The sequence below is a fragment of the Neopelma chrysocephalum genome, unplaced genomic scaffold, assembly GCF_003984885.1.
Source record: "Neopelma chrysocephalum unplaced genomic scaffold, ASM398488v2 Primary Assembly neopelma1_43, whole genome shotgun sequence".
Lineage (NCBI taxonomy): Eukaryota > Metazoa > Chordata > Aves > Passeriformes > Pipridae > Neopelma > Neopelma chrysocephalum.
This window is the reverse complement of record NW_020897702.1, coordinates 9,416,868-9,488,956: the sequence shown is the minus strand read 5'-3', so window position 1 is coordinate 9,488,956 and position 72,089 is coordinate 9,416,868. Positions and strand designations below refer to the sequence as shown.

The 72,089-nt window shown below is 42.3% G+C and overlaps 1 protein-coding gene across 3 annotated transcripts; it reads right to left on the bottom strand.

Moving 5' to 3' along the window:
* Nucleotides 1–39,902: 39,902 nt before the first annotated feature.
* On the bottom strand, nucleotides 39,903–59,741 carry SLC35F2 (solute carrier family 35 member F2). 3 transcript variants are annotated; one of them, XM_027677288.1, is made up of 8 exons: nucleotides 59,290–59,741; nucleotides 55,577–55,752; nucleotides 54,901–55,028; nucleotides 48,473–48,632; nucleotides 46,674–46,830; nucleotides 45,843–45,895; nucleotides 45,027–45,181; nucleotides 39,903–41,247 (listed from the first exon to the last, which is right to left on the bottom strand). In XM_027677288.1, the coding sequence occupies exons 1-8, from the start codon at nucleotides 59,430–59,432 to the stop codon at nucleotides 41,029–41,031; spliced, it is 1,191 nt and encodes a 396-aa protein (XP_027533089.1). In that variant the 5' UTR covers nucleotides 59,433–59,741; the 3' UTR covers nucleotides 39,903–41,028. The 3 variants fall into 3 exon arrangements, with proteins under 3 accessions (XP_027533089.1, XP_027533087.1, XP_027533088.1); XM_027677286.1 differs by lacking the exon at nucleotides 59,290–59,741 and adding an exon at nucleotides 57,196–57,609; XM_027677287.1 differs by lacking the exons at nucleotides 45,843–45,895; nucleotides 46,674–46,830 and having other exon boundaries at nucleotides 59,290–59,581.
* Nucleotides 59,742–72,089: the final 12,348 nt, after the last annotated feature.

Sequence of the window (72,089 nt, the reverse complement as noted above, 5' to 3'; positions counted from 1 at the left end):
GTCGATACAGCTGAATCAGAGTCTCAGCAGAGCGAGCTGTACTGAAGTGGAAGCATGCTCTGCCAGCCCTGCACTGCCATGGGTTTCCTCCTACTTGGAAAATACAGGTATTTCCACTGAAGTCAGAGGGGTCACTTCTGCAACACAGTGCTGCCAGATAAGTGTGAAGATCCTGATCAGGTTCAAGTGTGTAAGACTATCCACAATGGTGGCCTTATTCTCACTGCCAAGCACCGTGTGATATATAGCATGCAGATTATTTATTGATTCTGATGCCTTTTGTATATTTATATTCAGGCATGCTGGGACATACTGTAGCTCGGAGTATCCAAGACTGTTTCACAGTCCCCCTCCATCAGCTCCCAGGTTTCTCCCTTTGCACTGCTGCTGGCACTCACATCACGGTGAGATGCCTCGGTGAGGGAGGCCAGCTGGTTGGAAACCTATCCAATGGAAAACACAACAAAACAAATAGCTGTGGGTAACCAGGGGGGTGGAGGGGAGTGTTGCTTGGGTTTTGCTGGATGATCTCCATAAATAGTCTTCCCACACAATCAGTGGAGGTAGGAAAGGGCCAGAACAGTAGAACCCTTCCCTTCCATTGGTTTGACTGCCTTGCCCCTGCCCTCCTGGTTGTGTACAACCAGGCAGCACGTTCAAAAAAGCCAGCGTGCTGCGTGGGAGTCCTGTGCTAAAATAAACAGCAAAGGCTTAACCCATGCCTCATTCAGGAGTTATACGCCTAAGTAGGTTTGCAGGGCCCTATCACAATGCGTGCTCTGCTGGGCCATCCCCTCAAGGAAAATTTGGGCAATTACCTCCCACACTTATAGGAGATTTGGGAAATCCAGATTCAAAATGCTCCCTGTCAGCCAGAGAGAAGCAAGATGTATGACTGCCATGAACCTGCCCTAGTCTATTTCCTCCCCTGACATGTTCTGAAGCAGAACTCTCTGGATTTCTGATGCAATGGCTAATCTACTTCACCTTAAATCACATAAATATCCACCAGGAAAAGGATAAAGCATTTGAATGCCATTGACCCTAATTATTAAATGTTGCACATCAGTGCCCAAATATTCCCCTTGGGCTATGGAAACCTTGGGGTTAGTTTTACTCTCTGGCAACAGAAAACTCAAAAAATTTATGTTCTTACCTAGAACCCCTCAGCTCTGGTCCCCATGCCTGTATTTGCATTACCATACTGACAGGGAGCCCTTTCCTGCTCCATCCTAGCTCATCTCCTTCTTTTTGAACATCCTTCATGACAGCTAGAAAACTTTCCTTTTCAAAGCAGGGAAACAGCGCTATGAATATCATTAATCAGCACACACAACAAATGCCCTAACTTGTCTCTATAGGCACAGATGTTTCTCTCAATTTTTGTGTTGTGGATCCTACAGGAGACCATGGATGAGCATACAGGATCGCAGGAATTCATTGGTGAACCAGAACAAAGGTTCATCTAACCCAACATGCAGACTGGTATATGGGGGGAAATTTGGGGAAAGCATATAGAAACACAGCAAATGTAACATAATCTTTGCATATATATCCCCAAATGTCTGGCATTCAGTCTATGGGAATGCTAGATTGGGACTACAAACTGGGTTGGGTTTATGGCTCCCTCTTGCTCATACTGTCAAGGTGCCCACTCAACATAAGGATCTGTTCCTGCAGCTGTGGTGGCTCATTCCATGAATAATACTAGATCAGGCAACTTGTTCATAGTTGAGTTCTCTGAACAACATCCTACATACTTTCAACACTACAAAAATGATATTGCAAATTAAAATATTCTGTAAAGCAGAGAAAGTAACTTTCCTCAACCAATCAGCAATTTGAAAGCAGCTCATTTGTTAGAACTGAAAGCATCTAGCTAAGAAACACTCTTTGATTGACAGAGCTAGCCCATAGTTTCTTTAGAAGAGCCAAATTATGTTACATTTACTTCTGATTTATCTGACAGAATGTTTCTATATATTACATATGTGTATACACACATACACAGAGACTTGTGAAAAAACAAAAGGGCTTAGCACTGAACAGGGGGTGCAATAAACACCCCTTAGCCGTGGAATGTGCCTGGATGTTAACTGCCAATCCAACCAGTGTCTGAACATCTGTCTTATACAAGACATAGATTAGAATTTCCTGCAGTTGAAACTTCTGCCCCCTCTCCTCACCCTCCAAAAAAACCCCGCATACTCCTGCTTTTATGAACAAAAAGCATAAAGACCTTAAAGGTTGTATCTTTAAAAGGATGGTTTATTTATCCAAGTGATTTAGTGCAGATTAGGAAAGCAGAAAGAAAAAAAAGAGAATTATAAAGTGGTTCTACTTTAAATGCTAATCCAGAGGTTTAGATACCATACTGAATATTTTTCTCTTTGGCAGTTTTTCTTCTTTTTCTGACAGATATGGATGTTCTCAGCTTTCATATGGCCCATGCCAAAGCTCCCTCTTCATGCCTCGCATACTCAAACTTAAGGCTCTAGTCTATATTTAAAGTTGCTGTAACTATCTCAGGTTCTTTCCAGCCTACTAAACAAGTATCACAGAATCTTTCAAAGCCATTCTTACACAGTTAGAGCAGATTGTATTCATTTTTGTTCTTAGCATTACCTTTCTCACCAAGTGCAGTATATTTATTTTTAAAATCTGCTATTAATTGGTTCATTTTTAAATTGGCACCTACTCTCTAGTGTAATCACAAGTATCTTCTTATTACCAACTTGAAACACTGATGTCCTATCTGTATGAAGCCAAATTTGCAGAAATGTGCAGTGCTTGTAATCACAGCATGTTATTTCACACACAACTATCACATCTGTCTATAGGAACTGAAGACTGATCAACAGATCTTAAATCTGATGATTTAAAGGACTTGTAAACAGACCCCATCACTCCACAAAAAGGAACCTGAATACTGCTGTGTCTTGGTTTTAGGCTCCTACATCAGGATCCTGCCTGCCAGGAAGGTGTGAGACCTGTGGCTCTCAGCACAATGGTTGCATAACTACAGCACAGAGCCTCACACAGAACCTGTCAGCATTGGCTGTCTTAAAAGACTTAGTGAAGGAAAACCAGGCTCTTAACACTCGCAAGTCATCTGCCTGTTATAGATGTCTGCTGTAGGGTCAGCCTCCCTAAACTCCATTGATTACCTTCAAAGGGAGTTTGGGGGGACTAAGAAGGCTGGACTTGGCCAGGTGGCAGAGGTCTATCTTTTTAGCAGATGAACCTACCTAATACCCCAAGAAAGGATTCACACCACTAACAGAGTGAGTAGGATACTATGGGTCAAAGCAAGTCTTAAGTGCTTTTATCATTTGAGAGCCAGGTACTTTTCCTGGGACTGCAGAGAGACGGCACAGTCTACTTAGAATAGATGGCATTAGCCCAGGTTTCAACCAAAATAGAGTTGATTTAGGTTAGATATAAGGAAGAAATTCTTCACTATGAGTGTAGTGAGGCACTGGAACAAGTTGCCCAGAGAAGCTGTGGATGTCCCATCCCTGGAAGCGTTCAAGGTCAGGTTGGATGGGGCCCTGAGCAACCTGGTCTTGTGGAAGATGTTCTTGCCTGTGGCAGGGAGCTACATGATCTTTGAGGTTCCTTCCAACTCAAACCATTCTATGATTCTATGAAATCACTGAAAATATTGATGAATAAGACTTCCAAATTTTAATTATCACAGAACCTTCTCTTACAATCTTTCATTCATGTTTAGCTTTGTTTCATGCTGACTTGTTAATGAAACTGATCCTCAAGAAGAACTCAATAGGGGATGAGTGGCAGGAAGGGAATAATCACTAGTTTTTGGTGTCTGACAGTAAGAATAATCTCTTCCAATACCAGTATTACATTGGAGTTGGTAGGGAGAAAGAGTTCTCCAACTGTTAATTTATTTGACATAAAATTGACATTTACAGTTCCTTGGAAGGTATTTAGCTTTTTTGCCTCCACAATTGTTCAAGATAAACATGAACAGAAAAGTCCAGCATAACAAGGAAAAGTTTTTCAGAGAAGATTGCAATAACCAAAGTATGGACCATGAGTCACACAGAGGTTTACAATACTCTCAGGCAAGTGGTGTGACTCTTGAGGATGGTCGTGTGCAGGGCTAAGAGTTGGACTCAATGATCTTTGTGGGTCCCTTCCAACTCAGCATATTCAGTGATTCTGTAATTGTTGCCAGGTCATAGTCCCTTGTTCTCTGCCAAAGTTCATTTGTTTTTATACTTGTTCTTATCATATTTTTATTAGGTGTTGCATTTAGTTTTATTAATTTTAGACTTCTTTTCACAATAAGCCTATAGTCAGAAGAAATGCCTTTTAATTCTCTACGACGTTTTCAGCTGGACAAAAGTTGCAGTACTGTGAGTCAAACTACAATTCCCCATGTCAATGCAGTCAGACCAATAAAAGATCACACGCAGCCCTGAACACAGAGGGGAAAGAAGAAAACTTGAAATTACCTCTAAAGCACCACAAATGAGAGGTAAGACAAGAAGGTAAAAGCAAAGGAGGCCTTAATTTTAATCTTTTATAGGTGTCTGTCTCCAAACAAATTTAAGGGTTAGGCCAAGAGTGAAGAAAACGTCAATTCATCTGCAACAGTAGTGACCCAGTCAGCCCAGGTACAATCAAGCAGTGAATAGCATTAGGAGATTAAATATCAGAGGTGGAATTATGCAAAAATGCTGCTGAAAGTTAGACAAAATGGATGTATTTTACATCTCAGTTCCTGTATTCTTACATCCCACTTGTTTTGAATGGAGCTGAATTCTGAGACACAGCCTTCATCTTTCACTGGACTTTAAGGAAAGTCATTAAAAGTCAACTTCTCCCAGTGATGCTAAATGTCAGACCTTGAAGTTAATGAGTTTCTCCAGGAAAATAACTAAAAGCTAGCAGGGAATTCATGTCTATGCACTGGGCTATGCTGTCGCTACACTTCCTTGTCCAGACAGTATTGGTGGAAGATATGGTGAGGGTTTTGAGCTTAAATGCCTGTAAAGCTAATTTCAGCAATCAGGATCAAGGTTACAGAGATGCAGGTTGCTGTGGCCACACTCTTCCACATCAGCTTGAAATGTGCTACCGGACAGAGCTGCAGTTTGGGCAGACAGAGTGGGCAGGTGCACCGTAAATCCCTGTGACTGTGTGCCTCTGCACCAGCAGCATCTTCAAAAGCTGAGCAGTTGTGACCTTTGCCACATCAGTAAAAGTTCCTTCTTGTGATGGGTGCCATTTCTGGGGTTTATGCTTGAACCAGTAGACTTCTGTCCATGGACACAAGGTGTTAATGGAACAGATAAATCTAGTCAGCACAGGCTCAAAAAAAAAACAATCTGCAAACTAGCAGAGAAATGCATGAGAGAGATTGATGGCAGAAACTACAGTGGAAGGACACATTCAAATCAGAAACAAAATTGATCTTTTTTTTAACTGTTTTCTGAGTGGAAGAGGAAATTTCTACCGGTAGTGGAGGGAAGACTTTGGCGCATCAGGATCAGAGGCACAGGAGGAGAAGTCCAGCTTTCTGTACTCAGGCCTTGATGTTCAGTGCTCTTTCATCAAGAATGACTGATGTCCTTGAAGCTGTCACCACATCAAAAGTCTCCTGGAACACAGAGCAACAAGGGTGGCTGTGAACCTACAACCTGTTGGTTGCATCCTGGTAACTGGCTGTATAAGAAAAGACAGGGTGCTTATCTCCAAAAAAAAAAAGCAGCAACTTACTTTAAAGTTGCTTCTGAGTGGGAGTTTGACCACGAGATTCCACTGATGTCGGGCAGGTTCTCTCCTTACTCTACCACAGAGTGAGGTATCTGTGCGTTCACAGCCTGGTTTGATCTTTTCCATGGAAAGAAGTGCGTCTTCAATAAACTGTGTCCTGGCACCATGTAGAAATACAATTTTTATCTCTGTGAACAACTATATCAGCACTATTGGTATGTGACAAGCTTTCAGCTTACCTCATACAGCTGTTGTGTGAGTTCTTGCATCTCTGAAGTAATTTGCAGGGGAGCCTGTAACCCCTCCTGTGAGGAAGGTTTGTCTTTAGTTACTAGATAGCCAACAGCAGTTGTGCCAACACACTCCGGTGTCTTCAGTCAGAAAAAAATACACAGTGTTTGTGTGGTTTTACAGGGCTATGGGCCAATGAACATCTCTCTGAAATTTCACAGCCCAACTCTGCTGCAACATGCAAACCACACAGCTGCCCTCACCCCTGGTGTGGTGTGTGGTCCCTCCTCCTCTGTGGGAGAGGATGCTTCATATTTACCACAGAACAACAAACACAAATGCCATGGAGCAGGTGCTGCATTTCAAGAAAGCAGATCTGATTCTCCTCAGACAGACAGTATCCTGCCCAATTACTCATGAAAAAGCAGTGGCAGCCACAGAGAAGTGTTAAACATCCCTGGTTGGCTATAAAAATACGGAGGGGTATGCTCCAGAAGGGTGATGGGGACTACTGAAAAGAGTGCTGCAGTGGAGCAGCCTGTGCATACACCATCTGAAAGGAGTGGAGAGGAGCCACCCTCTCTGTCTGCACCTGGGAAACCAATCCTTTGACAGCTCTACCTGAGTCTGACAGACCTACCTGATTCCAATAAAGCAGAAACTCTGAAATTCTGGCTAAACTGGGCCCTCAAGTACTTTGTGAAGCCAAATGAGCCAGAAATTCTGAGTGATGCTCTACCTATGAGTATAAGCATTCATTACCTCACATTCTCACTACTTTACAAATGGTAACAGCAAATTCTTTGACAAAACAGTGCCCCTTGGTTCAACAACAACAACAACAACACAAAACACAAACAAACAAAAACCCCAAAACAAAAACAAACAAACAAACAAAACATAGTGGGACGTCACCCTCTCATCCCAAAGATCATCAGGAAGTAACTACCAACAATGGAGAGTTTACATAGTCCAACATCCACAGTGAGAAGACAGAGAGCCCATTCCTGCAAACGTGGAAAAGAACAGGTCCTGTTCTTTTCTCCTGAGTGTCCTTTCCTGGGGACACTCACAGCAGCATGTGAACAGAACCAGTAAACTGAAATCATAGCCTGGAACCTGTCAGGAGAGGAGGGGAAGAGAAAAAACCAAACCCAACACATAGAAAACACCCACCCTGCTTCTGGAATTATGGAGCTCAGAGGTGGATAGGAAGCAACATACTTCCACCCAGGAAGCATGGGGGTCTGCAAATGGGATGTGCGGTTTGAGCTCTGAGTCCAGCTCTTGACAGTTAGAGAGAAAAGCACAGTAAGCTGGGTGTCTACATCGGAACCAGGATTATTGTTGAATTTAAACAGAACAAAACACTCAAACAAACAAAAAAAAGGGGTCTTATCTCTATAAATGCTTCATAACTCCTGATGAGAGCATTGCTTAGCAGTCATCATCAATTAGATACTGAGTTTTACAGTAGTCTGAGTTTCTGGATACTGTAGACAAGAACCGTCAGGCAATGCCTGGAACAGGGGTAAGACAACCAGCTTTTGCAAGATTTAGATGTGCTCTACAAATGTAAATGGGTGTAATGGGTGTAATGAACAGATAAACTGCCACTAAACAGTACCTAAAATATGTCTCTTCTGGCCAACCACTACCACAAAGACCCTCTGTGGAGAGATGTTGTCACTAACATTTCTGTGTCATTTATTGAGACAAATCCAAAACCAGTACTATTTTGCAAGACAAGCTCATTAAGGATCTCATCCTTCTCTCATTGAATTTCAGAGAAATCTTGCTATGGGTTTTATTGAGGACTGAGCTTAGCCCTAAGCATATAGTGGCATTGCTTAGTGTTTGTTAGGACAAAAAGAGCTAATAAGGACTGGAGTAACATGATGGGGAGGGAAGGCAGGAGCAGATCCTCACTCAGCACCGGTTCACCCTTCATTTTTGAGGTGCTTATACACAGCCAAAGAGAGTCAAGAGGTCTCTAATCACAGCAGTCATTGACCCTTTGTGACTGGAATGAAATCTGAAATTAATCTTGGCTCACTACAACGCAGATCAGAGTTTTGTATCCAACTAATGGAAAGAAATTGTTATTCTTTCTCAGAGCAATGCACTATTACGGAATAAATGAGAAGAAGTCAAACACAGATACTCTCAGCAATCCGGCAAACCCTTCTGTGGGGTGAAGTTGTAGCCCCACAATTAAAGTTTGAGGTAGTGCAAAAGTTAGGCCGTGTTCCATGGGAGCAGTGGAGCTGGTTAGATGGTTTCCATGGACACGGCCTTGGGTTGCAGGGAGTACAAGGTTAAGACGGTTTGATAATGTGCAGGTGCTTGGATTCCTGGATGTTGTTGTAGGAATATGTTTGTGTTGTGTGTGAAGTTGGCAAGCTCAATAAAGGCTGCCTGCTGCGCTGAGCAGGCAGACATCTCTTTGTCTCACCATCCTCGTGTGTCTTGTGTGTCCTTCTTTTCCCCTCGGACCAAGACCTCACAACAGGTACCCCACGACACCCTTCCCTCTCCAGGATCCAAATGTTTGCTCCAGGCTATGAAATGCAGCTGAAAAATCTTTTGAGACTGTCAGGATCTATCCCAGAAAAACAGTTTGAACAGCCAAATCAGTGTAACAGCCCAAACCAGCACTCTCAGTCTGGCTCCCCCCGTGCTTCTTCTTTCCTCTTACTTAGTCAAAATCCACATTCATTATAATTAGACATGTGGAGGTTGGTCTCCCAGTCTGTTTTCTAGACATATGTTTGGGGTCTTTGAAAGAGAAGCATTAAGAGTGAACAATAACTTATAACAGGGCAACTGGCCAGTAATGTATTGGGAGCAAAGTCTTTTAACACTAGGTAGCTGAAACACTAAGGTTAACCTTCTTCTTCCATTTGTGGTAAATATTCCTTTTCCTGTTCTTGTCTTAGTAATAACAGTTTGTGCATCACTGATGAAGAGTTAAATCCATTTTTTGCTTTCTACAAAATCAGTTAACACATCTCGGCATGAGCAGATGGAGGCTTCACTACCTGAGGGTATACAACTGCAGACAGACAGCAGCAAGTGAGCAGTACAGACACCCACGCTCATGCCTACAGACTCAAGTGTTATATGGCTAAGGGACAAAAAAAAGGAGATCCACTCCCTGTTGAGCTATCATACTTTTCTTTGGGAGGATCATACCCTCTACTAACACATTATCTTTTATTCCCTTCCCTGAAACAGAAAATTACCTGTTTTACCCTCCCAGGGTTTGGTTAGGCAACTTCTAATATCAAACTTGGGCACTAACAAACCAGCTGGCAGCATGACTCTCTCTGGATCAGGCCATGGACATAATCCTGCAGCAGTGAACAGCTGATCTGCCAGTGCACAGTCAGTGTTTATGGCAGCTGGAGCCAGGCACCTCACCTTCCCATCACCCTTGGGCGTGCTCCTAAGTGCTACTCATTTCACACAGTGCAAAGCTTGCACAGGTGGTTACAAGATGCTCTGCATGAAAGTGCTGTGTTGAAAGTATTGGCTTAATGCACTGCTGGCATTTGCCCCTCTGAAACACCTTCCAATTCTTCTTTATAGGAAAACATGTTATCTGTCATCTTCCAGACCTTTCTGCATCACAGGAAATGCTTTCCAGGTAGGTGGTCTGGCTAAACTAGCAGCAAGAATGAATTCCGACTCATTGCAGAACATGAGCTGACAGTGTACTTAAGGTGGCCAAGAAGGCCAATGGCATCCTGACCTGTATCAGCAATAGTGTGACCAGCAGGACCAGGCAATATTGTTCTGGGCCACTCAGTGCAAGAAAGACATTGAGGTGCTGGAATGTGCTCAGAGAAGGGCAATGGAGCTGGGGAAGGGAATATAGCACAATTCTTATGAGGAGTGGCTGAGGGAGTTGGGGGTGTTTAGCCTGCAGAAGAGGAGGCTCAGGGGGGACCTTATCACTCTGTGCAACTCCCTGAAAGAAGGTTGTATCAAGGAGGGGGTTGGCCTCTTCTCCCAGGTAATAAGTGACACAACAAGAGGAAATGGCCTCAAGTTGCACCAGGGGAGGTTTAGACTGGATATTAGGAAAAATTTCTTCATTGAAAGGGTTGTCAAGCACTGGAATGGGCTGCCCAGGGAAGTGGTGGAGTCACCATCCCTGGAGATGCTTAAAAGTGTGTAGATGTGTCACCAAGGGACGGTGTGACACGGTTTAGTGGTGAACACAGCAGTGCTGGATTAACAGTTGGACACAACGACCTTAGAGGTCTTTTCCAACCTAAATGATTCTGTGATTGTAACTCTTCCTTGCAAGGGAGGGTCAGGAATGCAGGTCAGTGCACTCTTTGGCTTGATTCAATAATATTAACAAAATCAGTACTTTGCCCATACCTAGCAAACACCTAGCAGACTGTCAGGCTGGATGACCCGTGTCAACCCTGGCTAGTAAAAAAATCTCTTAATCCGGCAGGAATAGCCAGGGAACCACACTCTGATCCTCTGCAGAGCTCCTGTGGGGTTCGTTATGCTCTTGAAGAGGCAATCTGTGCCAGGTCAGAGAAGAAACTCATTATCCCAGGATATATTAGAGGGATGTTGCTTCATTAGCTTGAGCTAAAGTACAATTTTTCCACCCTGACACACTGACAAGGGTTGAAGCTGTTGATGATTACCTGGGCAATAAGGACACGAGAACCTTGCTAGCTTCTGTGGTTTTCTATATGCAGTCCTCCTTGTAATAAGAAATTATTGGTTCTGTACCAACTATTTTCTGAGGTTTGCCAGCTCGTGCCTTGGGTATGACTGGTCTGAAAGAACGGAAGGTGCTGGGAAAATGTCAGCCAAGGAGCAATGGAGAAGTGTGTATGTGTATACACCCTGGGGGGACAGGATGCATGGGATACTCTGAGCCAAGGAGCCTGATTGCTCCCCACCTTCCCTGGAGGCATGACTGTGCATGCCTTTGCCTGCTTACTCTCTCCCAAGGCATTTGACTTGGAAGAAAAAGAAGGTCTTGCCCTGTGAGTGCCCTCAAGAAATACAGCCTATTAAACTTGGTTGTAAGGAAAAGTGGCCAGGCAGAGGCCTATTCAAATTCAGGGAAACTGGTGACAGACAAGTCACAGTGTCTTAGAAAATGCCGTCAGGCTCCAAGTGCTTACAATGAGGTTAATAGGACTCAGAGACCATGTCCAGTTAGAAGAGGGCTGAACATAGATGGAGACAGATGTAGGGCACAAAGCTTTCTGCATCCAGCCACAAATATTTTTGAACAGGGTTGACCCCACCACCAATTTTCACTTGGTCAGCAGTGGCACCTAAAATGGCATTCACTGTTATTACTGGCCAAGGCTGGTGCTTTTGGCTGTACTGGACTAGCCAGGCATAACAGAGCCAGTTTGGAAATGTCAGGGAAATGCATTATTTTGGGCAGAAAATTGCAAATCAAAACACGATTGTATAAATAACTGGTTTTTACCAACTAACCTCAAAATCCCTTCTTTAGCAGAAATTCAGACAATTACAGATTTAAAAATGCAGATGGTAAGAGCACAAAAAGCCCACCCCAGTTTCAGTATGCAGAGACTGTTTCTAATATCAGGTTATTTGGGCTGCTTCCCTACCCTCACAACAGTCCTCTGTTCTTCAGTTCATAAACACTAAGCCCAGATCCACGTTATCTTAATTGTTCAAGCTATGAATTTCATGAATACCTTTGGCACTTTAGCAGGCCCATCCCTGCAAAATAACTGCAATCCCAGTAAGCAGTATTGCTGATCCCACCTACAAATCTAACCTTGGATTTGGGTTGCAACCTTGTTAGTGCATGTCTTGTCCAAAACACATCACAGAAGACATGCAGGAGGTGATGAGTTTTCTGACTGACCTTCTGAGTGCACAACAGAGACAAAAATTGCAGCCATCTGTCTGCAGCATCCCCAATGCCCCCCTGAGTTTCTCAATGACGTACTCGGTACCCACCAAGTCCTGTCCTCATGGAGGAAGGAAATTTGTTCTTCTGAAATCAGACTCAGTACCCACCAGCTCTGCGATTCTGCCAGATTTACTGCTCTGTATTTGATATTCCCTTTCTGCAGTGTTTGATTCGGAAGTTTCAGATTCCTGTCACAGGTTACCAGGTTGCACATGACATAGTGAGTGAGGAAAAAGGCGTGTTGTATTATTTGATCTCTGTCCCACCAGGTTTACCATAAGCCCAAAAGTATCCTCTGTAGGAGGCAAGCTCTTGGACTGAACAGTGCACGGCTTGCCACACCTGACCTTCATCTTCTCACATGGCTAGGCAAATCCTCGTTTACTGGGTTGCTGAAAATTTAGCTAAGCTCCAGTTTGAAAAGAAAAAGAGGTGCAATAGGATTCACCCACCCATACATTTATCAGGACTGTGTCTCTGCTGCTCCTTCTATTTTCAATGAAGTGTCCAGGCACACAGGGAGGAGTGGAGGGCTTGCTCCCCTCTAAAACCCTAGAGATTCCCTCCCTGCCGTACAGATGGCCCCTGCCTCTGTGCTTCCCATTAGTCCCAAAGGTACTGTCCATACTAGTAACACTCAGGACACACATTTGGCTGAGCCCAAGCATGACTTCTGCAGTGTGACATTGGGACCCTTCACTGGAGGCAGTCTGTATATGATCATCACATTTGAAGAGGGAAGAGAGCTACAGGCATGGCTGCTGGGCCAAGCCTTCCCTCAGGGCAAATTATGGCCCTGGTTTGTTTTGTTTAGCAGCACAGGCATAGTTGTGCAGGACTAACACCAGCCAGGCTGGTCAGCCTCAGCACAACCTGAACTGCCCTCACTCCCATTCCTTGCCCAGCTCTCCAGGCCTCCTCCCCTGGTACACCTTGTTGGACATTTTTTTGGGTGCATTTGGGCTGAGATACAAAGGACAGTGTTAAACTGAGCCTTGGAGAAGAGCAGCAGCAGTAGCTCTTCCATTGGTGATACAGGAGAGGGGCAGAGTTGAGGCAGCCACGGCAGAGGATGGGACTTCCGACGAAGGAGATCCATGCTATTAACAGTGTCACAAGGGAACAGCTGTCCCACTTACAGTCCATGAAATATTTATTAAATAAACTTCTGGAATGTGATAAGAAGGTTTAATAGGATGTCACCTCCTGAAATTAATGAGGCATTAGAAGAACTGTAAGGTCACATCCTGCAGCAAAGAGCAGCTGTGAATGAAAACCACTGCTCCCCTGTGCTGCTTGGATTTGTAGTAGGCACGTAGTCAAAGAAGTCCCTCGTGCCAAGGGCCATTCAGGCACAGGATTAGCCATGACCACTTGTACAGTCCTGGGGAAAGAATTGCCAAACCCAAGCAGGTCTCACCACTCAGAAGGAAAGACAGAGGCTTGTCCTCTCTGGGGAATTCATTAGGGGCTTGAATGGCCTAGCTTCTGTACATACATGCAGGCTAGAAGAACATTTCCCTTCCTAAGCTGGACTGTGGATTTGTCCATCCTCCCATGTTGGTGTTTAATATCCACTTCCCAGAGCAGGAGGAGACAAGACTCACAGCTGGGGCAGCCAGAGCAGCACAAGACAGAGCATGACTCGGCTCCAGCACCCTCACAGCCAGTGCTGGTGCAATGCAGGTGGGCAGAGAGCACCCCTGGGCTGAGCATAGACAGGAAGGCACTGCACTGATGCAGTGCCCACATTGTGAACACACCATCCCAACAGAGGAAGGTGTTCAGTAACTCAAATGTCATTGCACTGCCCTTTGGAAGCAGCATTCAAACGGGACCCTAGGGAATTGCCCAGTACCCTCAGAGTCTATCCTATGATGTCATGGTGATGTAAAAGACACAACCTAGTTAGGCAAGTTCAGGAACCCAAACTATAGGAATCTTGTGGCATTTTACTGATTATAATGTAAATACACTAATCAATGCGTATCTGAGGAGGCAAATTATTAATAGCTACTCTCTTAATTTCAAGTGCTTCTAAGGGGTAGTGTGTTATACAGGTGGAAATTACTGATAGGAGGCACAGAGATACTGCACCACAGGAATATCCTGGTTTCTACTACAGAAAGCTAATGCAAGCAGAGTGGTAGTTTATTTCTCACTATCTTTCCTGAGATCTGTTCACTGAGGTGATGAATTTACATAAATTCATCTTGTCTGTAAATACTGTACTATTTCTTAGTATTCCTATAAAATGTTCCTGGGCTAATGGGAAAATTTCAGTAGAGAAGCAGTTAATGTTTACTGCTCAGGGAGAAATAGCCCAGTTGGCAAAATAACCTCCCTCTAGGGCCTAATTTAAACCCCAGGAAATCCAGAGACACTCATCCATGCTTTTTATTTCAAGCAATACTTACTCTGTCCATCTTTTAGACCTCTTACACTCTTGTAAAAATTGGTGGATCTTCAGGACAAGACATTGCAAAAAGATGGAAAACATTTTCAGGTCTGCTTATTTCATTTGGACAAAAAATTCTTTGAAATAGTGTTGGATGCTTTATTGAAAAGAGATAGAAAGAGGAAAGCCTGAAACTGTTACTTCCACGAAAAAAAAGTTGGGTTTTTTTTCCATTCAAAAGCCTGTTATTTGTTTACTTTATAGACAGCAAGTTCTTTTCTTTGAATTTCAAAGCTTCCGAGGATCACTAAAGACCAAGCTATATTCTTTCCGTTTGATGAAGACCATACTGGAAAGCTGTTTGCCATAAGTAGTTCATGGACAATGAAACAGTTGCATTGACTCTGTTTTATTCCTAGATAATTCCAGAGGAGAGGAACAAGAGGGGAAAAAAAAGGAAAAAAAAAATAACATGAGAAAGACATATACAGAAAACCAGCATGATTTTTTTTTTTGCCCTGTACAGTGAAGACTTAGGTGCATACAAACAAAGCACATCTTCAGCCTAACAAGGCCAATCTTTCTGAGTTGCCCCAGCAGTCAGTGGGGAGAAAGGCCTGACCCAGAGACTGTGGAGACCCTTCTGTAGGGTCTCAGCAGTCCAGGCTACCACAGACAGGGAGGTGTTGGGCAGAGGAGTAGTGCTAGGGCAGATGTGTGCCTTGGTCCCAGCCACCCCTTGTTGAGAGGGTCTAGTCCACAGCCCCTCAGGAATGGGGATGGGGCTTCTTGAGCCAACCTCATCATATCTGGTGCCTGCCCAAGCCTTTAGCAGGAGCACAAGGATCCCCACATGTCCAGCACTTAAGGATGAGTCTTGCTGCAGTTTGACTCTGCACAGGACTGGGACAGTTTTGGTGATATCTGCAGAGTCCAGAAAACCCAAGAAGAAATTCCTGAGAGTGCTGAAGGGCTGGGACAGCCTTTCCTTAATACAGTTTGAGTTCTCCAACTTTCACAGGCTATCTGCTTCAGTCTTAGGTAGAGATGAATAGTGAAAAGGCAGCTGTGTGGGTATGTATGAGCCCAAGACATTTACATTTCTTTCTATTGTAGTCCAAAGAAATAGACAAATAGCTTCTCTTGCTGTTCTTGGAGATGGAGAAGAACAAAAAGGAATATTTTCATAATTGGACACCATCAAGAATGCCAAAAGAGCCCTCAGCTGCCTGTTATAAGCATTTTATTCCAATAAAAACTTACCTCCTGAGCACAATGAGACCATGGCCATGGAGCAAGATGCTTTCAGCAAGGAAAGGGTGTCTAGATAAGAAGCCTGGAGTTCATGTAGGATTCACCACTAACCCCTTTATTGCAACTGAAATAAATTTTTTTAAAAATTGCAATCCAAACCCAGCAGGGATCAGTCTCACTTGTCAAAGTTATAAATTAGAAAATATTTATGTTGTGTATATACTTTATGTACTGTGAATTTCTTCTGTAACAATATACTAAAGTTGGGGTTTTTAAAGTCTATTTCAAAAATTATTTAAAAAAAACATACCCTGTCCTTGCTCTATGTACCAACTTTGATTTCCCTGTTGGTACTGTGGTTCTTTTATGATTGTGAATATGTGTCTTTTGTTGTCATTCCTATGGGTAGATAATCTGAAGCCCTTGGTGTTTATGGAGAGGCAAAGGACAGATTCTGATAATTTATAGAGGGTTGAAAGCTAATCTTCATCACTGCAGAATTCCAAGGAGAGTTTGCCTTTTCAATCATTAGCCTTTGCTACAGCAGCATCTGAAGTATTCTTTACAGCTTGCAGTTATATATATTCACACCAGCCCTGTTCCAATGTAGTCTCGGGGCCTGGCACGTTTCCCGGAACACGTTGTGTGGTCTCAAACAACCAAGGCACAATGTACAGCCAGAGCCTGCTGTTGACAACGTGGCCAGGGCAACGTCATGCCGCTGCCGCCGTGGGTCTGGGGCTTTGAAGTTCCCCCATAGCTATCCCTGGAATGTGCATCCATCCCTGTCACAGGACACCTGTCAGCTCTTGCTTCAGAATCTCATTAGGGACCAGGTTTGGCATTATCTAATCCCAGAAGGACTTGTTTGGATGAATTATTTCTACAGTGAGGATCCTGCAGGATAATGTTTCAGCTAAAGTTTGGTGCTCTTACTCTTCCAGGCATGGAAATCAAGAGAACACAGGGAGAAGGATTAGAAGGATTAGATAACTCTTCACCAAGTGCACTGGTTAAATAATCCACTGTTACATTCAGCCCTTGTCTGACTACCAAGGGGCAACCCCAAAATGGGCACAGCTGATGAAGTCAAAGTAAGCAAACAAAAAATAACCCTGTAAGAGGTCTAGACCTGTAAAAATATCTCTTCACATAAAAGCAAAGTGTTTAAAGACATTTAAATAAGAGCCTGAATTATAGAGTGGAAGGAGTATGGATGTGCAACTTGATGGGTGCTTGCAGTCCAGCAGACACTAGCAATTGCATTCAAGTGCTCCACGGGAGGAGACTTACATTTGAGTGTCTTCTGAGAGCTGCACACCCATTTGAAACTGGAAGAGCCACGATAGGGAAGGAAAAGCTCACCAGTGCCAGTGGCTCTTAGATCCCAACCTCTTTTCTGCCTAGTGGCAAAAAAAAGTAATAATAAATAAATGTACAACTCGGGGGGAGGGTTTGTGGCCCTTCCCTGCATCCACAGCCTGGCTGGGAGCCGAGCTACCGGGGGGCGAGGAGCCACTCTGCAGCATCCCAAGAAGGGTTTAAGTGCATGTTTATCTGTATGTGAGTCAGCTGCTGATTTCAGAATAGCTCTTCTCAATGAGAGTTGTGTGCACTTCAGGAGCTTTGCTGAATTAGGGCACAGGCAAATTGTCACATAGGCATGTTATATTCAAATAGTGATGTCCTAATGAAAAAATGGATCTATTCTTATTCTACCCACTTGAGATTTTGCCACTGACCAATAGAGGGGCTCTCTGTAGCCCAAGATATATCATGAAAATGCCAATACAGCTAAAGTGTAACCAGTTTCAACTTTGAATTTAGTGAGGACCCTGCTTCTGGAGGTGTGGGACACAGGTGCAGAGACCAATATATGGACCCCAAGACAACCAGGCAGGACCTCTGAAGACCTCCAAGTGAGATGCAGTGCTCCCTGTTCAGACTCTGCTCCCTGTTCAGACTCTAGAGCCAAACATGGTGGTGCGTGATGAGTGTGGGCAATGTATAGGAACACACTGTTGCTTGGCTTGGATCATTTGGAGGGATATCTTGGGTCTGGAGTAACTCAGTTCTGTCTCAGTCCCTCTTCAAATCCCAATGATCATTACCATAGTTAGCCTGCCAGGTTTAATTTTGGGATCACTGACCATTTTCCCACAGATCTTCAGTGTCATTCTTTGCTCAGAATCTCATTCTGGTGGCAGGTCAGTAAAGGAAGGTGTTGCCCTTTGGACCACTGCTTTGCCTGTTGTAGCATTCATACATGCTGGAAACCTCAGGGAGGATGTCAGAAGTCAATCAAAGTGCTCTCTCTGAGGGCTAAGTGCTCCAAAAAGACATACAGAGAAAAGGCTCCCAGGAATCCCCACTAAGACTCAAAAGTCCTGCACCCAGGCTGGCCTTGCCAGAATCGGGAGGTTAAACATGCTACCAAAAAATTATGATAATGGTTTCCAATTTATTTAGCCCCTGCCATTTTTTGTTAATCTGGTTCTTTTGATTCTACTATGGTTTTGATTTTTTGTTGGTTTTTTTTTTCAATCGCTGTGATATCTACTTCAGTATCATGTTCTTTAACACCTCAGTTATAGAATTGCATGTCCTTGCAGATGGAGTGTTGGCTGGGTCGCTCCATATCAGTAGAGTGTAGCCAAAACAGGCTTAACACCTATAGAGGAGATGTGTACTAATCGGGAAAACATCAATAATAACTTGCCTTCAACCTGGATGCTAAAATAGAATTAACAACTTCATGCAAGTATTTTGTAACATTGCAATGGCATAGGTAGGCACAATTTTTCAAAAGTATGCAAACAGAGTAATCATAAAAGGGGCAAAGACAGCTGTAGTTGCACATCAAAGGCATTCAAGTAACAAAAGTTGCCAGAGAGAGGTGAAAAGAATACGGAGGGTCATAAGAATAGATGGGACAAGAAGAACTGATCGTAAAACAGAAGAAAATATTTTAAGTGGCATCAGGAGCAGAGGACATCTTCTGCCCCTGTTTTGAGGGTGTCAGTTAGGCATAAACAAGGAAAATCAGAGAAGAAAGAGGCCACTTGGGCTCTGAGTTCTCTTACCAATGAGATCTCAGGACCTCAGTGATTATGAATGACCAAAACCATAGCCAGCAGTGCAAACTGTTATCTCCATGGTATTGTGTACTCACAGTTAATTTAGAGTACAACTGTTAGGCACTAAGACTTTTCTCTATGTAGTGACAGTGCTTAATATTGTGTAAGAAATACCCATTTGCAAGTATGTTGCTAATGAATAAATTCAGCAGACAATTTAGTTTTAGAGTTAAGTTGGTGTGATTTGCCAGCCTTTTGAACACTGTCATCAGTGGTCTCTAGTAACTTGGTTGATATAATGAAAAATATATTCAGTTACACAAGCCGCGCTTACCCAAGCTGTAGCTGTATCGTGTCAGCTATATGTAAGTACAATATAGCCAATGGCTACTTACGAACTTAACGGTGATATTGTGGCTGCCCTTTGAATTGGGACCTGGAAACCAGAACATTTGCTTGAAAGGTGAAACACAAATTGCTGGTGTAGGAGGTCATTTGCCTGATGGTTTTGCACCTCAGGACTCCTATTTTCAAGCACTTACAACTACAGTAGATGCATATTCACTTTTCAGTTAAAGTGGAGCATTCCTCTTTGCTAATATGCTTCCATGTGCTGGAGCTGCAAGGAGGACTTCAGAGATACTGTGAAAATCATTATAAATCACAAGACTTGGCACGTCTATTAAATGGAATCCCAAACATGTCAGAACTTTTAATCTGTTTTAACAAGGTCAAGGAATTAAATCAGTTCACTGACTTGGTTGCAGTTTTAGGGAAAGGGTTCAGACTCACAATTAAGAGACCCCTCTTTCATTCCAGGTTCAGCTAAGCCTCAGTCTTTTATGCTGGGACCTCACTGATCAGTCTCCTGATGTTGCCCTGATTATCAGGCTTATCTGAAAACCTCCTTTTGGTGTATTCTCATCCTCCGCAATCAAGCGCAGAAGCTTTTCTCATGATCAGAATGAGCTCAATGCTGCTAAAGATGTTCTGGTCTTGGTTCTTCCATCAGGATGGCTATAAAGAACTATAGCACATCTGCCTCTGTAATGAAAAAGAGAGGAAGGAACGTGATTTGGAAAAGATACTGTGTCTATTTACAAGGCCAGCACAAGCTATAATTAGGCAGTGTTCAACTGGATGTGAAGGAGGTCCCTGAGCTGTAATGTAATACTTGTGTGGAATAGAGTAGAAACAAATTGGTAATGCCAGACCAAAAGAACAGATAAAATATGGAATACAATCGAGCAGATAAAAAAAAAAAAGGCAGGATTAAAGTCTACACTGGATTTACTACCCACATTTTATGCCAAACCTTCTTGTTAGCCTACAAATTAACTCCCTCCATGTCTAAATGTTTCCATCCCAGAAAGGGAGAGAAGCAAGAGCACAGAGAAGAGACCAGTGGCTTTGGGGAAGCTGGGACCCTGATGAGGTGTCCTGCAGCACCGCAGACATTGGTGGAGGTACAGGCACCCTCGGGAGGAGGCAGGACACTGACACAGCCCTCTCAGAGAGGCAGTGCCCTGTGGGACACCACTTCAGCTGCCCAGTCCCACCCACCTCTGCTGGTCTTCATCCCTTCTTTCCAAACAGCAGTATAACGAAAGGAGCCCAGTGCTGCTCAGTGTCTTGTCAACCAGATGTGAGTGGCTCCAAAACTCACACAGCAGTTCAGAGGAGAGCAGCCATGGTAACTCCCCTAGGACACCTTGGGGAAGCCCTCCTACACAAAACTCTGCCTCCTGCTGCACCTCTGGTCACCACTGATGCCCCACTCCCTGAGAAGCCCTCAGTGCAGCCAGTGAAGAATGGGACCTGAAATGCATGTTCAGCCAATGTGACCTGGAGGTGATCACTCTGACCTGCGTCCAGGGCTCGTGGCTGGTTGGCACTGCCCAAGGACAGGCATGAGCTGAAGAACTACATTTTCAAGAGTCAGACACCTGGGTGGATTGGCACAACCTGTGAATCCCTCTCAGCTCTGGCAAACAAGAGAGTGGCACTGTCACTGGAGTTAGCAGTGACACACACCATGTGTTTATTAGCGATCACTAAGCACTTAACAAGTTGCAACTTCTTTTTTAATCTCATCAACTATTTAGCTTTACCTCTGGATGTGTAAATGAAAAGTATCCCTAAACTGAACTGCTGTCTGTATCTGCCAGACCTTCAGGAAGGCTCATGGTACCTACCTGACCAGGAAGAAGTCTCCAGCCACTGAAAGCATATGGAGCAAACTCACATTTGGTAAAATTGGGGATGAATGTAAAGAAAAGGTATTTGCAGGCTGAATCAACACCATCTGTTTTATCTTGCTGAATCAACATACTACAAATTTCTGAGCTCATATTGATTTCTGATTTTAGTGGGGATGGTGTTTATAAGAATGTGACCTACTTAAACTTTCTTGGTCTAAGAATAGCATGTTGCTGCTGCCTGCCAGGACTGGCAGTTGTGTCAGAGATCACTATCACACACACTTTAAAGGGTGTTTTCCACTTAAGGATATCTACAAGATGCCTTTTGTCTTTTTTAGGTTTCACTTATTGATGGGGAGGGGAAATACTAATTTCAAAGTAATTGTGACCCAAAAACAGTCTTGCAAGAAGCCATCCATCCTCTCCCTGCAGCAGCACTCGGCAGCAATCACCACATTTCTTCACAGTGCTCGGAACTGAGCTCTTGCTGGTTCATTGCAGGCTGTACCAGGCCCTAATTTTACACCTGTCTTTCCGTTATCCTTTTCTGGGTTTTTCTACTTCATTATAACATATTTTTTCCAGAGATCAAATACACTCAGGGATTTCTAGTGACAACTAGATATCTTTGATTTTTTTTCTCCTTTTATTTCTAACTTTAATTTTTTTCCTACTTTTAGGATTATACAGCACCTTCTAGGTAAGAGATGTCAGATTCTCTCCCTGAGAAACACTGAGTATTAGGAGTTGTGGGGGAGGCAGAGAGAGCATGGAATAAGGCTCGAATTTTTATTTTAAAGAAAGCGAAGGAGGAACTTCTGCTCCTTTTCTATTGAACAGTGGTGAAATCGATCCAAGTCCCTGGGTGCATTTCCCAGAGAGTGTGAGGGAGACAAAAAAGCAGCAGGCAGTATGCCCCTGGCTCTGTGCCCTACCATGCTGGGCGGGCTGCAGTGCTGCCCTGGCTTGTGCCAGGCTGTGTGGGCGGTTGGACTCTTGCCAAGTCACCCAGCCCTGGCATGCCCTCCTCAGGGCACCATGGACCCCACGGGCACCTCGACTCTCCCTGCACACCGTAGGGACAACTCTGCACAGGCAGCTGAGCAGGAATGGTAGCAGCCAAGGCTGTTGGAGACTAACCCCCGGGGAGGATTTATCACCAGGGCTTGCAAGGTGCAGACAGGCCCCTGCGGGAGTGCTAAGCTGTAGCCGTTTGCAGGTCCAGGGGCTACAAGCCCCAGCAAGGGCAAGGCCAGGCATGATGGCTGCACCGATAAGCGGGCAACAGCTCCCCCAGCGGGTCACAGCATCCTCCCTCAGCGCCAGAGCCACAGCCAAGGTTGCCCTTTGGTGCTTCTGGGATGCTGAGTGCTAATTACACTGCACATTCCTCCCCACTGAGAGCAGCTGACAAGTCTCAGGGAAAAAACACGTGCTTCGGTGTTGCTGTTGGAGACACAAATGGTTCTTTGCTCAGGGAGCACGGGGGAGTAGTGCAAGGGAAATCATAAAGGAGTCCCAATGGGGGTCTTCACTGCATTGACACCCATGCTCCCAGCCTGAGAAAGATGCCCTGTGGTGCATTAGACCAGAGCCCAGAGATCCCAGTGCCAGGCCAAGCTGAGTGAAGGGAAAGTGACTATCATGCTCTGGGAAGTCCTGTATGGGAGAGAAGAGCTATTCTTCTTGCCCAGCCTGGGCAGACCCTCTTCCCCAGCTGGTCCTGTGCCAGGGCTGTCTCCCTCCCAGCTCCAGTATCACTGCTTCCCACAGGTTTGCCTGTGAGATATTAGTTTTCCCTTTTTAAACAGAGGATCAAGCAGGACTTACTCTGGGGTGAGCCTTGGCCCCCAGCTAATCAAATCTTGTTTTGATGTTGGCCAGCTTTTCACCGTGGAGCATGGCTGTGAGGCATCTTCTCCCCTGCACACCAAGCCCTTTCCCTTTTGGCCACTCAAACTACTACCCCACCATGCAGTCATCTACACTAAGTGCTAAACAGAAATTTAGAGCTAACCTCTCCATTCCCCAAGACATCAGAGACCAAGGATAGGATTTATCCAACCCCATGCACAAAGCTCTCTTGCTTCTGTTGCTGTTCATGGAGTCTACGTGTGGCCAAGGACATGCCATGGAAGGGCATGGCTGAAAACTGATCCTAACTGAGAATCGAAACTTAGATGATTTAAGACCTATAGGCTTTCAGCCTTTGAGACAATGGCAAGAAAGACAGACTGTATGTAAAATATGAAGAGCTTCTCAGCAAAATATGATGTTCATTAATGTGATATTTATTTGCATTAAAATCAGTGTTATTTATTGACACTTGCCACTCATAATGGACATGTTTTTCAGAAACATGTTTTGATCCATCATTCTTTGTCACCTGATAGCTGTTACTAACTGCCACAGCTTCGTGATTTGCTGCTCTAGAATATCATAGATCACTGGAATCACACGATTGTTATCTTCCTGACTGAGCACTGTAGATTTGATGAACAGGAGTCCCCTTATCTCCTTGAAAAATACATGCAGATAAGTTCAAATTTTTAATGACTACCTCCAATTTATAGTCTATTAACCATTTGATAAATAAAAGTGCTTGATAATACCTAAAAAGTAATTTCAGCAAGTGCCTTCCCAAAGGCACTATTATCATCATATTTTATTATAATGGTAATGTTTAAAGATCAGACTTCCACCAGAATACACCTAGCAGTTAAATAACAGTAATATCCTTAAAGAACTTATGTCTATGCTCAACAGTATAAAGAGGTAGCTGAACATATGGGGTTTTTTTGCATTTTCTGTAAATAAATGCATGAGAAAGCACAAGAAATCTAGCAATGCTAATAGGGGAAAAATCTTTTCTACTGACATGAACAAATATAATGTGCTTCATTCAAATTATCCAGCAGAGAAAACTTCTGCATTCAAATACCTGGAGAATTGTGCGGCTCACTTGTTTGGTACTCATAATAATGTTCTCCATGTTGGTTTTGTTCTCCTCCATTGACTCAGTCCTTATCTTCAAGACAGCCTCCTTTGTCCCACCCCAGCACTGAAGCAATCACCACCCTGCTGCTGTGATGCACAAGGAAACCAGGGCTGTGGACTGTAGCTTGATCTGATGTGGCTAGGTAGTTGCTTCTTTTGATCCAAGGAATTGAACAAAATTGCAAACCGTTTCTACTAGGAAGACTGAGGAGTATATTATTTTTCAAGTATGTAAAGCATTTTTTTTCCCCCTGAGCATAGTAAGAGACCACCAGGAACGTACATTGTGTCTGACTTTGACTCCTTCCACCCAAAGTTTCATGTTTCATTTCTTTTTTTTCTTATAGTTTCACAGAACGCACCTCTCTGTCCATAGAGTTGAACCTTGGTGGCTTCCCTCTTTCAAATATGCAGCAACTACCACACCTTTCCTTCCTCCTGAGGTTTTTCCATCAGAGTTTTAGAAAGCATCCTGGACCCCAGGGCCCAAATTCATCACTTCATCACAGAATAATAGAATGGTTTGGGTTATAAGGGACCTTTAAAGGTCTAGTCCAAGCCCTGGCCACGAGCAAGGACATTTTTCACTAGATCAGGTTGCTCAAAACCTTGTCCAACATGACTTTGACCACTACCAAAGATGAAACATCCACAACTTCCCTCAGCAACCTGTTCCAGTGTCTCACCACCCTCATCACTTTGCCCACATGCAATAGTTTTCCCTATGTCTAACCAAGGGGGCATTCAGTTTTCCCTTGTCCCTGAAAAGTGAAGACAGATGCCATGGCCAAAAACTTCTGCATTTTGATATGGACACTCAACCCTCAGCACACTAAGGATTCCTTCATTCTTGTGTTTGATGGTGTTTGGAATACATGAAGTCAAAATGCACAGGACAGGCACACATGCCTTGGGTAAGGTGTTGGCCTTTCAGAGCAGAATGTGTGTGGGACCAAAAAAAAATTTAAGCATTAACTTTACTACTTCTGCCACATTGGTTTTGACCTGGCTTTTTGGTTCCAGAACAAAACAGAGCCAACTCAGGGAGAGGGTATGGATAACCAACCAGGGAACTATCTCACAGGCTGCATACCCCTGTGTCCCCTCTACAATGACAGTGTCCTCTGAGCTATCAAACATCTTTGATAGGAAGGAGGTCTGCACTGAGATATATTTAAACCTAAGCTACCACCTTGTGCTTCGCTTTGAGCTTCTTACTTTGCAAAGGCAGAGGAAGCTTTTAAAATTAAAGCTCTTGCTTTAGTTTTTTTTTTTAATTAGCAATTAATATGGAGCTCGGTGAATTAAGAAAATGCTTCATAGAACTACATTATGCTTATTGTTTTAATGGAAAGGTATGCTTGCTTTATTAGAGCCCATATTGCCTGTTCTAAAATCATATTCTTAACCAGACTAATTGCTCTTGCTTCTGCAGTTTAGAGGAAAGACATGGATGCATGCAATTGTCAATGTAGATTAGAACTCATTTACAGCCTCAATATCTGCACTGTGTTCTGAAGCAGCTCAGCTGAGCCACAGACCCACAACCCCTCCTCTGCCTGAGCTTGATGATATTGACAGAGGAAACAACCTCTTGCAGGAGTGCTGAAGTGCGGTTGTGCTAATGCCCTTGCTTCATTTTTAATTAAACCAGGCTATCTTTCTCAAAAAGATGACAAGTAAGCACCCCAGGAATTGAGGCAGATATGTGTGGACATCTACTGAGTTCACAATAGCTGCTACTGTGGTAGTCTGGTCTAAAAACTTGTCCCCTAGATGGTAAGGGCCTTTGGAGCAAATTCTCACATGCCGAAGAATTGCTTGGTATATGCAGAAGGTGCTGTGGTGGTTTGGAGCTGGCTCCCTGCCAAGTCCCCAAACCCCACTGCAAGAGCTCCCCCCCCCAGAACCAAGGAAAAAGAAGAAAAAATCAAGAGAACTGAAATAAGAGAGAGCTAAAGCAATATATAAATATATTTACACTCATATTACATTTATATACAATTACAACAACTATATGCACATAAGAAAGAAACTCCCAACACCCGAAAACAAAAAAGGGAAAAGGAAAAGGGACAAACAGAAAAAAAAAACAAAAACAAAAAAACCCCAGGTATACACATTCAATAAAGAACTAGCCAAAGAAAATCTAACACTTTCCTTGGGACAGCACAATTGCACTCAATGCTGCCGCCACGCTACCGGACCCCAGATCGGCAGAAACAACAGGCCCCGTAGGCCCGACCAGGCCTCAGCTCCCCCACAGGAGCGAGACCGGTTGCGGGAGTCTGCTGTCTCCAAACTTCACCAGAAGAGAAGAGAGGCTTCTCTCTCCGTCTATTTATATGTTTGATTACGTAAAGGAATAGGATGGAATACTTCCTTCCTTCCTTCCTTCCTGGTTGCCAGGAAGGAAGGCCTAGACTCAAAACCATTACAGATGCACAGTGAAGAGAAAGGCAGTTGACCTTCCCCGTACTTGTCCACATGGGAAAGGTGATTTTTATTTGGGAATAGAGCAATGACACAGAGTGCTGTTCTGGAACAGCTTATTTGCCTAGAACAATTTGCCATGTAAGATAAAAGTGTCCAGGAGCTCTCCTGTTCTACCTAAGGGAAAGACTTCCATAACATCCCCGTTCTCCGTATGGGCTTTTCATATCAGAAGTAAAATCCTGCTCAAGAAGTTTGGATCTTACCATGTCTCAATATGATACTTTAGTGACTTTTTATGCAGTAATAATTTCAACGGTACACATTTCTGGCAGAACAAAAATAAGATACCTGCAAAATGACAAATAATTGTCATTCCTTCTATTTTCTTGGGCTGAAAACATGTGAGAAACTTCTCATTTCCTACCTACACAATAAATACATTGTTAAAAGAGCTAGGTCTCAATTTGAAACATGAATATAACTCTCAGATCATCAAGTCCAGATCCTGCAGGATTTTCCTTGGAGAAGAGCTCCAAGCCAGTTAAATCAATGTACAATTGGATTTGGAGTTTGACTTTCTTTTCCCTCTTGTTCTGGTTTCAGAACACCAAAGGTCAAAGGTGTGCCATTACTGTGAGTTCTTGCACAAATAGGAAAGGCTCAGGTCCCTCAGTGTTGTCACCACCATGATTACTTTGTGAAGAGCCTGTGGAAGCTTTACATCAAGAAACAGAGAGTTGGGTTACTACTGCCAGGTTCAAATATTTAAATATCGTGAACCAGATTCCCCAAATCCAAAAAATTTTCTTTAAATGGCATCAACTAAGGTGCTCTCTTGACTTAAGATGGTATTATTCCTTTGGATTACATTTTCTCTGCAAGCACAAGGGCTAGAAACTTACTTTCTGTAAAAGGTAAGACCCAGAACTCTCAAGTCTAAAAGATCCCAAGATGACTAAAAACATCACAGGCATAAATAAATAAACCTGCCTTCAAATGCTTCTTTGGTTTCCATGTGCACTGGTACCTGGCCTTCTTTTCTTTCCTTTTCTTCAGTGCTTTTTTGTTTCAAATACAGAGGGGAAAACAGTGCTTTTATAGAGGATAGCATGATAACATCCTTGCAGTTAGATCCAGAATCTCTTTTTCCCCTTTGAAATGCCCTAGATTATGAGATATTTTCAAGTTTAAAAACTTCTAGGAGAGGAAATTTCTTCAGAAGTGTCCTTTGAGTCAGAGATAAAAGTGATGCCCAGCAGGTATAGGCTAGCAGTAGTCAAAGAAAAGATGAACTCCCAGCAGAAGCTGTGAAATTCACTCCCTCTAGTTCTGCTACTGTATAAAACTACAGCACTTTTTATTCCTAACTTTTTTTTTTCCTATCCACTGGCTGTACCAATAAATGTGCAAAAAATCTGCCTGTGAATCTGAGTTCTTAGCCTAATTATCCTGATGTTTATGATGTTTTCCCTGAGAACAGGACTTAGACCACCAACCATTTCATGCAGTGATCCAAGCTCCACCAAGAGATGACACATCTGGACACCTCTGCAGAAGGTGGAGCACATCCCAGGACTGTGGGAGCAGGCACCACCCTGCACCTCAGGAAGGCAGTCTTCAACTTCCAGGTTTAGCTTTGATCTTTTCATACATCAGTGAGCACTTAACATCTTCTGCCTTGGTAAATCTGAGATTTTGAGAAAGTTCATTGAGAGTCCCTGGAATTATACATTTGGATGCAATGCTGTGAAGAGGTACCAGAAGAGATGCTGCTAGTGAGAGGAGTGTTTCTGAGAAACCTGCTTTTATCTCCTGAAAATCTGTATTACCATTTCAGCCCATATTCCTCATTTGCCCTCAACTTATGCCATGCATGCTGGCTCTCACTCCAATTTAAACTTGAGACAAGCCAAGGAGAGAAGCACAAACTCAGGTCTGTGTCCATGATACTCTCATGCCACCTCCAGCTTCCTCAAGAAAGCCAAATATGGAGAGGAGAGTGACACAGATACCTGTTCTGGCGGGGCAAATTATAATGGTGTATTCATTGGTGCTACAACATAAAATCAATGTTGCACATCAAAGGGACCTTTAATGGACATCAGGGAGGAAATATCATTCTTGTCGGGCTAGATAAATTAACTTTTAGACATTAACTGCATTTCTAGCACATTTCTAACTCTCAGTCCTTTAAGATTGTTCAAGGAACAGACCACTCATAAACTGCTTCTATCTCTAACTTCAGAAGCTTTTGCAAAGGGTGCTGATGTCCTCATGTCTCACTCTAATAACTGGGGAACTTGAGTTGGGAAGATCAAATGACTTTGCCCAGCCGATTAACAGTCCTATGTTAGACTGAGTCTCCCTGGCTCATCTCCTGGGATCCTGGCTATCAGTACAGCTTCTCAGACCGTGGCAGTTTCATTGTGTTATTTGAGAAGCTGTAATAAAATAGCTTATTTCCACGCTTTCTAAGTAACCTGTGCTGCTGCACCCCTACTGTGCCAGTATTGCAGGCAGAAACCCGATAAGCCTGTGCTGACTCCTGCAAACCCAAACAACAACCATAACCCCTGTATGCAAAGTGCCTTTAATACGCTTCTTCCAAGTTAACTAAATTGCTGATGTTCTCTGGTAAATAAAAGCCCTATAACCTGTTCCCAGTGGTACAATAGTGAGGAAGGAGAAGTGTATCTAAAGGCTTTAGATACACTTTACACTTTACTTTAGAAAACTCCTTTACACTGAAGTTTTATATGAAGAATGTGCTGAAGCTTCATTATAAATAATTAAGTATCTTTCTAAACTATTAATGCAGCTTGTTGATGGCTTCTGTTTTGCTTATGGTGTTTCAAAGATGTTGACTGTAGGCAAGTATAGATCTTTATCACTGACGGAAAAAAGCCTTGAAAGTAGCAGTTGAAAATGTTTCTCCAGATGGGGACTTTAAACTGAAGTGTGCTGTCAGCAAGGCAGCACCCCTAAGGAATAAATTCTAATGATCAAAACAAAGCACAGTAAAGTCACTGCAAACAAATCTACTCAGTGTTTGACCAACTAATGTCAGCCACCTACAAAAACCAGAAGTTTGAATCCATAAGGCCACCACCAGAAATATGCTAGGCTAGATAGAGATGGTCTACAGCAATACTTGACATTATTTCCAAAATAACACCAAAAGTAGTTATTCAAGGCCCTTCAGTGATGAGAAATCAGGTACAAGACTGAAGTACCTCACTTTCCTTATTGTTCCTCTCCATTTAGGAAGAGCTTATGGGTATCAAGGCAGATGGTACCTAACTAATGAGTACTATCCCAGTTTTTGGAGTCTATCATGATGTTGCAAATAATCAGAACTGTATTTTTGAACTTGGAGAAATGCAACAAAGCTTTTCCAATTACTATTCTGTTCAGAAAGATTCAAGGTTTCAATTTAGCTGATGAGGAAGTGCACAGAGGAACCTGGAGCATTCCAGTCTCTGTGCTCCACCAAGCAGAGGGCACAAACGCCACAGCTCTGGTGACAGCTTTATGAGTAAAAGTCCTGTCTAAGCTCACTCTACTAAGAATAATCCCATTTGGCCAAGAGCAGTTTTTGTTGTGAGCCACATGCCCTCGGCACCAAACAACTCCAAGCTGATCCATAGCTAATATTTCCATGCACTCTGTTGATGACGACAGCCCATTAAGGGCAAGTGTTCCAGTGGCTTGCACTAGCTATTTTGTGTCAAAACAAAAGGGTTTTTAGTAAAGAAAACAGGGAAAATTAAGTACAGAATCAAAAAAATCTTCTGCTAGCTTGCAAGTAGAGTTCCAGATGTGGAAAAGCACCTCCCAAATCCTTGCCTTTGTGTTATCACAGTAAAATAACTGCTTTCAGAATGCCAACACTAGATTGTCTCCTGTTACTGCAGTAAACCTGCAGATGAGCACTGCTAACCTGTGATACTGAAGGCAGGGAGCTATTGTTTGTGTTAGTAGCTGGTGAGCCAGGATTCCACCACTGCATACAGCTGCAGGGCATTGGTTTTCTGGAGGTCACCTGCTCTGGTGTTTATGTTAAATGGGTTCACATAAATACCACTGTAAATGGTCAAACTCATTATTTGCTCCTAGGAACGTGCTATGTTTCAAAATAAGGAGTGATTCTGTTGACTCCTGTGGCCTCATCAGAAAGCCAGAGCAAGGTCTGCCTGCAGACATGTCATTGCAACTTGATCTCTAGTCAATTAGGCCATTTCAAAACAAAAAGAGAATATTGAATGTCAGTGGCAGATGGTAAAGATCTGTACAAAATAGATAGAGTCAACATACATTTTTGAGGCACATGAATGAAAAGTATAAGCAGATAAAAATGAAATTTTGCTTGACTTTGGAGCAAAAATGTGACTTTCTGGGTTATGTTCTACTTCAGCTGGGCAGGAATAGCAGAGCAAGGAGTGGTGGCATCAGAGGGGGTGTTCTGTTGCAGCTTGCCCTGAATCACATTCCTTCTTGCATCACTGATATTCCCAAAAGCCTCCACTCAAACAGAGCCTAAGCAGAATAATCAGTCTTTTACCTCTATAAACAAGGATGTGCACAGCTTCCTCCCCACCTCATATAGCACCAGCCTTTGGTGGCGGCATTTTGGGGCAGACACTTTTTTCTAGTGCCTGATCCATCTTCCAGAAAGCGCACTTTCAAATTCCTTTTGTATAACACTATTGGTCTAGATTCTTATCTTGGCAACTTAGCATCAAAACATCACTGACTGATCAAAGGGCTGGAATTCACACTAGTTTTCTTTGCTTGGAGAAGTGATATTATTAACTAGGTTATTAGAATAAAAACATAACACTGTATGTATTCACAACATTTTGCTCCTATTAATTAATTTCTGATCGAATACCCTGCCAGAGGATCAGCTTACTACTGAGATAGAGATCAAGGATACAGAAGCTTAATTGAATGGGAAGAAGTCCCAGAAGGACACAACTCTGCTGCCTCTTGATGCTGTGCTGGATCAAAGGCTGTCCTGGGCTGGGCAGAGCTGGAACTACATGAATGTGGCTGCAAACGCAGTTGCAAGGCTTTGCTGGCAGCAGGGCTCTCATTGCAAGCATCAGAGCATCAGAGCACAGGAATGTGTGCGTCTTTCATAATGAAGAGGGTTTTTAATCAGCTTTGCATCCACAAAGTAGGCAGGGTTACATCTTAGCAACAGGATGGTCAGGTGTTCAACAGCACTGTGTCCAGGCTGGTATGTCAGCATACCTGAGGTATGCCTCTGCAGGACACATCCCCAAGCCTGGCTGCCAGGGCTCTTGCTTGGGTGACTCAGAATTGCCTGATCACACCTCGGTGTCCTGGTAAACACTTGTCTGTGCAGTCTGCAGCAGCAGAAGGGGAAGGCAGTGAGACCTGGGGTGGGCACCATTCTCATGACGCTCCTTCCCAGAGCCCACAGGGCTGTTCAGGGCCTTATCCCACCTGCCAGTCCATGCTGCCAGCAGCCACTGATAGGGACGTGTCCACTGTGCAGCAAGACTAATCTTCCTATAGCTGATCACAGAAAGAAAAGACCAATGCATACAAGTCCATTTTAGCCATGTTTAGTCAATTAAACAAGGAATGTAACCAAAATTCATCCAACAGAAGCATCCATAGGACAATTCCTTACTGGGAAAAATTAGATTGGCAGCTGTCATCTGTTCTCTCTTCCCTGTTTTAAAGGAAGAGTGTGAAGGATTTGGCCACAGGTCAGCACCTGTCTTGTTTTTCATACATAGTCGGTATCTCATGGACACAAATCTATCAGCATTTTCTGGAGGATGTGGGGCACAATCCTCAGAACAGTCCTTCCATGAGGCTAAAGGCTGATTCAGCAATGAGTAACTCAACATGAAGCATCTCCAAATTATAACCAAAGTTGAATATTGGATCATTTTAATGAAATTTCTCTGATCCATTGCTTCTGCTAACTGAATGGTGATTAAATGATCTGGGGCAAATTGAGGTAGTCCCTGTGGAAAACTTCATAACACTACAAGCAAATTAAAAAACCAAATGCAGGTCTTCTTTAAAACAGTCTTAATTCAGTTTGTTATAAACTTGACTCAAAGTTCTGCCAGCAGCCCAATAATGCTTCTAAAAGACAGTTGTACTCTCTTGCAGAAAGAATGGTGAGCAGTTCTCCTCATTGAATAGTGAGATGAAAGGTTCTTTTTTTTACAAAAAAGTTGCTAGCTCTCTGTAGAGCATAATCTTCATGTTGGAGTCTTAAGGTTAACAGCCTGGGTTGGGACATTTGTCTTTTGAAATGTCTTTCATGCTTGGATAAATCATTCCCTTCCCTCTATGCAGTACTTTTTTTCCCCAGCAGCCATTCAAAAACGACTGTGGAGGAACTGCAGATGAAAGACAGCAGACACCTCAAAATTACAAGTTTTTAAAAGACCTACAGAAAACCAATATTTGTGTGTGATACGACATCTCATGTTTTATTAGCAACATTTTGTGTCATACTAGCTATTGGATCCTCTGAACCACCTCACTGACTCCTCTGGGTGACTCACGTCTCCCTCCTCCCAAACATTGCAGTCTGTCTCCGGGGAAAATACTGACTTTGCAGAGCAGCATTAAGGGATGAAGAGTGTGTGCTCTGCAAATTCATGTGCTGCCCGTTAACAAAAACAGACGTTGCTGAAAGAAAGCAGGGCCCAGGCACGTGCACAGGCTTGACATTTAAGAGATTGCCATCACACCAGCATCAATAAAGTCTGCACTAACCCTTGTAACTGGTTGTTCTTGCATGAAATATGTGCAGATTCCTGACACCTAAACAATTTGGTGCAGAAATCACAGAGCAGAGGGTAGCAAAGGACATTATAAAAGGAACCTGGAGGATGAGTGAGGTGGGCCTGGCACATTTAACCCTGCTCAGTCTCCTGAAACAGTGTCACAACAGGACCATGGTGTGCATGAAGACATGAGGACTTGGTCCTCCCCCACTAATTTCACCTGAGCTAGCCAATGGTGCCGCTAATTTCTACAGCCGTCACTGGGTGAAATAGAGAAAATAAAGGCTGGCAAAGTGTGGCCTGTGCTGGCTGGACTTCCCCAAACAAACTTGAGGAAGACAAGCACAGACCAGCACAAGACCAGTAGCTTATACTGGAAGGCAGATCCTTGAGGCCTTAGCCCTAAGGAAAGAAGTGCAGATGTAGGGACATGAGCTGTATCCCACCACCTGCATGCAAGGCCATCAATGGGTCTTGAATATTTTAGCTTCCTTGCTGACTCCTGGGTCTTTGCTGTCCTGATCATCCATGTTACTGAAAGGTCATTTCCCTCTCAGAGGGTCTCTTGGGAGTGAGAAAGTCAGCATCCTCTGAGACTAAACTGGCATATGGGTCCCACCAAGAGCTGCACCAGTCTGGGGTCCCACTGACCTCTGCAACCCCCCAGCACTCTCCTGAGGTATTCAGACAGAACTTCATGCTGCCTGCCAGGGCCCTGTGAGATGTATCCTCAGTTTAGTAAGATAAAACCATTCTGCTGGTTGACTATGACTCCCCCTTCATGCTTTTTCAGACTCTGCAACTAAAGAACCCCCAAAACAATAACCAACATCTCAGAGGTTTTCACCAAGCCTAAGGAGAATGGGAGCTGGAGTACCATGCAAGGGGAGGCAGCCACCAGTTGTAGGTGCAGCAGAATCGCCATGGGTGCCATGTGCTGTGCTGAAATGGCTGAAGGGGTCACATAGCACAGTGCCTCCTCCTAATGCTGCCATTCCTGCTCAGAGAGCTGCTTTTCTCAGGCTTTGGTGAACATCCAGGGACATACTGCCAGCCGCCCAGCGCCCTGCCTTGGCAGGCTCCCCTCCACGCAACTCCAGGAGACCAAAGTGTGAGCACCAGACAAGTTACATGACATTTCACAGTTCTGCAGAAAAACTTACTACAAGTCTGCCTGAGGCAGCATACCTTGAGTGAGGGTTTCTTTTTTTCCCACTACCTTCTCCTTTCTGCTAGACCAACCTGTCGAAGAAGCTAATGGTTGCATTATTTGAGTAGACAAAAGCAGAGAAATATTTTCATGGTAAAAAAAGCAAAGAAACATATTAACAGAAAGCAAAACCAAATATAAAGAGTAAGTTAAATTTGGTGTTTTTCTGAGGATTCACAGAGCCCTCTACATATTAGCTGCTGTGATGCTGGGAATGCTTTACTCTTTGCAGAAGCAAGACCTCAGCTGTGATTGAACCTGCAGTCTTGGCTAAGGGGCCAGAAAACAACTTCTTTTATTTACTGGTGTGAACATAGTGGCAGTTGCCTGGCTCTGCAGGAATGTGCCTCACACAGCGTTTTGCATCCAGAATCAATGCCTCACACATTTATGTAGCAACACTGAACTTCGCAATCCAGTTAAGGTCCTCACCAGGATGGAGGGCTGAGGTAAGTCCAAATCCTGCCACGTGTTCCTCACACTCTGTTGCAAATCTCTTCCAGGAAAACTCATCACCTGTGTTTCTCAAAGTGGATTCCAGAAAGTGAGACTGGACCTAGGATTCACTGCAGTTATGATGATTTGGGGCCCCATACCTTCACTCTGTCCTCGTGAGCACAGACTGATGCTGCTGGAGGGCCCGTGACAGCTCCGTTGCTGCAGTTGATGCTCTTTGCAGAGACCGAGGGACAACCCACCTTTGGCAAATGATGCCAAAGGAATCATTTCCCTACTGGAAACTGAGATCCTGAGAACATTACTGCAGCTGCAATGCATCCCACCCAAAGGCTGGGATGCAACTGGTCCTTTCCGCTGCCCCAAGGAAAGCCCCACAGCAGCTCCTGCAAGACTTAGAGGTGGGTGAGAGGGGCCTAGCACCCTGCCCTGCTTCCCTATGTTTCTGTGAAAACAGAGCAACTATGTGCTTCCTGCCTCCCTTAGACTAAGGAAAACAACCGGAGTAAGAGCAGAATCTCTCTGACAGAGCACAGTGTGTGTTGCTGTCCATGAGCTGGTGCAATGCAGAGCTAAGATGTCATCTCCTGTCTGCATGCATGAAACCCACAGGTAGTCCTCAGGTTGTTTAGCTAATGCAGACGTTTCTCCTGTTAGCATGGCCAGACAAACCCTGTAGGAAGAAAGGAAGCATATCTTTGTGCATGCTGATTCCTGTTTCAGTAAATTCATAACCTTAATATCACATTAACACAGCATGTGCATTTATGCTGTAATTGTGTAATTCCAGCTGCCTGAATGCTCTTCTTAATTTAGTCATGCTACTTTAGCTTTGTTGTGAGTTACAAATCATTCTTGCTCTCAAGAAACAAATTAATTTACAGATGTTACAAGAGATAGGATTACCCAGCAGGATTTCTTTTTTTTTAACACATGCAATGTAAAAATTTTATTAAATGAAAGCAATTTCTCAAGGGAAGTCCAACAGGCACTTACACTGATGGCAGAGGGAGACAAATTACAAAGATTTTTGAGCTTCAAGGAGCATCACAGCCTCCTTGAAACCAATTTGAAGGAACTCTGCTGCAAACAGTACAGCAAAGAAGAACGTGAGTTGTAACGTGTACCTGTACAGGTTTTTAAATACTCATGGATTTTTCAAGGGCACAGATATTATGCATACATATATATATTATCATCAGAACATGAAGTGTTGGCTTGTTTGAGATTGGTGGCATCTTTTTTACCCTGAAAAAAACTTTTTCAGTCAGTTTGAATTTTGTCATGGTTTTGGTCAAATTTTCAAGGAAAAGGTGTTCTATTGGCCCAATAGTTTAAGGCTAAAACCTAAAACATTCTTTACCTTGTTATAACGATCTACGTATGGATGAGTTATCTGGTTCATTAAATAATAATTATGGGTTAAAGCAAAACCAATCTTTTCTGGACTACTGGCAAGCAGCCGTAGTTTTGTGCAGCCTTTTTCTGCCACGTTTACTCCAATTCCAATCACCCCCTTGATCCTGCATTTACTGAGTTAAATGGTTGTGTTGGGGAAGGTGCACTTTTGCCTGTCAGAGTGCTCTTCCTAATTAAAATAATTAGATATGGTGTCAACAGATGGTGCTGAAGAGCAGCAACATTACCCTGGACTGTTGTAACATCAAGAATATTCCTAAGGAATTGCAACTGCTGTCACTAGCTGCTGTTTACATAAACTTCCAGTGACCTCTACTTCTGGAGATATTTCACTGTTTCCAGATATCAGTACATAATAAATGTTGGTATTTCGATAAAAACATCTTAACATTTCAAATAAACACGAAAATTTCATTTTGTACAATAATAATATGTCACTATAATTTTTTAAGCCATCTTCTTTAATGCCTTCTTTGGAAGTTGCAATGTACTTTCAGTATATGTTGTCCGCTCTTTCGGAGTATTCTGGAGACTGATACTATGAGGTATGAGGACAAAACACACCTTTCACCTGTAGTCTCAGTGATCTTTCTGCCTTGTTGCCCAAGCTCTGCTCATGGTATTGACAGCCAGGGAGACCGTCTGGAGAGGAGCTGGTGAAATAAAGTTTATTTTGAATAGTGTGATGTCATGGGTTCAGTGATACTGACTTCAGGTCATACATTTAAGACAAAAATATCACAACTGTTCCCAGCTGGTAGCGTAACAAAAACACATCAGTCTTGAAGGGCACGGAAACCTGCTTTTGGAGACTGCTTACTCTCAGAGAGATCTGAGAATTCTAACTTTCTCTCTTCATATTTTATATATCCAAGAGCGAGCCAGCTCATGAAAAAAAATCAATGCCCCTACTTGCAGAAGAGGCATTCTTCTGCTTTCAGCAATTCAACATTGCTTTGAGAATTTAATATCAAGATTTTAAGGAGATGGTGCAACTTAACTCAAACCTACGCCTTCTTCCTGGTTTTGGCTGGGATAGAGTTAATTTTTCCTAGTAGCTGACGCAGTGCTGTATTTTTTGCTTCTGAGCAATTGGATGCAATGTGCTGACTTGTGTTGTACAAGTAGTCAGATTTTTCCTTATGGCTCTTTTCTGTAAAATCTATAACTTCCAGTCTTGAATGCTCTTAAACAAGAGAAAAATTAAATTGTATCTGGAGAGGAGTGAAGGATGCACACTTTGGACACCATTGCACACCTGCTGAATCAGCCATGGGCTTCCCACAGCTGCTAAGGAAATCTCTCCGTGCCTCTTTCATCTCTCACATAAATTTTAAACATTTCAGCTTGTATAGCCCCTCACTACAGACACCAATGCCTGTAAGAATGGGACACTGCACTTGGTTGGGGTCTCTAGACTTGGCTTGCTTCCACCTAAACCTAGGCACCCAAAACAAGAAAACTCCAAAGGAGAGCCGAATTGCTCCCTTCAAGGACTGCAACAAGAGAGCTCAAGAGGGTAAGACTCCAATACCTTGGATGCTGTTTGTCTGATGTGTGTAGGTCTAGGTGTAGCCTCAAGTCAATCTTTAAATGATGTAACATCACAGCTCATCAGATTCTCATCAGGTGTAACACTAAAATTGCCAAGAGACTGCATTTTGCTGAAAGACCAAACCAGATCCTTCACTTTGCATTTTTAGGAATCTCTGTCTGCTTGCTCAAATCAAAATTGTTCATGATTGATCATGTAGCTTGTGCAGCTTCTCTCTGCCAAACTTCCTAAATTGATTGAAATACATAGTTTCAAGACAGACATGTATAACACAATGAAATATCCCACAATACATACTGTGAATGAATGGTGCTGACAAGAACTAATATGCTTGTCCCAGGTAACACATCATACAGAACTATGTGCAGCTTATGAAAGGTCAAAAATCTTAAAATAGCTGATGTCCACAAGCCCATCTTCTCCTTCAAACTAGCACAGATAATGTCACCGCTCAATTACTGCCACACTAATTTCTTTCTTTTTCCAACACACCATGACATTTTGATGCCAGATAATTTTTGATCTCTTGTAACCAAACCTTGGAGGGAGGCTGGATGTCACACATTTTTATTTGGATTCTTGGGTTTAATGCAAGTGACAGCTGGATTTTTTTTTCTCCAGCTTATTCCAATATTCCATAAAGATTTGTGTTAAAGACTCATCCATGCACCTTGTCTCTGAGGTACCAGAGGATCTGGTATATGTGATTCATTAACTGAACATTTGTTTCCCCAAGAGCAACACATGCGTCACTTTTGCTATAAAGCAATACATCTTTCTTTAACAGTCTGCACCTACTTCCTTCTGATTCATGGGACAGACAGCACGTAGGAGTGATGTATCTGACCCCATTCCTTGCAGAGCTGGTTCAGGGGGTCAGCACCCCATGCTGAGGACTTTGCAAGGTCAGGCTTCGAGTACTTCTTGTGCCCAGAGCTTGGACTGCACCACAGTGCCAGTTTGTGATGCAGAGCTCTTCTGCAAGTCAACTTTGCCTCCTCTTCACCCAGGTAGGTTGGGAGTAGGAAATTTAAGGCAAGGAAGGGTAGGACACTAGGTGTGCATGACCATCAGCAGGTAGCTGGCCACCATCCCAGGCTGCCAGAGGAGCTCCCTGCATACAGCAGGGTCACAAAGAGAGAAATGGAAGACACCATGGGGTCGGCAAGGGCATAGAGTTGTTGACAGAAGGACTGAGAAAAAATATCCACCTTGTCCTCGCTGAAAGCTTCAAAGATCTTCTAGCCCTTCTTAGTGACATTAGCACCCATCTTAACCTTAGCTACCTACAATGTGCCATGAAAATATTTTGTATGGGGTTAAATCACACCATATAAAGTTAAATCACAGTGATTTCGCTCTGTGAAACAGAGTTAAAGTTTTCAGTTCAGACTGTAACTGTCAAATCACTAAGCTGTCCCAGTATACATCCTGAGGAATCTGAGCTGGGATGCTGCCCCACACTGCTCCTCTCTTCTTGTGGTTCAGTGTAAGTCCTGTCTGTCCCAATTTGCTTGAATCAGATTTCAATCTCTTATTATAGTCAGATTTTAAAAGCCTTGGAAGAACAAATCCATAGTTAATAGGCTGTGCCTGGAACCTCATGCATGTTTTACAAAATTTTGATTTCAGTGGTCTATATACTGAGAAGATGAGCTACTTCCTGAGCACTCACACTGTGCCACAAGATGATCCTGGGGGGTTTTTGTGGGTTTTTGAAGACTGGCCAAAGTCTGAGTCAATACAAACTTCTTTGTATTTTCAGATAAAACCTACATCAGGTTACACTGATTGTACCACATAGAGTATAAAATAAATACCATCCCCCCTCAAAAGGAGCATTTTACATGGCAGGGGACCCAAATGCTCTTCATAAAACATCAGCACCTCTGCACCCTTCCATGCATGAACTACTAAGTGAAAAAGCAATGCTTGTTCCTACAGTATCTACAGAACCTTTGTTTTGCTATTTCTGACTAAAATCAGGTTAACATTTTTCCTGAATTATTTTGCTTGAATAAACTACACTAGAAACTAAACAAACCTAGTCTGTTGTTTGATCACCAATATCTTTAGAAAATGTCGTATTTCCTTCTAGAGCAAAGCCCAGCCATTAGTAGAATTATTTGGTTGGTAAAATTAACTTTGAGCAATAAGGAAATTCTAGCATAAAAAAATAAGCAAACCAAGACCAACTCTTCAGCTGCTAAATACTTTATTCTTTTTTTACTTCATACACCAGAACTCCAAATGCTTATACAAAATATAAAGTAAAATAAAACCCCAGTATGGTTTTACTGATGTTAAAACTGCAGTCTTGTATTTTTTAATCATTTATTGTAAAAATGAAGAGGGGGAGGAAAACTGCCAGCGTATCTACTGAAAGCACTTAACCTTTTGGATATTACGTCATTATTGTTGCAATGAGAGTTGGCTAAGATGATTCGATTTTTTCAAGAAATATCAATTCTATTCAACTCTTCCAGCAGAAATGTGTCCCATTTCATGGAGAAATTCACTGAGAAGTGAACTTTAGTTCAAAATTTTTTGCTGTCTCATCCCAAAAAGAAACCCACATTCAGTTCTTACTGAACAGAGCAAGGGCCTGCTTTTGCTTCCCCCACCTAGTGGGAATGCAGCAAACAAATGGCCACTGAGAGAGAAATAGAAGGCACTACCAAAACACATATTCAAACTTCTCTTACTAGCAAAATTCAAAATAAAATACACATAGCCGCCTCAGCTGCGAGAGAGAGTGCAGTAATATGAAGAGATGAACATTTGGGCAGAACATCGGAAGGAAATCCTCACGTAGATGAATTAAGTTCATCAGCATGTGGAAGGTGTATGTATGTAATACGGTTTGCAGAACTAGGTCCTGTGAGAAGCTGAATGGCTTTTGCAAGATGCTATTTGAGGGTATTCAGCACCAAGAGGAGGAAACCATGAAGCCCTCTGAAAGCATCATGCAGATTTAGGTCCCTAATGCAATATAAAACGTATTTGCTCCACTTAGTGACCTGAGAGCTTGCTTTGGCTTAGTTTTTTCCCCAAGCATTTGTTGTTAAGTTAATTTAGCATTTAAAAATAAGAGTCTCTAACTTTCCAGAGACTCCACATAAATACTAATCTGTCTTCTTCTAAGGGCCAGATTTTGTGCAAGGGCAAATCAATAATTTCACTGATTGAGGATCTGGCCTTAAAAGTCTATCCAGTGCATTAAAACCAGCGCAGCATGACACATGCTTTGGCAGTAGGACAACCCTCTGGATTAATATTTGAGGGAAATTTGGTGATTTAAAAAAAAGCTCTGATTGAAATGCTGCCATTCTTTAATCAGTGCTGACCACCACAGTTTCTTCTCTTGTGAACTGCACAGTTATGGTTGGAGTTTCACTTTCACTCTCTTCGAGCTTTAGGGCAGCATTGTCCAAGCCAGTGCTGTTAGGCTGTGGTAAAGCAGTGGGTTCTGCTGTCCGAGTTGGAGTGGAGCAATACAAGATGAAGCCCACCATGATGATAACGAAGGACAGGATATAAAGACCTGAAAACTGGCAGAGGAAAGAAAGAGATGCATTAAGTCTTGCCTGATTGTAAAAACATGTCAATGCTGCCTTGTTTTAAGAATGTGAAAAGCTACCCTTCCTTTTAAAAATTATTTTAATGAGTATTATCACCATGACCTGGATTCAGGTCTGAAAATCAAAATTCAACAGCTCCATTTACTTAAAAACTTAAGCCTGCTGCTGGTTTTCTCTCCATCTCATCCTCAACATTGTTGGACAGGGAGTTTCCTCAGGTCTACATAGAAGAATCCTAACAGAGAGAACAAATGGCTGTAAATATGGTCATACTGAAGGACAGTTGTTTATGCACACAAATGCTGAAACACTCTATCCCTAAGAGAATTTTGATCCAGCACAGCCAAATATTTCAGGTCCTGGCAAGAGATTAATCTCTCCATCTTACTGCAAGTCACCAGAACAGCTGGTTCTCTGCACAAATCTCTTAACCATCTGCAGGCTTTATTACTGGACCAAAACCAGTTTGCTCCCCACATCCAGCAAGTCCTCAAAAGAAGGGAGACTGGGGCTCCTTTTACAAGATTGGCATTTGTACTTGGTTAAGACTGATGTGAGGTAAGAGTACAAACTGCTGAGGTACACCAGGTATTTGATTCACTATTGTTCATTTGCCTGTTAAAATTTCAATAATTGCCAAAATTTGTCCATCTTGACAAAAATAAATGCTTACTTCATAAGACCAGATTTAATAATACAAGGTGTAAAGTTATCCACAGCCAGGAACACTTCTTCATCAGATTTGTTAAAACTGTCCATATTGCCTTTGTCAAACCACACTGATTAAACAGTAGGAGGAAGGACATAGAGTATCCTACATCCCACTGTCAATACTCCCTAACCTCCTTAGCTTCCTTAGACATGCTTGAAAAATATGTTCTAGTCTATCAAGGAGCAGAGCTGGATGAAATGAATTGTAGTACCCGGACAATGGACTCTGGTCCAAAAAAGACTGAGGCATCTACAATTAAGGCATTGCAATTCCTAGCTGGCAGTCACTTGGCATGGAAATCCTTGCATGACAACACACAAAAGGAAAAGCAGACTCAAACACAGTGGCCTTGTGCTAAATGCCTTCTTTCCTCACCTTGCTGGATGTTTGCCTGGAGAAGCTTGGACTCATGTGTTCACTCTGCACAGGAGGAAGTACCAAGCTCTGAACATACCCCAGTGGAGGCAGCAACATCACCCGTGATCCTACTCCTGACTGACCCATTCCCGTAAAAGGGGCAGAGCTTGGGTCTGTATCAAATCACCTGCACAAATTCTCCAACTTAAGGCCCTGAGTGAACATATACCTGTATGCAAGGACCTGTGGCTGGCAGGCAACACCATAGGAGCTGCAGGCCCCTCTCGCAGTTTAGCACACACAAGGCTGAAGGTGTCTCTGATCCTATTGATTTAATTCCTCCACGAATGGATTGAGTCACCAAGTCAGGGTGCCAAAGTTGTTGCAATGTAGCTGATTATTCAAGGCCTGTTTATGTTTTTGCAGCTATTGACACAGGTGAACCTTACCCACGCTGCTCTAACAGGCCCATGCTCTTTTTTTTCCTTTTGTTTTTGAGGAGAGCTCTGTGTTCTTTTCCTGGGATTTTTGTTTTTCTTTTTTTAATTTTGATTTCAAATATCACAACAACTTCATTGTTTCTGACGTTGATTTCAGTCATACTTTGTGCAGCTTATATCCCCATTCTCATAGTCAAGCCTAAAGACTACTTCAAATGTTAGTGGAGAACTGTAACTCCATCTAGTGTCTGCTTGTGCAGTATACTCCCTTCCATAGGAGTTTATACAACAAAAGCATTTGGAGACCTTTTTTAATATTTCTTGAGGGATTACGGGTATTTATATAATGAGCTCTTTAGGAAGCACAGCAAAGATCCATTATGGAGTGAAAGACAAAAAAGTTCAAAACAGGCATGCAAAATTCACATTTCACTTTAAACTGAGGTTGAAAAGTCAAGTGCATTAGCAAAGCATTGTGATCAAATCAGAACCTCATCAATTCCTGGGCCTGGTCTCTGCTGTAACCGCTGTCTGTGCTGCTTCTGTTTCAGAGCAGGCTTAGACCACAGCAGTTCAGAGCTCTCTGTGGCTTGCTCCACTCTGCAGCCCAGTCAAGCCCTCAGCAGCTTGCTGTGAAATATCATCTGGTAACAGGGAATAGAGAGTGATTCCTTGTATTTTTATTTGTAGATTCCTGTGTCCAGGGTGCTTTTTAATCCAGCAAATGTCCTGCCTGGTTTGTTTGCCCCATAGGTAAAGAAGGTATATGGTTAACTTGGCAATACGCTTTTCTGCTGCTGAGTATTATGTTAAAAGGCATGTCAAAAGTGGCCTTTCTCAGTTCACTTTGCCCAAGTTACCTCAAATCCTCTGATTACTAGGAATGCAGCACTATTATTGCTCCCCTTTTTACTACTTCTTTGTTTCTAACCACAGATTCAAGTTCCTATTTCAAAAAATATCTGAAATTCTCTGAATACAATCCCAAAGTCTCCTCTAATTTATTTTTTCTTTTAGCTACCAGAATAATCTGCTATTAGCAATTATGAGATGGTATGCTCCCAGAAAAACTTCTCCCCAAAATAAGCCAAAAATCCAAAAGAATAAAAGTTTAATATATCTCTTCCAAAGCTCTTCACTATTATAAATATAAATTTAAAATCATTTCTCAAGTTTAGCTATCTGGTTGCCAAAATACATGTTTGGAAGTGACTTAGAAAGGATTTGTTAGAATGTGTGTACGGTTTGCTTTCTGCATTCATTTTAATTGTAGCTTGGAGCAATTTTGGAACCCAAAAGAGGAAGGAAAGCTGAGGTAAGAGACTCTTGAAAAGGAAAATCTAGCTGTTGTCAGGCCCTACCATTACCAGACCTCTGCGCTGCCTTCATTTTCAGAAACAAATTTGACCTAAAAGCTTCTGGCTGAAGAGAAAGCAACCACATGGAATAATACAAATTAAGTTCTTCATCAAAGCTCACAAGCTTCTCTCTAAGCCCTTCCAGTCACTGAGTGACTGACTCAATTACTCCAATTGCTTTAACACGGTAGGTTCTCACAAATGATTCTGGATGAAAAGTGTAGGGTGGAATGAAATCCTTTTAGCACTGTCATTTAGCTTGAGTAGACACTGCCAAAAATGTTTTAGAGCACAATAAAAGTAAATGCCTTTTGGAGAGCATGCAGCATAATATATTTATCTGTATTTTTTTCAGTTCCTTTAGTCTCCCCTTAGCAGTAGCACTGAGAGAGCTTGATTGTTAACCCAAGATGTTGGTAATGAACTGATTAAATTTCTAAACGAAAATATTAATTTCTGGAAATCAAACTGGACCTCTTTCAGACACCAAATGCCTGCCAGGACAGGGAGATTCAAACCCTCTCTTTGGACACTTGGGAGTGATGAACCAGAACTAACATACAGTTCCATACTGAGCTTTCAGCAAGAACACTACCATTTGAACACTTCAGGAGATTATTTACTATCATCTCTTAACATTAACTTATTCCTTCAAGTGTGAAACAGTTTGAAAATCACCCTCTGCCTAATTGGTGCAATGCTATGTCATTAACTAAGCAAAACTCCTGATTCACATCTGCCAACAACGAACAATACAATCTGTAGAACTGTACAGGTGCAAACGACTGTTCAGGGGTTTTTAAGAACATTATGCTTTATTTATAATTTTGAAGTAGAAACATAACTGAAAGAATGTGAAAGTGAAGGAATGAATGTACTTACCTTATAATAGAAAAGGAAGAGCCCAAAGAACAGACTGTAGAGATCTGCAGTCAGAATACCCAGGTTGACTGAGGTTGCGCTGGTAACTTTAATGACAACTGGCATGAAGCTATACAGCCCAAACATGCACAGGGCAAAGACTGTGAACAACAATGCTGTAAAACAAGACAACAAGTTACTCCTCAGGCACAGAACAATGATTTTAAAGAACACTGATTGTTTTCAGACACGTCAAAAAATACATATATATCTTTTAGGACAAGGTCTCCTAAAACATATGAGAACGTACATGTAAGAAAAACATGGAAAAAATACTTCTTTTCCAAGACTACCTTGTATTGCAAGAATTACTGTATCTGTACAAGAAAGTTCTCATTCCTTTCTAGATAACTTTAAGAGCTGACTGAAGAAATTTAGAGCCATGTTTCTTGATAACATTTAGTTCTGTTAAGGTCAAAATGCAGCCACAAAATCAAATTTTTCCAGTATTTTATTTAGGAAGCAAAACAGAAAAATGTTCTTGCGATGTTCCAACACCAAACACATCAGTAATGAAACAGGTTTAATTTTTAATTATTTCAATTTATTTAAAAAAAATATTTCATGTTATACGTAAAATGCAAAACCTGCTTTAATGTTCAATCCTGCAAGTCTTATCTCCTTGCTAAGCTGCAAAGTTTGCAGAAAATATATTTGTGAAATATAATATTAATGCTGCTTAATATTCCGAGAAAGAAAAGGCAAATCCCAGCATTCAAAGTCTAAATCTAATTTTCCAGCGTTCTTTGACATTCACATCATTTTCCATACACATACCAACTTTCCAGTTCCACTGAATTCTCATTATCTCCCTATGTTCCACAATGGCTCTAGAATTAGAGAAAAGATATAATGCAGTAAAAAAGGGAAAAAATAATTTTCAAGTAGAGAATTTAATTACCAAAATATATAAGAAGAATTTTGATTTATAATACCTTAATTTTTTGTTTGAAATTTTATTGAATGACACTAACTCAAACATCTAACAGGCATGAAAAAAAGACTTGAAAATTAAAGTGCCTGAAAGAGCACTGTTATTTAATTCTTATACCTTTTTCACAGGCTTTTTAATCCCTTGGAGATTTAGTTTTATTTGATATACTATTTGGAGAAATTATTAACTACAATGATGAGAAACGAAACATAAAATTCATTAGATAGACTTAAGTGCATGTGGTCTGTTACTCTGATATGGTTATTTGTAAGACTATACATGGCTTCATTTTAAACTTTACTTTAATATGGAAAATCTCCTAACAATTATCTCCTAAAATTTTCCACAGAGAAAACCCATTAAGAAATACATTCCTGACAACAGTCCTCAGCATACTGAGTGTCCTCATGAACTTAACAAAATAAAAAATACAGCCAAGTATCGTATGTGTTTAATTGCAGGAGTTCAGTTTTAGAATTGCTGTAATAAGAGTAGTGCAAATAAAGAGGATATAAAATGGATGCTGATCAGCAACATAATTCAAGTGGAAGGACTCCCATATAGACCAAATGCAGATGTAACAAAGAATTAATTAATAACAGCATTTCATGGTAGACAAGCAATCATCTGTAGAATATTCTTAATTAGTTTCAAAATAAATATTAGATCCTTACAGCTGTAGACCGCTGACAATAGTCCCAAACAAGCCCACCATTCCTAGAAACTCCACTCTGCTCAGATTTTTCACAATGTATTCCTCACTCACATTAGAAATGGCATACAAAGAAGCACCAAGAAGCACTAAGACATCTCCAATCACCACGTCACTACCTGTACAGAAATATTAATCCACAATTAAGGGTAAGGCTGAAAACACTTTTTAACTTTCCTTAAAGACAAGCAAATTTATCTCTAACATCTCTACTTTTCTAGCGCATTCCAGGGTAAGGGGAAAGGAAATGCCTTCTGTGCGGGAAGAGGAGTGTCTGAGCACGGACTCTGCTGCCTGTTCACCTCACCCTGCACAGTCTGGAATAAGGAATGAGCTAAACCCAGCATTTACATCTCATCCTGACCAAGACACTGCTGTATCATCTGGTCCTAATCTACTTTGCTGACCTTGGGCACTGCAGGGAGTTGAGAAAATTCCTGGTTAGAAATGCTCTCTGCCTTACATGAATATTGTCCCCGCTTTTGCAGTAAGGCCTGATTCAAGTCTTGCTAGAATCAATATATTGATTTTGGTGGGACCCGGACTCAGCTTCAGGTTTCTGACAGGTCTTAAGTGGGCACTGTAGATGGGTGGTACCATGTGTCCTGCTGCAATGTATTCATACTGAGCAAGTGGGACTCCCTGTGCTACAATCACTTATCAAGTAAATGCCACTAAAATAGCCAAATAACAAGAGGATCCCTGTTTGTTAAATCCTTGAATTTAAAATTTCCTTCCCTAAGCCCGTTGGCAATCACTAAGAAAATTTGTCTAAAATATGAAGGTAAGCAGTAGTAAGGATCCCCAAGTCACCAAATAAAGCACAACTATCATAAAGTCTCAGGGAAAGATTTTTCTCCCTCAGGACCAAGATGCTTGTACCACACGGCAGTAAAGCTAAACTTCAGTTTGTTCTGTGTCTTACCTACTAAGGCCCCAAAATTATGCCACACAGGTTTATCTCTATGCTGCCTGATGAAGACAATGCCCTGAAATTTACCTTGTCCCATACCCTCTGTCTGACAATTCAAGATTCTTATTCAAGATAAGATGACTACAATATGGGTTGATTTGGGAATCTGTCACAGAGAAGACAAGACTTGCCCTTATCTGCACCCAGCTGAATGCTGGTCCCCAGAGCCCAGCCTTCCTCCCAGAGGCCCCAGGAATCCCAGCATCTTGCCCCATCTCCTCTTGCTCTCCCATAGTAAGCCCCTGCTTTCCAGACTGCGGCCTATGGGCCTTGGGGATACATCAACCACTTCTGTTGGGTCTGCCAAAGATAACTCGAAGAAGTCAGCTGCTGTGAGCAACTTTTTATTTGGTATTTGTACTCAAAGAAAACTGCAAATCAGAGAAGACTGGGTACCAGCAGGCCGATATTGCATAAGCAAGACAAGGTTTGCAGGGAGAGGCAACTTCTTCTATTAAACCATCTCACATGATAGTCAAAGTTAACAAGCTTTCAAGAATGAGACTTCTGTCACGTGTAATGAACAGCAGCAAAATTTGAGCTTAACAAAAGTATTTCTCTTTTAAGGTGGGAGAAATAATCCAAACACACAAGCAAAGAAATTCCACAGCTCCCCATAAAATCACCGTCTCCTCTTCTTGGACAAGAAATACAAATAGCAGCATGTTCTCCTCTTCTAAAACAGAACTATATCTGCGCCCTCTGCATCTGCTGCTTTTTCTTTACAAGTTAGCCCACCGCAGGAACCATCTCTCCAGTCTTCCCCCCCGCAATAAAGGACTCCTTACCTTCACTGTCCTGCCTCCCTGCCAAAATGTCTGCACCCACCATTGTTCCTACACCAAGCAAACAGACGGCAACACCAAGAAAATGTATCAGCCTGTATCTTGCTCGGAGAACGAACCATGACAAAGCCATCAGCACAGGAATCCCGAAACAGTCCAGCAGCTGTGTGCACAGAAAAATTGTCTGAGTTAGAAATGCACCCCAAATCTGGACTGCAACCTCCTGAAAGCAAATGTATAGGATCTTACTTTCCATCAGTTGTTAATGAAACCTGCAAAGCAACCTTGGTGGATGTGTTTAAGGGAGGGGTGAGACCTACATTTTACCATTAAAAGCATTTTGCAAGTGATGAAGGAGGTGGAGCAGGGGTCCACTCTCTCCTGGTAGGAAAGTGCTGACTTAGAAACTCTTCTAATGGTGGATCCAATAAAACTTCACAGCTTCACAAATGAATTCTAGGATGTCACTCTGAGAGAGCATTGCTCCCCACAGCTCCATGTACACAAAGTAAAAATCTGGAACTATTGATGGATACAAGTAATCTGATTTTACAGTGAAGTGACTAGGACAAGAATCTGACCCTACAGCTCAACTGGATCATACTGAAAAAAAAACCTGGTACATGTGCTGGAAACCATGTGCAAAATCGGTAGAAATAAGATAGGTAGCAAAACCAGCTGTCCTTAAGTCACCTTCCCAATCTCCCAGCTTCCCACAAAAACACATACAAGTCACCAATGCATTTTCATCGCTCTGTCAGAGCTAACTCTCAATTAGTCAGAAGCAGGTAACCCACTCTAATTCACCAATGCCCCAGCAGCAGAGATGTACAAGGCACCTGGAGTTTTGGAGCACTCAGATGTGTTTGCAGACACTACCCCAAGCAGACTGAACATCTTTGGTTCAAGGATGTCTGTGCTTCATGACAAGCAGTGACACTGACTTCTCTTTCCTTTCTTTATTATCCCCTCTGTACGTGTTCCTATGTATCTTTCCCTTGCTGTTAGACACACCCATAGAACCACAGAACAGTTTGGATTGGAAGGGACCTTAAAGTTCACCTAGTTCCAACCTCCCTGTCATGAGCAGAGACACCTCTCACTCAACTAGGCTGCTCAAAGCCGTGTCCAACCCAGCCTTGAACACTTCCAAGGATCTTCCACCTTTCTTCCTTCAGTACAGAAAGCATCAAGATTTAGCTGTGTGCTGCAGCATAAGATGGGCATAATCATAGAATCAGTTGGGTTGGAAGGGATCTCCAAGATCATCAAGTCCAACCCTTGATCCACTACCACCGTGGTTACTAGACCATGGCACTAAGTGCCACATCCAGTCTCATCTTAAAAACCTCCAGGGACAGAGAATCCACCACTTCCCTGGGCAGCCCATACCAATGCCTGATTACCCTCTCTGTAAAGAATTTCTTCCTAATATCTAACCTAAACCTCCCCTGGCAGAGCTTAAGACCATTCCCTCTTGTCCTACTGCTGGTTGCCTGGGAGAAGAGACCAACCCCCACCTGGCTACAGCCTCCTTTCAGGGGGTTGTAGAGAGTGATGAGGTCTCACCTGAGCCTCCTCTTCTCCAGGCTAAAACAGCCCCAGCTCCCTCAGCCTCTCCTCCACTTGTGCTCAAGTCCCTTCACCAGCCTGGTTGCTCTTCTCTGGACCTGCTCCAGCACCTCAATATCCCTTCCTGAACGGAAGGGCCCAGAAGTGGACACAGTACTCAAGGTGTGGCCTCACCAGCGCTGAGTACAGGGGAAGAATCACTTCCCTGGTCCTGCTGGCCACACTGTTCCTGATCCAGGCCAGGATGCCATTGGCCTTCTTGGCCACCTGGGCACACTGCTGGCTCCTGTTCAGTTTCCTGTCAATGCAAACTCCCAGGTCCCTTTCTGCCTGGCTGCTCTCCAGCCACTCTGTCCCCAGCATGTAGTGCTGCATGGGGTTGTTGTGGCCAAAGTGGAGGACCTGGCACTTGGCCTTGTTGAACCTCATCTTGCTGGAATCAGCCCAACTCTCCATCTTGTCCAGGTCCCTCTGCAGATATATGTTCTAGAAAAACCAAATAAAACCATGATCACTGAGCTAATCATAATTGGTTTAATATTTTATTCAATTAAATAGATTTTGTTTCTGAATTTGTCTGGAGGAAAGAAAATGTCTTTTTTCTAACCTGCCTCAGTAGAGTGCCATGAAGCTACATAAGGGAACAGCCTTCAGCAGAGCATATAGTCAACTTGCCAAAGATTGCTCACAAAAGACTCTCAAATGTAAGCCCTTAAAACTTGGCCTCTTGAAGTCCCAACAAAGTAGAAGGTCCACGTGAACAGGACTGTGGCATAATCACTGCAATAAAGATAAGAGCCCTTAGTCCTTAATGTTCATTGCCAGCCTCTGCTTGCCTAAGCGTACCACTGCAGTCAACTTCTGTGCTGACTTCCGTGCTGGCTTCCAGTAGTTCAGTCATTATCCCTAAGGGCTTTAACCAAACTTGTTAACATTTTGATGATATGTCTGGTTTTACTTGTTCATAACTACACATAATAAAGTCTCACAAGCATAGCGTTAAGGGAAACTATTACAGATTAAATCCTCACAGTGCCTCTAATATTTCCATCTATTTGTCTTCACTCCTTGGATTGCCTACAGCTTGTTTGTAAAGTCCATTTGTGAAGCGCAGAAGTACTTGCCTAGGCTGTATTATGAGACATTACAACTACCCAAATACTAAGTATTTCAATACAACTTTATACTATGGAAAAGTATCATGCTGTGACTATCTTGTCACAGGTCTTGCTCTCTATCTTACCTTTAGTCTAGACTCAAGAAAAACCTTCTAACATTTCCTTCAAATTTACCTGTTTTAACTAGTATCAAACAACAAGAAATATTATAAACATAAGAAAGTAAAATTTTTACCCCCCTAGTAGTAGACACCTCTTCTACTAATAAGTAAGCATGCATGTCCCCATTAATTGAAATGTTAGCACACAGCCTTACAAACTCCAAGCAGCTTTTAAACCCAAACAGAAGGAGTGGAAGAAAAATCCTTTAAAAAAAAAAATTCTTAATGAGGATGTAAGGGAGTAGTACATAATGAGCTAGAAGTCTTTCAGTTATGCAAGATGGGGAATTGTTGCATCCAGACCAAGAACATACTCTACAGCTACAGCATCCTGATTAGAGGACTTGCAGCCAGGACACACAGGCACCAAATGATGAAGAACACACCCTGGAAATCTATTTCAGGAGACAATTACCCTCAATTACAGACAGATGAAATCAGATTTACAACTCCTGGATCTTGCCTTCCCTTCATCTAGGACATTACAGAGCTCTTCTGTACAGGATCAAGATCAAAGAGGTGCAAAGCAGATGTAACATCACAATGAATTGTGTCAGTGGAACTAATTAAAAGAATAAAGTTTATTTATTCAGGTTTTATTATATTTACAGCAGTTCTGTGGTACTGACTACTATTGCCAGTAGAACCTCGTCAAATGCTCATTATTTAATTCCAGCCTGTATTTTCACAACTGGAAAAAAAAAGATAACCTGGTGATTTGATTTACAAATGTTTTGACTCAAGCCAGGCTTTGGCCACACTGTTTATAGGAGGTTTTAAAGAGAGGGTGAGTAAATTATTAAAAGACATTTTAATACATGGTTAATAAATTATCATAGATTGTTGGAGGTCATTGGTTTGCTTATAATTGCCAGCCCCAGACAGCTTTGTAGGCAAGAAACCTCAACTGATCACCCTGCTTGCTTCCCCCCAAGGCTCCCTCAGGGCAGCCTCCAGCTGAGCCCCAGGAGCTTATCCTGCGTTTTCTCCTCTTCCATCAGCTGATATTCTGTCAATAGTTGCCTGAAAAATGCTTCCACTCAAATTACCTATGGAGCAAATGCTAAATGTGCCAAAGAACACATTAAAAACATGAAACCACAGCTACGCAGCTTGTGTTTTGCTATGAAATCATATAATCATAGCATACGCTGAGTTGGAAGGGACCCACAAGGATCATCAAGTCCAACTCCTGGCCCTGTACAGAACAGCCCCAAGAATCATAATATGTGCCTGAGAGTATCATCCAAACACTTCTTGAACTCTGTCAGGCTTGGTGCTGTGACCACTTCCCCAGGGAGCCTGTTCCAGTGCTCAGCCACCCACTGGGTGAAGAACCTTTTCCTAATTTTCAACCTAAACCTACCCTGACTCAGCTTCACGCCCTAATATGTGGTCAAACAGCAGCACAGTCAAGTCCTGTCACAAGACAGGACACCGGCAGCAAGAACTCTCCTGGCACTGCCTCAGCCACAGCCAAACAGGAGTTCAGTTGTGGACCAAAGTCTTTTTCTTTATTTATAGAGAAATGAGAGTTGCCATCCCATTGTTATCTCCTAAAAAATCTGCCAACCCCCTTCTGTGAAATGCTGGTATTTCATAACTAAAGGGAAATCAGTTCTGCTTTTGTGTGCATGTGTGAGAAAATACATGGAAGTTCCTTGCTGAGCTGAGAAAACTTATCTTAGAAGTTATGTTTCATAGAGCCAAGCTGAAGCTCCAGCCAGCCAGCATTTTAACAGTGTATTTACCTGTATTTCCCTATAGTCCCTGTATTTCAGAAGGTGCCATATACCCCTGTGCTGCTTTATGCTCCCTGGGCATCCACTCATAGCCAGTACTGCAGACAGGCCATCAGACTGGGTGCTCCGAACGATAGGTTCCGATGTAGCTGCAGAAGTGCTTGCTAATGACAGAATGCCTTGCACTAAAGCAAATCACAGGTTTTCCTTTTTTTTTTCCTCCTCCTGTATCTCATTTCTGAGAGTGGTGAAAAACTGGTGAATTTAGAGAATGTGCAAGAAACCTCATGGCAACAGGCAATTACAACAAAATTGAAATTACTGAACTGGCACAAAGCAGCATCAGTCTGAAGGCAACCAAAAGGAAAAAAAGGCTCAGAAAACGCTTGAGTTTGGCAACTGGACAGGAAAACCTATTATATCTATTCTTTCTTAATTTCTATGAAAGAAATCATGGGAATAGCTTTACTACTTCTGAGAACTTGGATCAAAGTCCTGGCTTTTTCAGCTGTAAAGTATATGATAAAACAGTGTTTCAATTATCAGCTTAACTTGATCTTGAGACTGAAACACATTACTCTTAAAGCTTTGATTTCTTTGGCATGATTTGTCAGGAAATTAAAGGTCTAATGAGTCATACCACCTAAGTATGAAGTGGAAATGTGACAATAACAACCCAACAGGCACCACTGGTTTTAGGAGTGCAAAGAGAAGTTACTGCACTTCTCTACAGGGAACCCAGACCACAGGAGTTTATTGCTTTACAGGTAATTCTTTTAAATATTAACCCCTGTTACTCTGACTCTGTAAAACACTGACACCTAAACACTCATTTCCAACTAACAGTCAAATCTGCACTTTACATTGGTTTTTTATTCAGGCCATGACCCGAGGCACAGATCCTCACCACAGGTAACAGCAGGCACAAACCGGCACGACCTGGACACAGTCCCTCCTTGCTTGTGCACCATCGCCTCCCTTGTTCCCACCGCAGCCCTGAAGCCTAAGTTGGGCCTGACATAGCTCGCCAATCGGTCCAGCCAAAGGCGGGGTTTAGTCCCACTTTGCTCAGCGCCCTGACCAGTCTGCTCAAGATATCTGGCCATTCGAGCTCAGGAGCATGCAGTTGGAGGCAGGAGGAAAGCACTGACTCTTCCAGCAGTTTTTGTGTAGGGTGACAGAGAAACCCCAGCCTTAACCCTTCAGCTTGTAGAGCTATTTCAGAAAACCAGATTTATCCTAGTGCAGCAATGCAGCATCAAGTACTACCGTTGCAGAGGATGTCTACTATTACTTTAGGAGTCTGGCATGCTGACCTCCCTTCTGCCTCTTCCAGAGAGGGCCCTGAAGTGCCACATCCAAAAGCCACAGGGCTGGTCCCTCACTGCAAGGTCAGCAACACCAGCTAACTATCAGTATGTCCTCAGATGTGGGGTTACATCTCACTTCCCTCAGCTTCCAGGAGTAGGCAAGAGATCTACCTTGCTCTCATCAGCAAGAGCCCACGCTGAGTGACTGTTATCTGGTCATAAATCTTTATTTTGTGTCAGGAGAAAAAAATGAGTGGCTGTCAGCAAACTCTTAGAAGTGCTTTTATCAAAATAATTAGAGTTCAGCTTAAGACCTGGCACAGGGCAATACCAGCCAATTTTCTCTCCTTCCTGGAAAGGTTATTCATGATACAGGATGCTCTTCCCTGTACTGCAAAGCAAAAATAGATACTGGAAAGTTCTTTTCAGGCTTAAATAGCTTCCATGTCTGTCCTATGAATCTCATTTTAGAAACTAGTCCAAAACTGCAATAAAAGCAACAGTTCAAACAGAGAGATCAGTCCTTACCTGCACACTTGTGAGAGTTGTATATTGGTAGGCTTTTACAATCATATAATTGGCTTCAACGTCAGCCACTCCCAAAAAAATATACTTCCACCACCTCTGTTTCAAAATTTGCCAAAGACTATCACCACCTGTTTAGAAGAAAGCAGTAATCAATATGTGTTTCTTTCCAAACAAATGTTGCAAAGGAATTTTGCTTTTTAGAAGCATAAATAATACTGAGATGTTTGACTTTGCCCCTGCTTAAGAAAGATACAATGACATCAAAATGCAGCCTGGGAGGAGACAATGCAAATGGGTGAAAAGCACAGAAATTCTTCCACATGAAGAAAAAACCCAACAAGACTGGTGTTGTTTAAAAAGTAAATTAACAAGAATAGGAGGAATACTAAATAGCCTCTGGTAACAAAGCTTCGTTACAACAAAGCCTATTTTCCCTAATATAACATTTGACTTCAAACCAAAAAGCACAAAACTTTAAACAGATGTGAAATGATATCAAATTAAATGCACTTTTAACCTGTGAAATTCATTTCCATGTGTTTTTAAAAAGCATGAACTTTAAAAACTAGGATGAGCATTGAGTTCTGTAGTCTGAAATTCTGAAAAGAAAATGTAGGGGGGAAAAAAAAGGAAATAAAAAGATGAAGCAGAATCTCCCATCCCATATTTCACATACCGGTCCTAAATGCCAGCATTGTTGTATAAACTAGAAGCAGCAAAGAATAGTTGATGAAACTTTGAAACATTGGAGTATTCACTTGGTATTTTTCTGCTAGGTACTGGCTTGTAACAGCAGTCCCACAGATAAACAAAGAGAGCATCTGGCCCAGAATTACCGTTTTCAAAATATGCCTGTGAATATAAAAGACAAAACAGTAAGTTCAGAATTAAACATCCAAGTTTCTAAAAAAATATTTGCTAGTTGCACAGGGAAAATGCCAATTTTTTTAGATTGGCACCTTGTTCTTTTCCTACTCCCTACCAGTGTTGTTCTGATCTACTGGTAAGCAGGGTTTTGGATACACAGAAGATCCAGTCTAACCTCAGGACAGCCATGTAAGAACTGAGGCCAGTCAAACCACCAGTGATGGAGACTGAAATAATTTGCAAGGATCTTCAAGCAGCTCACCTGGTCAGGCTCTACCTAATAGGAGGTTCTATTCTTATTAAGGCAAGGTTTCAGTCAAATCCTTTGTCCTCCACTGAATTCCATTCTAGCTTTGGAGCCTTGATCAGACTATTTAGCACCCTGTCCAGTACCATCTTGCAAACCTTCAGTGATGGGGACTCCACCACATCCCTGGGAAGTTGTCCAACTGATTGATTGTTCTCACCTTAAAAAACCCACCATCTTTCTTATAATAAGAATTATTATAATTAATACTTATTGTGGATTTTTTTCAGGTATATTCCATCATGTTCTGCTGTAACCGAGGATGGAGATAAGAATGCATTTTGCGTAAGATCATGTTTGCATTTACAACTCCTCTTAAGTCCAACCCGCAGCTAGGGAAAAAGCAAACAAACCACACTCTTTCAGTAGCAGTTTTTCATCTAATATAAAATGAACTATTCCAGATGCTACTAGACAAACAGGAGCAAGTATCACTGTGTTATCTTTCAGCTTGCTGTTTATCCTGCCAGTGGAGCTATGCAGATTTGTACCACCCCAGTCTCTGCATACACACAATATACAGCAACAGGAGCTCAGCCCTGTGCTGTCTGTACATTTAATTTATTTACTCTGAAGACTGATGAGAGTTTAATTGTCCACACAATTGATTCACTTGTTCCTACTCAAAGTAACTGAGCAAGGGAAGAAAGGATTCCATTGGGATTCTGCACATACCCTGCTCACATCTCTCCACACAATGACTTCTGGCAGGACACTCACATGTCAGACACACCACCTAAGAGTAACACTGGTTGTTTTCCCCAGGTGGGTGACTTAGCATAGTAAATATGAGCTCACCCTGCTATCCTGCCCAGTTCAGTTGCTAGGCAAGAAAAAAAAACTTTGAAGCTCCATCACTTCTATTATATTTTATTTCTTTTATACTGGTCAATTGTCTGATTGTGCTATTTGGTGAACTAATCAAATGATTGTGACACATTCTGTCTAATTATACTGATCATGTTCCAGCAGAGGGTTAAATCTGCTGCCATTCAAATTTGCTAATGATTGATCTGCTTTACTGAAAACAAGAAAGACCAGGCTGCCCTCTTGCAGTGGAATAACTCCACTAAGCTGATCCTCATCTTTTCTAGTAATGAAGTTTCTCCAGTTTAAAGTACCTCAGGAATTATTTCCTTGAGTTTCTGTATATGGGAAGAGACGCAGGTCCAGATCTTCCAGAACTGTTTTGCTTTGTGGTTACTACCCAAGCAATCATTGCTGTTGAGTTAATGTCTCAGTAGTCCTATAGCATTTACTTCTATAGTACCAAAGGCATCTGACAAAGCAAGCAGGCTTCATGACCTCATGACCTTCTCTATTTTTGTCTGTTTTAATTCAGTTTTTTTCTTCTTCCCTGAAGAGATTCAGAATGTTAACATCAAAAGAGACACATAAGGACATTGTTCACTGACAGTGGAAGGCTACCCTCAAAAAATGTCTTCTGTGAATCCCCAAATGCCACATACCTGGCAGCTTTCTCAGCTGTGTATAAGATAACAGTCTCTTGCTCTGACTGCCCCCTAACATGACCTGGAAGCCTCAGCAGGAAGCAGCAGTGGTTTCCTCTCACACCATTTGCCAAAGTGTCAAAACTAATTTCTTCAAATTGAAGAGATGGTGCCATTCTCCTGGCCTGATGCGCTGGACTCACAGCATATCTTAATAAAAAGCGTTTGACCCTCTGTAAAACTTGAAAACAAACTTTAAATCCTAAATTTTGCAAGACAATTTCTCCTGATAAAAATGCTTCGAAGACATGAGTTTCCATTTATTTCAGTATTGACATGAGTATCGATGACAGGGATTTTCTTATTAATAATTGATTGCATTTTGAAATATATTAATTATTAACTTTTCCATGCCAGAACTTGATCCCCTCTCTTTTCTTTTTTAATGCATTTGAATGGACTAAATCACTTTGGACTCTCGGATGATGCAAGGTAAGTGGTCTGAAAAGGCCTTTTATTTTTATAGTTGGAGAGGGGGGTTTGTTGTTTTTTAATGGTTGATAGCTGGCTACCAAGTAATTACTCCTCCCCTCCCTTCAGCCATCATATCTTAGCTAGCTGTATCTATGGCTTTGAGCAAAACTAGGAGTCATTTTGGGAGTTTCTGAAGCACGAAAATTAGCCACAATTTGGTCTAAAGTGAACAAGCTTTGCCCCCTGGAACAAGGCTCTGCTTGGCCAGCACACACCTTCACACAGTCCAGTTGCCAGACTCCAGCTTACGATGGAGGCAGGAGGCTGGTAGGAAAGCCAGCATATCCTTGGCTGGCAAATAGGATATCTGATGCAATAATTATTAGAGACCAAGCCTATAGCCTAGAGCCTGGGGATTACTTTTTCCCCCCCTAGATAGAAACTGAAGCTGCAAGTAGATGTAGCTCTAGAAGTCCTAGGAAGTACTCCGACTCTTTAAAAGGCAGTGCTTCACAAGTACCAGCTTTAGAACACGTGCTATTCCTGCACAGCTTGGCAGATTTTCTTCCACAAGTTTTCCATGCTTAACCAGTGCTCGTATTTCAAGAGATACCTGAACAGGTCTCTGCCCTAAAGCAATTCAAGGAAGGAGGAAAAGGGGCTATTAGTCTTTCTGGACTCCACACCTCAGCTCAGCTACTTGGTTTTGTTGCCTTCCCTGACACCCGTGACCTGTTCTTCACAACGATGTTGATCGAAGATGACAGAACACATAAAAGTACAGAAAAAACAGGGAAACAGAAAAATATTAAGCCAGAGTTAATAAAAAAAAAAGTCAAGTGCATGTGTACAGATACGAGAGAACACTCTGATAACGTCAAACACATCACTCGCTAATTCTACACTCCTCTCAGCTGAAGAGACCCTTGGCGCTCTCGCCCAGCAGCAGCCGCAGGCTGCTCTCAGCGGTGCTCCCGCAGCAGCCCGGGCATCAGAGCGCCCCGCACCCGCGACGGCTGCCAAAACACCCCCGAGCCACCTCTGCCGGGGCGCCCGAAGGGTCCAGGCTCTGCCCAACCCGGCCGTAACCCCGGGCCCGCACCGAGGTGGGTGTTCTGGCCCGGGCATCACGCGGCTGCTCCCGGCGGCACCGATGGGTTTCCGCATCCCGACCGCGCTGTCGGCCAACGTGCCGAGGGGAGAAGGAATCTTTCTCCCTTCCTTCCTTCCCTCTCTCCCTCCCTCAGGAGGCCGGCGATGCGCGGCTCCACGTGGAAGCCGGGGACTCACCAGGTGCAGAGCTTGGCCCCGAGCAGCGCCAGCAGCCGGCGGGGGGCGGGAGCGGCGGCCCCGGGCGGGGGCTCAGCCCCAGCAGCAGCGGCCGCCGCAGCCCCAGGCGGCGGTGCCCCGGTAGCCGCGGCCGCCTCCTCCATGGCCCGGCACTGCTCCGGCCCCACGCCCGCCGGGAGCAGGCAAGGAGGGAGGCAGGGAGGGCGGGCGCTGCCGAGGCGGCGGAAGGAAGGGAGGGAGGGACGGAGGGAGGGATGAGCACCAGCACACGGACGGCGGCACACAGCGCTCCTAGCAGGGGCCGAGGCCGGCTTTGTGCCCGCCGAGGGGCCGCCCCCAGGAGGGGCATAGCTCGTTCTGGGGCGGAGGGTCGGAGCTCTGCTGCTGCCTGCCCGGGGGGGAGAAACGCTGCTCTTCTTCCTTTCCTTCAGTGAGCCCCGACCGCGCAGTTTCCTCCATCCGCCGGGCGCAAGTGGGAGCAGTGAAGGGCGGCTCCAGCAGCGCCAACGCCAATTTCATGTTCCCGCTCTCCCACGGGGGTTCCGGCAGCAGCCCCAGCGTGGTGCACTGATGCAGGGCTACTTTGCCCTCAGGTCAAGTGGCCGCAGCTGGCCTTGGTTCGCAGGCAGTTCAGGCTCATCTGCCAGTTAGAGGAGTCAAAGTTACTCTAAACCCTTGAAGTTTTAACTTTTCACAGCTTTGTGCGCAGCCTTCAGCTCTTCTAACGTTCCAACTCCCGCTTCTTTACTGATAATTCCCATGCCTATGGATTTACCTCAGCCTGTTTGTCTTCACCCACATCTCAGGGCAACTCACCCGGAGAACCTGGTGATATTTTGCATACTCTGATGGGGGTTTTAACGACTCTCAACTGTTAATGATGCTGTATATGTCCCAGCTGGTGGAATTAAACCCCAGAGATGCCCCGAGGAAGAGCTCAGCTCTTGGAATTCCTTGCTACAGGTAGGCTGCAGCAGCCTCACACCAGAAAGCCACTGCCAGGCTGGGGATTTAGGGCAGAGCTGCTCAGCTGCAGATGGATTCCAGTGCCAGAGGGGTATCTGTGAACAGTGAAAATATGAAACAAAGTAAGAAGAGTTTAAACAGGCAGGGCTCACTTTTTAATTTAAATTTTTAACAAAAAAAAAACCCCAAACAAACAAAAAGAAAGGCAACCAGAATTGTTAAAAGTGCCCTTTGTTAGACTTTGGGGACTAAGTTCATTGCAGAGTATGGTATACTCTGCTGTCTCAGAAAATTTTTATGTCTTGTGGACAACGTGGCCATGAATGTAGAGATATATGAGAAGTCTAAACATGACTTTGTGTCCAGCTACTCCTGCTTCAGGCTCCTGCTTTACTATGATTCAGGGTTCATCTCAGGTGTGATCGTGGCTGTGTGTTTCTGGATTTTTGTTGGTTCCTGAGTTTGCCTCATGCTGCAGCAAAGAGATACATCTGCCTGCAGTGTGTGCTGACCAGGCTGACTGGCCCCACAGACCAGACTTGGTATTGTCACTCCCTAGTGCCGTCTCACCAGTGGAAACATGGGGAGTGTGTGCATCTAAGACTGTGTACTGCATCCTCTTTCAGAGTAGAAACTTTGTTCCTGGTGCCCTACAAAAGTAACTGGTTCCACTGTAACATGATTTACTGTGTCTGTTCCAGGATGAGTGAAATCCCTGAGAATGACTCTAGACTAGTAGACCTATACCTCTTTTTTGACTTAGCAAAAATGTAGACAAAGAACTACATTTGTAGAATTCTTTAAAAATCAATCATTCAAAAGTTGTATCTAAAATACAACTGAAAGGAACTAACAATCCAAATATTTCTTATAGTTAGATATCTTATAGACTGGATGAAGGAAAACTCAAAAGTACCAGCATAGCTTTTTTTGTTTTGCTACTTTAAAAAAAAAAAATTACTTTTGAGCTGAGAACAAATAAAAGAATTAGCACAACCATGACAAATGGGACCCAGACATAGATCTTGTATCTTCGTCTGCTTTCAACTTGTTTTTGTTAAACAGTTTCATTTCAGTGTGTCCTATCGGGCACACTTCCTTGTGCTGAGAAAATCGTAAATTTGACTAGGTGATAAAAGTAGATAATGATAATAAGTAAAAACACAGAACATAATTTTTAAGTTGACAGCATCTGCTTTAAGTTTCAGGGAGCTTAAAGGGCAATGTCATTGAACACTGAGACACTTCGCTGTATATCACTGTAACAAAATTATATTTTCTGGATTTGCCTTATTGACAAAAGGAAAGAGAAAAAAATCTCATGAATTGAACTTAAAATCTGAAACTGCAGAAGTGATTCCTTATAAAATGCTGAGCAAGCATAATGTTAGGGGTTTTTTAATTGGAAGTATAGTGTACCACTAGAGGTCCTTCATGGTCAGATTATGTTTTTCTCCACAGCGTTTTGGGATTCTTTACTATTTCTTTATCCATGCTACAAGTGAGAATTACCATCTCTAAATAAATTTATTTTGCTTAATGTATTACATTCATGGAATAATAGTGATTTTTCCTTGATTAAGCTTTTTCTGGGAAAATATCAAAAGGGTTTTGCAAATAGCATTTCTTTAATAAAAGCTTTTGTTTCATTAAGAAGTAAAATAGTATTTATTATTTAATTCAATAACTGCATGTTTTCACATTTCGTATTTTTCATTGTCTTATGACACCTCCTTAACAGAACCACTTTTCTCTCAGAAAAATAAAGGAAGAAAACAAATGTCAGACTAATGAGTGAAGTTAGGATAAACAACTAGAACAATAAAACAATATGTAAGGTAGTTTTTCTCTGCTGCTTCATTATTTTCTTATTTTTCCTAGTTAGAAGTTGGTTAAAAATGTCTGAACGCTACTTGAAAGACCTGTGCAGCCTTGGGACTGAGGTTAAACGTATCACTACAGAACACAATGTCATTTATTGGGAAACCAAAAACAAAGATTCGTAGTTCACTATTTGGAAACTATTAGGAACTAAGGGAAAGAAATACTTGCTGTTCCTGGGATGGCCATGAGCTGAGAAGTCCTAATAGCTGCACAAAGGGCAAATGGAATCACACAGTGTATCAGCTGGAATCAAGACAGAGATGTGTTAGACTACACAAAGTCCTGGGGAGACTTTCAATGAAAGATAGGGTTTGTGCTGGTTACTTGTATTCAAGACAAATATGTAGAAAGATGCAAAAGGATCTGTAGAAGACCACAGGAGCTTGACTCGTTAGTCTAGCAAAGGACACTGAGATGAGATAGGAATGCTGTCAAAAATGTAACTGAGAGCAAACCCTAGAAAGAAACTTTCTAAAGTAAAACACAATGTTAGTACCAGGACAAACATGCATATATGAAATATTATTAGGTTTAAGCTGAAAATGAGAAGAGTTCCTTACTAACATTTACAATACAGCTACGTCTATTCGGACCATCACAGCCTGGAACAGATTTTCCATAGAAATAGCAGGAACAAGAAATGAACTACCTGGCAGCAAGGCATTAGCTCTGATAGGCAAAAGATTTCTTCCCATCCTCTTTCTGTAGGAAAAAAAAAAGGGAGATTTGCAGATGAAAAACATCACCATTTTAAAATTAAAATATTCTAATATTCTAATATTCTCTAAAATTAGCCATTAAAAAAATTTAATCTGAGAAACAACACAGTAAGCTACCCAGCGCAAAACCCACCATATCCTGTGGTGCAGGGGTGGTGCTGTCTCTACCAAGAATGAAATATGAAGAAAGAAATGTTTTCACATTGTAATGTCAAAAAAAGGTATTAACTAAGCAAAAGCAACTAAATGAGGAGGAGTGAGAATTTCAATATGTGATAAGTTCTATTTATTCGAAAATATCAAGAATAGAATTTAGGTACTTGATTGTCATTGAAAATCACCAGAGCCAACAGAAATTATAAGACAGAGTCATTTTGGGGGCAATCAATACAAGGTCACACAAGTCTGTGCATCTGTAATTCTGGTCTCACACACCATCTTCACTTCCTGTTCACCTGAGATGTGACCCTCTGCTTGAAGCTGTACTCAGGAAAAAAAATGGGGGTTTTGTTGCAAACGTAGTGTTTCTAAGGCCTAAGTAAACCTATGTGGGTGTTAATTTCAGTAATAACCAGCAAAATCTCAAAGGACACTGGCTTCGCATCGAGTCTAAACACAGCTCCCTCAAATTTTTAATCTTCCAGCACTGACAGCAACATAAATGATATTGAAAGAGCTAGTGGAACAACTGGAGATTACAGCTTCAAACCATGAACTCGGTCTCAGAAAGGCAGACATAATAAAGCCCAAGGACCATCAAAATTTAAATCTACTTAGGACATATTGAAAGCATGATTTTTTTTTTCAAAACTCTGTCCCTGAAATGAAGGAAACTCTTCTTCAACGCTCTGACAGACTTCTTTGTCTTAAGAGATTTGTATTCTCCCAGTGGTTTTATGGAATAGCATTGAACACCTCTGACTGTGCAGCTGCAGCCTACAGTGACTCCTCTTTAACTAACGTCTTCTGCTCTTTGGGCTAAACAGAAGAGTTTGGGGGTTTTTTAGTTGATGACACTGATGACTACGAAAATAACATTTGAAAAGACCCAGCAAATTGCCTAGAGTTTTGTCTATACAGACTGGAGTACAACCCTATCTGAAAGCTTCCCACATTATTTAGGAATTATAATCTAACAAATATTCCCAAAGTTTGTGAAGACTTTGTGTTTTGTTTTGCGGGGAGAAACTCCTGGCAATATGAATTTGTGGGGATCACTTGGGTGTCCTTGGCTGCATTTCTGTCAGACTGGGCAAAGCAGACAACCTGGTCATTCTGGCCTGCATTATAGGCCTGGGACCTGGTAATCCGGTGTGTGTTGTGTTCACCATTTAGTTCAAGCCTTCAGCTTGGGATCCCTGCCCTGCACTGGGATGGGTGCTGGGCATCATACTTATATACAGACTAAGGTTGAGAAAAGATTAATCAGGCCCTGACAAAAACAGGTTTGAGGGTAGGAAAGTATTTTACAGGCAAATGAGACCCCTGTCTTCACTCCCAACCTAACAGAAAAGTTGGGACAGTCTTTCCATGTTTGTTTTTACGCCTTATTGGTACTGTCACTTTTCCTTCACACCTTGGTGAAAAAGTTGTTGGTAAGAACATCTAGGGCAGCATTGTGACGATCCACCACAAACAAAATGTGGATTCCAGGCAGAAGAAATTTTTCAATTAAATCAGCTAGTATCATTTGAAGACAGTTTGGCCTGACACACAAGCAGTTCATCCAACTGGATTTGCGGCGTTGCAGACTTGGGCTGCATCAATGCAATATTATTAAGATAGGGAACTTCAGGTTTATCAAAAACTATTCATAGAATTGCAGAATAGCTTTAGTTGGAAGGGATTTCTGGAGGCCATCTAGCCCAACCCCTTGCTTAAAGCAGGGTCAGTGTGAGCAGGTTGTTCAGGGTCATGTACTGTTAAGCTTGAATATCCCCAAGGCTGAAGATTTCACAGTTCTCTGGGTCCTTGTTCCAGTGTCTAAGTATCCTCATGGTACAACAAATAAAAAAATATATAAATCCTTTTATCTAGTCAGAAATTCTCTTGTTGCAAATTGTGATTGTTGGCCTTTGTCCTTCTGCTGCATGCTATCAGGAAGGTGAAAACTGCAAAAAAAATCCCCCTTAGCCTTCTCTTCTCCAGGTTCCCTCTGCTTCTCCTTGGATGTCATATTTTGCAGAGCCCTGACCATTTTTGTGAACTGTTGGACACCCTCTTATGCCATTTTCTTTCTTGTACTGGAGAACCCAAACCTGAACACAGCAATGGTTATTAAGGTGATCATGCAGGGTGATTTCAGCAGTTTTAACATTTATTGTCTCAGAAACATGGTTTTTGACAGGTCCTTTCTGAAATCTTACATTCTTTTACTGATCTGTTGATTCTTTTATTCTGTTATTTTTTGGTTCATATCTACATTGAAAGAAGTGTAGATTTTTATTTTTTTTTTAAATAAAAACATGTCTTCTGACATTTTAAATCATACCTGGAGAAAAAGCATTCTGTAAAAGCATATTAGGTGTTACACAAGAAAAAACAGAAATTGAATATCAACTTTTATGTGGAACTGAGATCAAATTATTTTTCCTTCCTTTCTGTTTTTGGCAATCAAACAAAACACAAATAATACCAGACATTTGAATAAATAAAAATATTCTACATATAAAAAGATACTGTAGAAAAGAGATACTATAGAGTTATATAAATAATGCAGAGGTAACAGCTTTAAATTCTTTTTTACTAAAATTCCTACATATAGGAAAGCCATTTCATTGAAATTTCCTGCGTGAAGAAATTTTAGTTAAATAATATGCTCATGTCTCATATCAATTCCTTCTCAGAAAAAAATAATTACCTTTTCTCAAGAACAGAATATTTCAGTATTAAGTATTTAAAGTTGAGGTTTTTTTAAATATGTCTGTTCTTTCATCCACGTTGGAGTTTAGGCCTTTGTATTTTTATTCTGAACAGTTCCTAAACACTATCTTTGAGTGAGGAGAGAGAGGAAAATGTTTTGTTAAATAGAATAAAAGTTAAAGAGGTTAGGTGTCAACCAGACCTGTAGAACTGCATTCCACTCTCTGTTTTAATCTTGGCAAGGCACTAATAAGTAAATGATGCAAGCTGCACCTTGATTGTAGCATTACTTTAGTTGAACTTTCACCATGTGGGAAGTTACTGGAAGACATTTTGAACCTACGGTTTAATATACCTTTAAACAAAAATTTAGTTTTTCTCACCAATTAGCACAAAGTAAGCAATGTTTAATCATGTTTGCTTGTTTGCTTGTTTGTTTCAATATAATTGTTAAGAAAATACTAGTCTTCCTGACACTTGCAGAGCTGAGTTCCCAGGTTAGAGAAATGTTAAGTACCCACTTAACTTCATGTATTGAAGTGCTTTCCTAAACATTTTTTACTAAGAAATGTAACCAGGTAGTTTTAGTAATTCCTATTCCTTTTCCTATTTCTGTTGTGATTCCACTAGGACTAAAATTGATCACAGAATTCTCTTTCTTTGTTATATTGAAACAAAAGTTAATGATAGGGGAATCATTCTTAGACTTCTATTGGGAGAGGGTTCACAAAAATATGTTTTTATCTGAAAGCTTAGCTGTTTCATGGTGAAGTGTTCTCTACCTTTCAGATTTTATATAGCCTTTACAACAATGTAAGGTAGTGAAAAGTTTGCAAATTATAACACTCACCAGAATTTTATTTGGTCTTTTTCTTGTGACTTTTCCTTAACTGGTTTTCAGTCCTAAAAGCTACAAGTTAGGTCTTCCCACAGGAAATACACAGGCAAAGAGTTGGTATCCCACACTGGATATCCATGTAACAGAGTACTATGATTGTTGCTTTGTGGTTCTGTTTGGGTATGATAAAAGTAATATCCCATAAAACTTGTATTACATCTGTGAAAGAAGAAAAAGAATGCCTGTGCTGATTTACAGGAATCACTTGCATGATTTTATGACAAAGCCACTATTTTATGAAAGCTATAATTTTTGTTGTGTGTCCCATTTCTTCTGTTTACATTTCTTTTCTGTGTGATATCTCTTTGACATACAAATTTTTCAGGTACTCCCCTGCAACCCCTTAGTCCACTGGTATCCCTTAGTTCCACCACTGCCGCTCAGCCCACTTATACCACTAAACCCCTTGTCACCATTGCGCAACCTTCCAAGCCAGTGATATCAGCCATAACTTCACCAGGCACATCGTGGCACCTCAGGCTACAGTGACCACTTCCAAGACACCTTCTGATTCTATAAGTAGTACGGATCAATGGTTGTTCAATTGTCTCAGCATGTTAAGGATGAACTTCCATTATCTACATTGCATTAACAGTGAGCTAAAACTTTTTCAAATAGCTGATTATTTTTGCATTATGAAAAGATCATTGTGCTTCCTGGAGTTGTAAAAAGTACAATATCTTAGACAATGCATAGTTAAGAAAAAGAACCTCCTAAATTTGTAGTCAAATATGTACTTACTTGTGTTTTGACCCATCTGGAACTGTCACACCTTTCACACCTTTTCCCATTTCCCTACAAGTAAGTCAGAATTTTACTAAAAGAAAGAATGAGGCATTCTGCTATCTAGAAATCACAAACCAGTTTTTTGAGTTTGACGAGAATAAATTCAGAGCGACTACCATGACTGTATGTATACATCTGAACTCCAGCTTTGATCTAGCCATGCTTTAGGACCATCATGAAGGCTTGCCCAGTCCCCTGAGTCAGAGGATCACAGGTGTGGGAACAGTGACTTTCCATTTGTGGACACTGAAATTGTAAGGGACCAGCTCTATCATCCCAGAGTTCTGAAGGAGCTAGTGGATATTATGGCAGGAGCCCACTTGCTCATCTACCAAATGTCTTGAGAGTCAGGGGAGGTCCCTTCTGACTGGATATTACTTGCATCTACAAAAAAGTACATGAAGGGAGATCCAGAAAACTACAGACCTGTTAGTCTAACCTCAGTTCCTGGAAAAATTGTGGAGAAGATTATACTGGGTATTATTGAAAGTCATTTAAAGAAAAATGCAGTCATCAGGCACAGTCAATATGGGTTCACAAAGGAAAATTCCTGTTTAACTAGTTTGATATCCTTGTATGATAAGGTCACCTGCCTAGTGGATGAAGGGTAGGCAGTGGCTGTAGTTTTTCTGGATTTTAGTACGGCTTTTGATACTGTCCCCCACAGCATCCTTCTGGACAAGCTGTCCAGCTGTGTGATAAGTAGGTTCATGGTGTGCTGAGTGAAGAACTGGCTGAAGGGCTGTAGTGAGTGGGGCTACTTCCGGCTTGTGACCGGTCACCAGCAGTGTTCCTCAAGGATCAATTCTAGAGCCAGTACTGTTCAATATATTGGATGCAGTAGCTGAATGCACCATTAGCAGGTTTGCTGATGGTACCAGACTGGGAGGTGATGTTGACTCTCTTGAGGGCCAAGAGGCCTTGCAAAGGAATCTAGCATTGGGCTGAGAAGTGATTATCCCACTCTATTCAGCATTGGTGCAGCCTCAGCTTGAGTACTTTGTGCAGTTCTGGGCCCCAGAATTTAAGAAGGATGTGAAAGTCCTTGAATGGGCTCATCTAGTTTGGAGAAAAGGAGTCTGAGTGGCAACCTCATCTCTCTCTACAGCTTCCAGAGGAGAGAAAATCTAAAGGGGGGTGCTGAGCTCTTCTCCATATTATCCAGTGGCAGGATGTGTGGAATTTCAAAGCTGTTCAAAGTGGTTCAAAGCTGTGCCAGAAGAGGTTCATACTGGGCATTAGGCAGCATTTCTTTATCGAGAAGGTGGTCAAACACTGGAACAGGCTTCCTAGAGAGGTGGTAGATGCTCCAAATCTGTCAGTGTTTAAGAGGCATTTGGACAATGCCCTTAATAACATGCTTTAGCTTGGTCAGTTCTGAATCAGTCAGGCAGTTGGACTGGATGATCATTGGAGGTTCCTTCTGACTAAAATAATCCTATTCTATTCTAAAGTTCCTATAAAAATCCCAGAGGGGGGTGGGGTGGGTGGGGAGAGAAATGTAATGCTCTTCTGTTAAAAGCTCTCTCTGATATTCTGGGTAAATATTAACTATTTCTTTGGTAATGTTTGATTTTTAAAGAGTAAAGAGCAATTCCCTCTGTACATACATTGCACATATTCAGCATGCCAGACCATAGCATATGTTTTGAGGAAGAAAAAGTAGTTCCATTGATTGCTTATTCAGGAAAATCTTTAACATTCATTGTCATATTCTAAATGTTAAGATGTGAGTTCTGCCAAATCAACAGTACACCCTCAGTACACCCAGAGGGCATACACGGAAACATTAGAGATAACAGATGTTACACCTTTGTTTTATGACATAGGTATATTTTAAGAACTGGGAGGATGTTGGACATACTCCAGGGATCTTTCTTTAATTTCTTGGGTTAGCAAAATCACAAATTCTGTCCCTGCACTTCCACACTGTATGTAAATTTTGTGAGTTGAAGCTTCAGCACTTTTCTGCTGCACTGCATTCATGTGACCTTTTGTTGGTGGATTAAATGGCTGTTGCACATGCAATACAGATAAATAGTCATCTGAATAGAGGCTCGGGTGCATCCACTTCTAGCTTTAGAGTGGTGTACTTTGTGCAGAGTCACTCATCTGCAAATGCTGGAGCTTCTTTCTGTATTGTGAGAGAAACTCATTGGCTTGAGGATTGCTGAAGCTGGTAGCCCAATAGAGGCCAGGCTGCCACAGCTCCATTTGCCAGATGCAGTCAGTACTGAGGTGGACTATTGCCTCTATTCCCAACAGTCCCAGAGATGCTGTACACTGTGTATATCTATATATACACAGCTGAGCACACAAACAGAAGCACGAATATCCTAATCTTTCCACCTTTTTGTCTGTTAAAGGGGTTTTTTATTGTGAAATATGTACATATATTAATGTACAATAGGCCGTGGAATGTGTACAGTTCAGGTACTCAGTCTGTCCAGGGACTGACGCTGGACCCTTGGCCTTCCAGTTTTCTTTACATGACCCCACACAGACCAACATCTACACATATGCATTATGGATCTCCCCAGTAATTGTCCCTGGATCCTCTTGTCTCCCTTGACTCATACTCAGAGACATTTACAAGCAGATGGGTCTCAGTTGACACTTGACCTCACAGCCTCTTCGGTGATTGGCTTGGACCCCTTGGTCCTCCAGAAGGAAACTGTCAGATGACTCTGGTCTGCCTAGTATCCAGCCTAGACCTATGGCAGCTCCAATATATGGCTTCCAAGCCTCTTATCCTTCTCACCAATTACCCCAACTTGATATTTGCCGGTGTGCACACACCGACATACACATCTTCACAGTACACAATCTTCTCCAAAAAAGCAGCATCCTCCCTCACTCCAAGTTTATTTCACCTGCATTTGCTCAAATCACACGTCTCACGTGGGCTTCACAAAGATCACTACAACAGGAGTTGCCTTTTACTTATAGCATCAAGTAAGATCTTAATGTAGAGTGTGACGCCTCTGAAGGTGGATTCAGGGTTCCTTGCCACATTTGCCAGCATGAATAGCCTTTCACCTACAATCTCAGAAAAGAAAATGGCCTAGATGAACCCCACACCAGAAAGGTCTCTTATACCTCCTTATCTGCAAAAACAAAGCACAAGAGCTTCTCACTCTTGCTGCCTTTAACATTTGTTCTCTGTTCTTTCTTCTAAGGTCTGAATATGCTAGGAACCATTCCAGACCAGCTCTTAGCTCAGCAATCCACATTCTGCACTAAAATACACCTTTGCAGCCAGTCGAACTCCTAAATAAAGCATAATCATAAGAAAGATGAGCATAATCTTGTCTTTTCTAGTCTGTCCACTTCTTGTGAGAAAAGCAGTTTCATATTGGGAAATTTCGATGCTTTTTAATTTTTTTTTGCCAAATACATATTTTTTAATTACTGAGTCAGGGGAACTGAGAAACAAGGTAAAAATTAAATGCCTAAGGAAAACAACTTCATTCCAGACACCTTTCCTGCCCCCTTTCTTCAAATCTGTCTGCCTCTTCAAGTCTCCCCCCTGCTTGCTTTTGCCAATGCTACACTTAGTCCCTTCAGCAAGGCACCAGGCACGACAGGAGATTGACATCAGTGTGTAGTGGTTTCTTTTCTTGGCACTCCATGTTTCTTATGCTTTTCAGCTGCCCCAGTGTGAATTCCTCCCCAGAATGTAATCCCCTTCAGTGTAGTACCTACTCCTGTGGGGATTCCTTCACGGATGTGATCTTTCTAGTTAGGGGCTGTATTTAGGCAGAAGCATTCCCAGTCTCACCTTAGGTTTCCCCAGCCTTTCACTGCCCTCCAGTGGATAGCGCTGCTTGTCAGCTTTTTCTGCCGCAGCATATAAGGTAGCTTTAAGGAGCTTCCTTTCTTTCAACGCCATGTCCTTCAGCAGATATAAAGAGAACAACATGCGAGTGGCAGCATTCCGGGATTAGAACACTGAGAAATCCTGAACATCTTTGACTGATTCCTGTAAAATCAGAGAGCTTTCCTTTTGAACCCAGACACATTCTGGGGCATAAAAACTGAAGAACTGAGAGCAAAGACATTCAAGTGGTATTTGAGACATCTCGAAGAGGTGTTAGGGTGAGAGTTTAATGTGTTGGTAATAGCCTTCATTTTCATTCATGGGGTCAGAAGATCTGCCGAGTTCTGTTTGAATTCAAAGTGTGTTTTACCTGAGATGAAGATCAGGACTTCACTGGTGTAAGGCTTGTCTGTATTTCTTTCTAAACAAAGAACAATTTAGTTTGGGGAAAAGTCATGTTCCTGACAATAACACAAAATTACTCAGAAGGGGTAGTGGAAGTGAAACCCTCCTGGGAGGATGTTCAGGGACCTAGTTCTTCAATGCAGTACAAACAAACCCTCACAAAAAGAAACCCTTCTTTGCTCTCCCCTCTCCTATTCTCCTGTCCCCTCATACTGCAAATTGCTGTCAGTCCCTTTGGTGAGGCAACAGGCAGCGCAGAGATTGGGGTCAGTGCGTGGTGGTTCCTCTATCAGTAGCAGTGCTTTTAGAGTCATGCCTCATGGGCCCAGCTCAGGCATGGTTTTCTCTATCCTTCTCCTCCAATCTGGTAATTTTTTTTCTATTGTTCTAGTGTTTTCTGCCCTTTTTCCACACACATCTGTTTAAGAGGTGCTACAAACCCATCTGGTGGCTCAGAGAC

Bases quoted from the DNA above. Each gene is read 5' to 3' on its own strand.
- SLC35F2 (XM_027677288.1), bottom strand. From the start codon at position 59,432: ATGGAGGAGGCGGCCGCGGCTACCGGGGCACCGCCGCCTGGGGCTGCG. The intron at 55,029-55,576 runs GTATGTGAAATA...TCTTCTAAACAG, and splicing joins AATGCTGGCATTTAGGACCG to GTGGTGATAGTCTTTGGCAA. The intron at 45,182-45,842 runs GTATGTGTATGG...CTTGTTTTACAG, and splicing joins TCAGTGGAACTGGAAAGTTG to CATTGTTGTTCACAGTCTTT.